General features: G+C 37.0%; 5 protein-coding genes across 7 annotated transcripts; 1 reads left to right on the top strand and 4 right to left on the bottom strand.

Moving 5' to 3' along the window:
• Positions 1-4,168: 4,168 nt before the first annotated feature.
• LOC104105404 (uncharacterized) lies at positions 4,169-6,060 on the bottom strand. Its single transcript, XM_009613693.4, has 2 exons — positions 5,633-6,060; positions 4,169-4,908 (listed from the first exon to the last, which is right to left on the bottom strand). The coding sequence occupies exons 1-2, from the start codon at positions 5,901-5,903 to the stop codon at positions 4,568-4,570; spliced, it is 612 nt and encodes a 203-aa protein (XP_009611988.1). The 5' UTR covers positions 5,904-6,060; the 3' UTR covers positions 4,169-4,567.
• A 6,618-nt stretch (positions 6,061-12,678) lies between these two features.
• LOC104105405 (uncharacterized) lies at positions 12,679-24,711 on the bottom strand. Of its 3 annotated transcripts, none has more exons than XR_688351.4 (5): positions 24,562-24,711; positions 22,336-22,571; positions 21,021-21,109; positions 13,203-13,235; positions 12,679-13,088 (listed from the first exon to the last, which is right to left on the bottom strand). XR_688351.4 is itself a non-coding variant. In XM_009613694.4 (4 exons), exons 2-3 carry the CDS (start codon positions 22,561-22,563, stop codon positions 21,050-21,052), a joined length of 288 nt encoding a protein of 95 aa, XP_009611989.1. In that variant the 5' UTR covers positions 22,564-22,571; positions 24,562-24,711; the 3' UTR covers positions 12,679-13,088; positions 21,021-21,049. The 3 variants fall into 3 exon arrangements, 1 of the variants encoding a protein (XP_009611989.1); XR_011408408.1 differs by having other exon boundaries at positions 12,960-13,088; positions 13,203-13,322; XM_009613694.4 differs by lacking the exon at positions 13,203-13,235.
• Positions 24,712-26,442: 1,731 nt separating this feature from the next.
• Positions 26,443-28,598, bottom strand: LOC104105406 (chlorophyll a-b binding protein 13, chloroplastic). The gene is made up of 3 exons (XM_009613695.4): positions 28,161-28,598; positions 27,298-27,459; positions 26,443-27,080 (listed from the first exon to the last, which is right to left on the bottom strand). The coding sequence occupies exons 1-3, from the start codon at positions 28,284-28,286 to the stop codon at positions 26,571-26,573; spliced, it is 798 nt and encodes a 265-aa protein (XP_009611990.1). The 5' UTR covers positions 28,287-28,598; the 3' UTR covers positions 26,443-26,570.
• An 18,049-nt stretch (positions 28,599-46,647) lies between these two features.
• LOC104105407 (large ribosomal subunit protein eL20z-like) lies at positions 46,648-49,985 on the bottom strand. The gene is made up of 4 exons (XM_009613696.4): positions 49,598-49,985; positions 48,679-48,760; positions 47,258-47,372; positions 46,648-46,935 (listed from the first exon to the last, which is right to left on the bottom strand). The coding sequence occupies exons 1-4, from the start codon at positions 49,833-49,835 to the stop codon at positions 46,888-46,890; spliced, it is 483 nt and encodes a 160-aa protein (XP_009611991.1). The 5' UTR covers positions 49,836-49,985; the 3' UTR covers positions 46,648-46,887.
• Positions 49,986-62,610: 12,625 nt separating this feature from the next.
• On the top strand, positions 62,611-63,207 carry LOC104104902 (large ribosomal subunit protein eL30-like). The gene has a single exon (XM_009613095.4). The coding sequence runs from the start codon at positions 62,680-62,682 to the stop codon at positions 63,013-63,015; it is 336 nt and encodes a 111-aa protein (XP_009611390.1). The 5' UTR covers positions 62,611-62,679; the 3' UTR covers positions 63,016-63,207.
• Positions 63,208-72,089: the final 8,882 nt, after the last annotated feature.

The raw sequence follows: 72,089 nt of genomic DNA, 5'->3' as shown, positions 1-72,089 counted from the left end.
TTTACAACCGGACATCTGAATCACGTCAAATCAACTATGTTTTGTACCAAATTTTACAAACAAGTCATAAATAGTGAAATGCACATATACCAAGTTCCGGAATAGAAATCCAAACCTGATAGCAATAAAATCAACCGACGGTCAAACTTAGGAATTCTTTAAACCTTCAAATTACTAGTTTTCAACAAATCACGTTAAATCGAGTTAGGGACTTCCAAATTTAATTCTGGGCATATGCCCAAATCCCAAATTACGATACGGACCTACCGGGACCATCAAAATACTGATTCAGTTCCGTTTACATAAAATATTAATTGTAGTCAACTCAAATCATTTTCAAGGCTAAAATTTATATTTTCTTTATTTTTCACATAAAACATTTCTGAAAAAAAAAACACGGATTGCGCACACGAATCGAGAAACGCTAAACGAAGCTATTTAAGTCTCAAAATACAAAAATAAAGGTTAAAACTCAAAATGACCTATCAGGTCACCACATACCTAACCTGACCCCCTAGGCAAGCCAAACAACATATAATACAACTCAAACATGAAATCATAAATAATCAATAAATAAGATTGCGAAAATTCACATAATTATCCCAAGGACTGGTAGTACAAGTCATAAGCGATTAGGAGTAAGAATATGAATATAACTTTGATATGAAGAAAATCTACATCATCTGTTTGAATATAAGTCATAAACACTCACGAATAAGTGGTAGCTTGTAATTGGAATGATGGTGAATCTTCAATGCTAGCCTTCGTCGTCCAAGCAGCTCAGCTCCAAAAATCTGCACGCAGGGTGCAGAAGTGTAGTATGAGTATCACCGATCTCATGTACTCATGAGTAAATATCTTGACTAACCTCAATGAAGTAGTGACGAGGTTTTAAGTCAAAAAGATACTCACTTTATATAACATGTGCAACTCAAAAGCATAGATATTACAAAGAAGCATCCAAAAAATAGTTATAGAACAACAAATGTCAACAATGAAAATGCATAATAGAAGAAGAAATAATACCCATGATTTTCCAATTAAACAGGCCGAGGTAGATACAACGTGCACGAAAAAAGTAGTTACTCAAATATTCCATATGAATGTAAAGTGTCTGATCTGATTCCTTATCAATTTCTAAAGGTCATTTATATGAAAATCTTTACATGAGTACAACATGTTAATGTACAATGATGACTCTCCATTTACATCAATCCGACACTCTCCAAGTATCCAACAACTCACTAGCAAGTCTTGTACATATGTATAATGCTTCAACTAACATATATAAAAGATATGCATGAATAAATCATGTAAAATGCATGAATATGCACAAAGGATTCACTTGAATAGTCAAAACTTTCATCTTTGTGCTTAATAACTCATCACATAGGATCCCACATCACGATCAACAAGAAACATGTCGGTTTCTCACAACATGCTTGTATGCCATCAAGAGAGAAATATGAAAGTGCGATCCTAGGGAGATGTATCCATACCCACAAGATGCACGGCCGAACCCTCGTGCATTGCACGGTAGAAACCTCATGCTATAATAATATTAATACCATCATAATCGCATGACGGAGACCTCGTGCCACATCATTAACTATATCACAATAACCCTACTATAGAAAGCTCGTGTCTTAGCGATAACAATATATGCACGATAAAGACCTCATGTCATAACCCTGGTCCATATCAGAGAACCATATGCATGAATATATGTATATGAATATGAGATAAACATATATAATGTACATGGACGGAGGAATAACCATGCATAAATGTATGCATGTCTACAAGAGATGATCTCAAGATAGGATGTATGTATGTATGTATGTATGACTATGGACCAAACATGTAATATGTCATCCAAATAATCATCGTGCCCAAATAAACATCAAAAGTTAAATCATAGTCTTTAATGTGGGTAAAGAAACTCAAGCAGTCATACAACAGTTTAAGGCATAACACAAGAATAACAAAAATGGGTATATGTTCATAATATTCGGGTGACTACGTCTAAATCAATTATGTTAGGAATCTCAAGAATAGCTCCTCATGTTCAAAATAAGGTATCACTAACCTAAAAATTAACTCTAGCATGGCTCATTGAGCTCACATAATCATTCAATCAAGTAAAGCATAGAACACACAACCAAACAAGGGATAAAGTAATCTAGAATCTACCCCGAGCATGAATAACCATCGCACATGCATATGCGCTGGTCACCTTATACATCACCCCCGCATGTAGCAAACAATATTATTTAATAGGAAAATTTTTTCAAACCAAAGTTGGCAAGATACTTATCTCTTCTAGGCTATAAAGCTTTAAAATCACTTTTTTCCTTGAGAAATCATCTCTAACCGGCTCGAATCTAATCAAACATCATCCAAGGAAGTCAACTAATTCTAAAAAAAGCAATTCCAATCAATAACACTTCCATCTTTAAAGAATTCATAAAAAGTCAACAAAAGCTCGTGCCCGCATACTCGAAATCCAATACCAATACTAAATTTTGATGATGATCTTTCAAGTTCAAATATGTGATTAGATTCCAAAATCGAGTTCCAATCGACCCTCAAATCCCCAAAATATACTCTCTTAAGTTGTATACAAAAACTCTAATTTTCTCTTCAAAAATCCATGTTTTAAGTGTATAAATCCATGGGGAATCAAGATATATAATTAAATCCAAATATAAATTACTTATCCACAAAGTAGTAGTAAAAATCTTCTCCAAAATTACCTTTTTCCGTACTCCAAAACTCAAAATAGTAAAAAATGAACAAAACTCTTGAAATAAGTAATCTGAAAATCAATAGAGCATCTGCGACAAAAGCCTCGCACTTGTAGCCTTGCATTTGCGAAAGATATCTCGCTTCTGCGAGAACCCTACACTCACCTCACGCCCACATCTGCGACATAAACCACGCATTTATGACTCCGCAGATGCGACACCATACACGCAGGTATGATCCTGCCTCGCCCGATCAAATCTCGGAGAAGCGCAAACTTCACCGCAGAAGTGCCTTCGCATTTGCGCCTCCTTCATTGCAGGTGTGACCAACCACTGGACTAGCAACACTCGCAGAAGCAGCCTCCTTCTCGCATGTGCGACTTTGCTCCTGCGCTCCGATTTTCGCAGGTGCGATACACAGTACCAGCCATACCCAAACACACCCGAGCCTCCGGGCTCCCGTTCAACCATACAAACAAGTACGAATATATTATTCAAACTTATTCAAATACCCGAAATACCACAAATAATATCAAAACCAAGAATTGAAGATCAAAATTCATTCCTTAACTTCTAAACTCATTGTTTTCTCTATTTTTTTTCCCGGGTTTCCCTATGTAATTAAAAGGGTTTAAAGAAAAATAATGTAGCCCAACCATATTTTCAGGCTATGCTACTAAAATAGATAAGGATAGTTTATCTACAGAATGTCTTGGGTGTATCTAGCGAATAAGTTATGAGTTCATTTAAATTTAATAGTTTCAGCTTAAACCATATATGTGCGTTAAAAATATCTATATCTAATTCCGCCGTTTCAAATTTATATAAATCTATTTGACTGAAAATGAAATTTTAACAAAACAAAGACTTTAAAACTTAGTGATTACAAACATGTCATAACATTTGTGTAACTATAAATCTTTTGAAACTTATGAGGTAAAATGACATACCATTTGTGGCGTGAAAACTTCTCGTTAAAGGTAATATTGGAATACTAAAATTAAGATTTTCCTTATTAGGAAAAGATTCTAACTGACTAAAAAGGATATTGAGACGTAGATTAGTATTAGATAAGTATAAATAAGAGATTTTGAACTTAGTAAATTAAATGGGATGCGGTAAACTTCAGAAATTCAAATCTATAAAGTTGAAATCATAAATCCGTAAATTAGATGGGATGTGGTAAATTTTCGAAATTCAAATCTGTCTATGTACTTGCATGCTTAAGCTCAAATTGCAATTTCTAATTCTTGCCATTTGTGCATGAAAAATCGAACCTCAAGCAAGTCAACACAAACATATTTTCCAGCATAGCTAACAAGGAAAAGGACTGGCCTCTGAGATTTGAACTCATGATACTCCAGTTCAAATTTTTTACCCTTTGTAGAGGCATCTATATAGCTCGCTTCCCATCATGTGAATTTCAAATGAAACACAACAAATCGATACCTCAAATCTAAATTACAAGCATATTCAAACTCGTGATACTATAGTCCATATCACATCACCGTCATAGACGCATCCATAAATTTGCTTCCCACCATGAGAACTTCAAGGGGAAGGAAAAAAAGAGGTACTTAGATCTAATTACAAGCATATTCAAACCCATCATAATGTTGCGGGAGGCATCTATAAAGTTCGCTGCCCATCACGCGAAATTCAAAGGAAACAAAACATAGAGGTAATTTAGATCTATTTACAATGTATAAACTACTAGCAGAGCAATTAACACGAAAACATATGAGATTTCCAGATACATACTTAGAATTAAACTCTGCTGCATGCGTTTAGTTCGTGATTCCAGGTATGTTTGCTGCAAATTACGGCTTCTTCTTCTGTTGTCGATGATCAGGAACCAATAAATTGTCGAGATAACGAGTGCCCATAAATTCCTTCATCATGAAGACTCTTAGGACATCTTCAGGTGTTTGATGTGCAAATGAATCAGCCTCAACTCTATTTTCAGAACCTAACTTCAGCTCTCTGCTTTCCAGCATCTTTTCCCCATCTAGCAATCTCAGAGCATCACTACGAACAGTGGTACTCGTACTTGAATTAGTACCAATGTTTTCCTTGATACATGACTTGTCTTGTTTCTTTTGACACTCAGTTTCCATTTCACGAACTGTGTCGGAGTAAATTTTGGTAACTGCCTTCCCACCTGACATGAGAATACTTTAATGCAACATTATACTATGTTTCTCCAGAATTTCGCCTGAGTTATTACTAACAATTCATTCCATGATGACACGTTTGTTCATTTTCCCCATCACTTTAGAGCTTGCCAGTACTTTATTTTCAAGTGCATGCAATTATTTCTCTGTAAAATACTAAAAATTTCAATCCAAGTTAAACCTACAAATAAACATTACTTACCACATATGTTTTTGAAGTGAGTTTGTGCGTGCTTGAACGACCCTCTTGTTTTGCACCTACTCCATTTTGTCTCATTTTACATTGCAACTCTTTATTTAGAAGTAAAGAACTCTTTGATTATAATTGTAAAACTATGACTTAGGCTAGTCTTTCTTTCTTTCCTTTTTTCTTTTTTTTTTTTGGGAGGGGAGGGGAGGGGGCGAGACAAATAGTCAATATAACTTCTAGATGCTGTCTATAATATCTCTGCTAATCACTTGTTATCACAACAATCCTTCTTAAAAGGGAAAAAAATCAAGAGAACAAAAGGAAAAAAGGTATTTTTTTTTATCATAGGTGATTTGGGGAAAATATTACCCACAGCATTTTTCACATCAATCTACATTAATCTATATCTAGTTCATTATAAACATAGAGCGCATGCACATTTTTCTATGATGTGTGTGTGTGTGTGTGTGGGGGGGGGGGGGGGGGGGGTGTAAAAGGTCTAAATGAATAAGGGAGCAAACCAGGAATGAAGATGTTAGCTGCTTCTTTGACGGCAAAAAATGAAGCATTTTTGACGAATTTCGTGCTGAAACTAACGATCTTAGCTCGACCTTCATCATCGGGTATGTACTGACCCAGCTTCTGTATGCCGTTAACTCTAACGACGTCGTCGATCTTTCTAACGGCAGCATCACTGTAATAATAGGTAGTATTATAGACCTTCTTCACCGGATCCGGTGTGTATCCTTTCACCGTTTCTTTGCCGGAATTAATGAAGTCCCAGATTCCCATTTTTTCCCCCTTGCTACTTACCTCGGAAACTAGGGAAGACTAGAAAAATGGTAATGGTATTACTACACTGGAAAGGAGAGCCAACTTTTGTGCTTTTTAGTGGGGCTTTTAGTCATTGTCTCCTGGTAGTCTTGGAAAATTGCAACACTAGTCTCTCGGTTATTACTATTATGTATGTTACATTAATACTCCTTTCATGTGATATTTGACTAGAGTCATTATTTCGGGAATAACTATTACATTCTCTTATGGGAATTAAAAAATATTATAATTTCAGATAACTAATTTCGAAATTAGTTATTCAGCGATTTCATCGCAATCAAATGAGTATTTAGATGGTTGTCATTTATCCCTTATCCTGCGTATCAAATGAGTCCTAAAATTTCCTCATAGCTTATTTGGATGGTTGTTATTTATTGTATTGTATTGTATCATATTATTATTTTAAATATGATATTTATTTTAATTATTATTTAAATTTTATTGTATCGTATTATTAAATTCATTGTTATGTAACGATTAAAAGATCCCTTTTATATAGCTACCAATTTGGTTTAATTGGGTTGTTACCTTAAAAAAATTCATCTGTCCATTATTATAATTCTATTTTACTCTTTACCCTATCTTTTTTAATAATTGCTCTTTACCCGTAAAATGATACAGTTGAATTTATAACATGGTTTATAGACACACGAAATAGTTTGATCAAGAATATTAAAATAATAAGAACAGAAATAAGATTATTGAAATAACTTGAAGAAAATACAATCCTGGCTGTGAACTAAGCTTCTCCGGAAACGAAAAAAAAAAAAAAGCAATGTTAGGAACAAAAGAAAGAAAATAATTTGATATATTAAGAGCAAATGTTAGCTTTTGAGTAAAGATAATTTTGTGTCCAACTATGAATACAAATTTTTTTATTTATAACTTTATTCAGGGAGACAAGATCCCTAAATCAAACTCTTCTTTAATGAGAATAAAATCCTTCTTAACGACTGCATAACGGTCAATTCTTTGTAACGGATGCTCATTGAATGCTATCTTTTCCAACCGATGTCTTCCTTCCAAATCTTCGTTCTCGGTTCTCATGCCTTCGGAATTTATTCAATACCGATCCCATATTTGCATCCGGTGTCAACTATTCACTGACTCATATCTTATCTGTCTCCAGTTTCACGTGTCATCTCATCATTCATACACCGGTCGCTAATCAATCTTACCACATACATGCTCTACCTATATACTCTATTTTTTTGTAATATTCTACGCTTATTGTCGGTGTGTGACATTATAAAACGATGAAAAACGAAATAATCCATCCAAATATTATATTTATTAAAATAATACAATACAATATTATACAATACATCAAAAAAAATACGTAACAACCATCCAAACCCAAAATTGTCATGCTTTGGTATAATGGCATATAATGCAGTGTCTGCGACTAATTCCTTTTCAAGGACAACCAATGAATGAGTTTTTTTGTTCGTGACTAAAGATTACATCTAAATTAGTTTGTAAGGCTAACCACTCTACATAACATAAGAATTTCAAAATTTTGGGCTTATCAGGTTTTTCAGACTTCTCACCCACTCTTTATCGTCTTATTGTAGAGGCATCTATATATAAAGTCTGCTTCCAAGTCCCAATAAAGTCAGAGTAATTCATAAATTAAATATGATTGCTAACGACAAAAAAAAATTAATAGGAGTACAATTTATGCATTTTTACCTTTGGTAACAGGTAATTATACCATTTGACCTCTTTTGTAAGTTAACAATTCAAATTCGCTATCAAACACTACGGTTACTTTTCACTGTGAATATGCTATTTAACTTTAAGCAATATTTACAACATACTCTCTTGTTCTATACTTTTTCATACAGTACTACTATCACTATATCAAGCAATTCCTTTATGCCCCTCCTTTTTGATCAGTAAGACTGCATAGATTGAGGGCAATTCTGAAACAAATGGTTCTCTATTACTATAAAACTTTCAAATATTTTTTATTTATTCAAAGGAGAAGCCCAGATGCTCTGGTACGGAGGGGTGAGCGGCTGGTTGTGGAGGGCACGAGAAGAGGTAGATGGCGGCCTAAGAAGTATTGGGGAGAGGTGATCAGACAGGATATGGCGAGGCTCCAGTTTTCCGAGGACATGACACTTGATAGAAAGATGTGGAGGTCGAGTATTAGAGTTGTAGGTTAGGATGTAGTTGAGTCTTGACTTACTTCGTACCATTGTGGGACTGGCCACGTAGGGTTTTTGTCTAGGGTAGCTAGTGACAATATTGTGTTTTACTACTTCGCTTTTCAGTGCATGTCCTATTTACTAGCTATCATTTTTGCTTTGCATCTTTCTTCTGCATTTCATGGTGTTCCTATTTTTTCTATGATTGTTGTGGTGATACTAATGTTGTCTCCTCTTGTCGTTTTATCTTTTTGTTTTCTTGAGCCGAGGGTCTTTCGGAAACAGCCTTTCTACTCCTTTGGGGTAGGGGTAAGGTCTGCGTACACACTACCCTCCCCAAACTTTATTAGTGGGATTCTACTGGGTTATTGTTGTTGTTGTTATTGTTGTTGTTGTTGTTGTTGTTGTTGTTGTTTATTTATTTTTTGGCAAAATGGCCTCCTGACCACTTAAACTTACACCTAATTGCCAACCCGGTAAATAAACTTATAATTTTTTCATTTGAACACTTCTACTTGATCATAACCCATATTTTAAACACCTTTATCAGAGCGTGAACCTCAACTGCGCTGACAAGGATTACACATCACATACTAACCCTTTTATTGTTTGACATGTGTAATTAGTGAGTCCCACTTTTAATATTTTTAATTAATTTATCAAATTTTTAAATTCATTATCTTTCTCTTCTTCTCCACCTCTATCAAAACAATTCCATGGTGAACCAAAGCAGCACCACCAGAAGATCCGGAACCACCAACTTCGTCTATCACCACCATAATTTATAGGTCCCACTTTTTAATTCCAATTTATCAAATTTTTAACATATTTTTTTCATCTTCTCCTCCACCACAACTGGGACCAGCAAGAATCATAAACCAACAAAAAGATTAGAAATTCCATTTCACTCTGCGGCGATCATATCGGAAAGCTTCTAATAGCGACCTCAGCCATAAACTACCACCACCCCCTTCATTGACAAAAATCATACTCCAAACACTTAAAATGTGAAGAAGAGAGCCTTTTTCGCCAGAACTTCATAACGAAATCAACCATCGCCATCAGAGTAATGCCCAGATCGAAGAATCGATGCGATTTTCTTCACCCGAAATTCGAGTTATGAGTTACCTTCTTCTCTCTAGATCTTTATACTAAATTTAAAAAAAACTCTAATTCCTTTTAGCCAAAATATAATAACGAAAAGAATGAAGAGGGGATGGAGAGGAAAGGTTGGGGTGAGCGATGGGGTAAGAACGAAAAGAATGGGGCGGGGGGAACGACGGAGATGGAGAGTCTGGGAACGAAGGAGATGAAAGAAAGTGTTGGGATCTTAAATTGTTTTAATTATTATTTATCTTATGTTATTATTTAAATATTTTTATTTATTTTATTATTTTTCTATCATAACTACTACATTCACGCGATATTTAAGTGTGAGTTGTACGTAGTTTGGCCATGTCAGTAATATTTCTTCTACGTATGCATAGTCAACAGTCAGAGGTGTTTATTACTCCTCACTTTGTAAAGTAAAGGTGCTAAATTAGAAAAATTATAAGTTTATTTACCGGGTTGACAATTGGGTGCAAGTTTAAGTGGCCAGGAGGCCATTTTGCCTTAATTTTTTATATGTGACTTAGTCTGTAAGTTACAAATATTAATATAATCCATGTCCTATTTTACGATACTGTGAAATTAGATATTTTGAACATTGTTCTCAAATTCCTCTTTTTTTTTTTTTTTTTTTTGGGCATTGCAATGCGAAGAACTTTACTTGGAGACATAGAAGGAGAGTAATATGCAATACCTCTGCTTGCGAGCTAGGAATTTATAAAAGGGAATTAAAGAAAAAAAAGAATAGAATGTCATATATGGGAATTGAACATGTAATCTAAAACAACTTTTGAACCTCCTATGCCACTTCAATATAATAGACCTTTTGTATTTAACAATTTATATATAACCAAAAGAATTTGTTTTTGCACTATTTACATAAGTACAATTTTTCAATAAGTGGATCCCCCACTCAACTTAGCTCCGCTACAGGCTGCTTGGCATTGTTTATTAGAATAATATTTGTAGTCATCCAACCAAAAAACACATCTAATTTCAATTCGTATTTGTATATGGATTAAAGAAAGCTTACAAGTGTGTCCTACAAGTAGACAAAGTTAGCCGACATATACAATGTTGAAATATTTGAGGATTGAGGTGACAGGTTGACCGGATAACACTATATTTAAATAATTTTGAGAATTAATCACTTGTTATCACCAATAATATTATTTAAAAGAAAGAAGACAAAAGGAGAAACAATTGTTTTAGGATGTGTGGAAATGAGAAGGGAGCAAATTACCAGGAATAAAGATGTAGCCGATATGACATTCCTTATTCCCATCTTCCCTTCATCGTCTGGCACTAAAACGTTTCTTAATTGGAAAACTGCAACATCAAGGGTATGTTTGAAAACGTTTATAATTATACTGTAATTATATTATAATAAACAAACAGATCGCCGTAATTACGTATTGTGTAATTACTAGGCTGTATAATTATTATCCTCGTAATTACACGAATTCTGGTCTTCCAAACAAACCCTAATTAGTTTATTGGCTAGCCATAATATCTCGGTACTGCTCAACTTGACCCCATGCACACCTCAACTATTTTGGTAACTTTCGATATTGCATGCACTAAGCACATTTAATTTTACTCTTACTTTTTTTAATCTTTTAGCAAACAATTTTTCACAAATGTAATGAACTTTTAAATTAGTAAAACACGTAACTGGTCAATTTAGCGCTTTCTGATACTAACATTACACATTGCACGCTAAGAAAGAACAGAATTTCTTCCATTGTCCACGGTCTTTCACTAAAAAAACAGCTAAACGATTTAAGTTTCGATAGTTGAGAAAAATGGAAAGAAAAAAGAGATAATTGTACTGGTAAAAAAAATGAATTTGTATGAGTAACATTATTATATTGTAACCATTTCGATTATTGGTGGTTCAACCTATAAAGTGCGAAAATGATGCCTACAACCTAGTTGAGGAAAATGATACATAAAAGAAAGAGTGAAGTTATATTGACAACTAATTTACGTCACTCAAAAGACAACATACTTTGGGTGTGTTTGGTACCTTAGAAAATATTTTCATGAAAAATGAGTGGGTTTATCTATTATTTTCTCTTGTTTGGTTGGGCAGTGAAAAATTTTTTTTGAAAAATATATTTTAGTGTTTGGTTAGAGTTAAAAATAACTTTTTAGGAAAATATTTTTTTATGATAATCTCCTCACACCCCCCCCCCCAAGTCCACATGTTTCCTTGCTCCCCCCCCCAAATGCCCAACATTTCAGGACTCTATTTTTTTCAAGAATTTAATTATTCTTCTAAAAATTCACACAAAGCCAAAGGAACTAAGGTGCTGCTTTACTTGTTTACGCAAAAACAACGTTGAAATTTATGCTCCATAGCTAAAAAGAACTCTTTTTTTGATTGAAAAAAGTACTCTTTCTACAACATGAAAATAAAGTACTCATTTTATTGAAATAAAAGAAAATACTTTTTCTACATCATTAAAAGAGAATACTCATTTTGTTGAAATGAAAGAAAAATACTTTCTTGAAATGAAAGAAAATACTTTTTCTACATCATGAAAAGAAAATATTATTTTTGTTGAAATGATAGAAAAATACTTTTTTCTACATCATGAAAAGAAAGTAATTTTTTTTGTTAAAATGAAAAAAAATACCTTTTTATATCATGGAACGAAGATATTCATTTGTTGAAATGAAAAAAAAATTATATCTATAACATAAAAAAAAGAAAGTACTATTAATAATATTTTTATTTAGGGTTGGGGATTGGGTGGAGGTGGGGTAGAGTGGGCGGGGTGGGATCGGTAGCTGGGGGTGTGAGGGCGGGTTGGTGGGGATTGGTAGGGATGGGGAATAGGGTGGGGAAGGTTGAAAAAGAATTTTGAAAAATATTCTCTTCTCTTGATAGGGAAAACAAAATCTCAAGAGAAAACAAAATGAGTTCATGAGTAAAATATTTTTTAAAATATTTAAGCTAACCAAACATGAAAAAATTAGAAAATATATTTCGGAAAATATTTTCCTTCATTCCAAACACACCCTTTATGTCAAAGCAAACGCAATCTACGTATAATTTAATGGAAAAGAAAAATCATTTTTTCCATTTTCTTCGTGCAGAATTGCTTCGACTCACTAAGCCCTAAATGTTTAGGGATCATGAACTCAACAATGAACAAAGTGAAATTACAAAATCAGAAGATAAAATAATAATTATTCATCTTTCTTTAATGTAAAGATATGAAGACAATAAAAGGAAAGAAGTTTCTAACTCAAAATGCACCACAGGTGTTTGTGGCTCAGTTCGAATAAGGGGAAAAAAGGAAAAAGAACCATTTCCAAATCTATACATCAAAACTTCATATATATTTATTTGCTACTACCCACCGAGGTGTTTTAGGTTCAGTTTGAATCCATTTATGAAAAACAAAAACTACATCAATGTACTAATTTATGAACAAAATCAAACAAAACATAGAACTGACTTTAATATAATTTTAAAAGGATACGCCTTTTTATTGAATTTATTATATAATATAGTAGGACTCATAGTCAACTGGCTCACGAATGCAAGACTTAAATATTGCCTAGTTACAATAGGGGCAGTGCTTTTGATAATAAAACATAACAGCAAATAACGATGTGTTGAAAGATGCATTAACAACAACACAACTATATATGATACGAGCCTGAGAAACCTTTCCTGCATATATACACCTCCTAAAGCCAAACCAACAGAAACCTTTTTTCCTTTTCCCGCTCGTACACCATTGGAGGCTATACATGTAAAGGCAGGATAAAGGATGACCATCAGATTTGAAACCACAACCACTCTTCAATGCTCAACTTCCAGACCAACCAAAAGTTTAAGCAGCATTACAATTTACAGATGCACCTGCAACAGATTGAAGCAATTCTAGTCACACCTACAAGAAGAATATATAACAGCAGAGGCAAAAGAAACACACGCTCAAGTAGGCAGCGGAACCAAATACCCAAGAAAGGTTACCTGAAATGCTTGATCAGACGAACCAAAAAACTTCTGTAAATCGAAGGATGTTTTAGTTAAAAAGTCATCAAATGAATTCATCATGAAAAGCCAGGGCCACTATCTATTTGGATTTGGACCCTAAAGTAAACAACAAAATCAGAGGGAATTCAGATCATTATCAAAATTAAGACATCGCAGACATGTCAACCCTCCCTCTGCCTACTTATGAAGCTGATACTCAACATGTAGGATGCTGGCTAGTCATAGCTTTAATAATTCACTAGCTTTCCTGAACTAACCAAATATACACATGTATTTGATGCCAGAAAACCAGTGTTTGGGGGTCAGACTCGGCTGCATTTTATTGCTTTGGCATTCCTCCAAACTTGCATAGCAAGACTAACACTAAGCTATCCATAAGGGTTAAGGATTATAATGCAGAGCAACTTAGCCATAATTGGGAAATAATGATGACACTAAATAAATGAAATTGACAAGGATTAGCATAATTTTGTAGGCCGGTAAATAGGCAAAAAGAATTGTCTGTCAAAACTCTGATTCCCTAAAAATTTTCATGCTTTGACATTTTGGAATATTACAGAGTGTTTGCGACTCATTTTATATGAAATTATTCGAGGGAAACCAATGAGATTATTTTTGAAATATTGTAACTAAAGATTACATCTAATAAGGTATAGAATCCATGATCATCAAATCATTTTCTAAGGCTACAAATCCAAACAAAAAATTCCAACAATTTGAGCTTCTCAGGGTTTTCATGCCTCTCATTCATTTGTTAACTTATTAATTCTTCATGGAAAAACTAAATTTTCAAGACATTCAATAAAATAAAGGAAGAAACTAAATAAACAATAAAGACGAGACGCCAATCCCAAACTAGTTGATATAGGTTATACGAATCTTCTAAATCCGTTCCTATACTTGGAACAGTTTCATTTTACAACACGATAATTGTCTACCATGTTAGAGGTACTCTAAATCCACGAATTATCAAAATGCCAAACCTATCTTGCCACTGTACAATCTTTTAACAAACTAAAAGGACTCATGTAAAACACCAGACTTAATGTAAATATGCCTAGCAAATAATTGCTTACGATATAATGGCATTCCCCCGATACTTTCATCCTTTATGGCATTCACATATTTTTTGTCATCATCCAATAGGCCAAGTGCATAATATGCATCTTTAAAAGTTAGATCGTTATAATTATTGATTCTTTTTAAGATCCAAAGCATATTGGACCTAATGACATTTAACAATAATTTCAGATAATATTAGCTCGCTAGTCCCGAGCGAAATAAAGAAAAGCCTCCCAACAAAAAATACAAAAATTTGTTTCCACAGAAACTTAAGAGGAAATTCTACATAAGTTAATTCTCTTGCTTCAGACAATGTTTTATTTGCTCAAACCAGCTTAAAATATTGATTCCTTTACACTCGGTCTATTAGCAACATTATTGAAGAACAGAAAATATGACATGTTGTTCATCAGGAAGATGAAATGCTAGTCCTCCATAGGAGGTTCACTATTGTGAATTAGAAAGCCAAATATTTTTCAGTGATATATATATATATATATCAATAATTATGATACACATTTCATCATCACTTGATGAATTTCCTCATGTACACTTTGAGAAAAAAGTAGCAGTGACACGATCATATCCTTTATTAACATACTTAGATAAGTAATTAATCGATCTTGATTGATTGCATCATTCCACATTAATATGAGCATCATACTTTAATAATCTGAACCGACCCTACGGCACCACATACATGTTGCTATCCAAGTCAATACCATATTTTCTTATAGTTTTACCATTATCTGTCTTCTTTTATAAACAAAATACTCATCTTCATCAATTGTGGTTGACTCAATAGACTTATTTGAAAGTGTTTTGTACATCTCCCATTATACACTCAAAGAGAAGATTTCTAACAGAACAACATGAATCATGCATCGTGAAATTTTTTACAACCTTATAAAAATAAGGATCATGCAATTCATCTAGTATTTCTTTCGTAATTATTCAACTAATATCTGCAATGGTTGATATTTATTATGCTCATGAAGAAAAATCAAGATATGAGGCCCTCTACAAATCTACGAGTCTAAGGCCACTTTGGGTTGCAAGTAAGCATATTAGGAAATCTAACCCATTTGCATATTGCCAAAGAATCTTGATATTTTTTAAGCATGTTCCATGCACCCCTGTGAAGCTGGCTGGTAAAACTATCCTTGAGAAAAAGGATTAATTTTCCATGTAAAACTACTCAGCTAACCTTTAAACACGAGATCTCTCAACTGTTTTTGATAAATCCTAATACACCTCAATTGAGAAGATTCAATAATTGTATATGCATAAACCAAGAATTGCTTAAATAATCTTCGGGAACACAAAATCATTGGAAGTTCATTCTCCCTTTCTTAAATTCTGTAAGCAAATTATTCTCGCATGTTAACACATTGTTTTTTCTCAAATTGATTCATCATCTCCCTCGAAAGGAATGTCCTCTCTGTAGCAATCCTCACCATATAGAAAAAGTAAAGGATATTGCGGACTTAAATAGGCACCATTCAATTCATTTATCCTTTGCAAACTTATTATTCGGGAATGATAAAATACTAACTTCATAGCATGAGTTCTATTTTCCATTTCATTTTTTATATCGTAAATATATAATTATGCAAACTCGGGTGGATCCCTAGGGGCAATAAACTTTCAATTTAATGATAATTCTACCTAGACATCTTGAATGTTTTTGGTCCCCATGTTTGATGACAGAAACATAAACTTTTCCCCGCATTGATGTAAAAGAAAATATAGAATAGTAACTCTTAATACTCTCTCGAAAATGGTCAATTTCGAGACCAACATAAAATAAGAGTTGGAGAATAATAAACTATATATGAAATGTGGCTATTCTTTTCATAAGACAAAATAGATGTTTCCTCTAGTCCGATCCAAACAACATAAAATGCTACATCTACAAGAAATTATATGAGATACTTTAGTCAAATAATTTAATTTCTAGCAAGTAATTTTTTACATGAACCAGAAGTAATTTGTAGTTGTATTTTTGTTTGTCGTCTGGAATCATGACTATAGTCCGAAGTGACTTAATTCATTGTATTATTGTTTTAAATTGACTATTAAATTTTTGATTCATTCACTAAACTTACATAAAGCATTCACAAATTCCTTCTTATCGTTATTTATAGAATATAGCAGCATAAAGGTTCAAATACGTAGTTCTCGGATATTTCAAAATTTTCCAATAACTTTTCTACTATCAACTCAATACAATAACACAAGGAATTAAGTCAGTTCAGATTATAATCATGATTCCAAAACACAAAAACAAAAAATACAACTAAAAGTTAGTTCTATTTCAAAACAAAAACTACTTGCTAGAGCAAACATATCTTAAAACTTATTAAAAGAATATTCGCATTCATATATAGTTTATCATTCCCCAACTCTTAGTTTACCCATGTCCTAAAAGTGACCATTTTCAAGAGGATATTAGAAGTTATAATTCTATATTCTCATTTACATCAATAGGGGGAAAGGTTGATGTCTCTATCAATCAAGGTGACCAAGAACATTCAATTTGTCTCTGCATAATTATCATCAAAATGAAAGTTTATTGCCACCTGAAGGATCCACCCCAAAGTTTGTGCAGAAAATGAAAAATAAAATCATGTTATGAGGATAGTATTTTATAATTCCTGAATAATAATTTGTAAATAAGATTTTAAATCAAAAGACAGGGATATTAGTTTCATAAACTATTTTCTTCGTAATCATGGTCAAATCATTAAAAAAAGATTTCCTAAGATTGTTGATGATATGAAGCAAATGTTTGAAGGCCACAATATTTTGGCTAAGACATTTAGAATGGTAAGTAATAGATTTCAAGAAAACATAAGCTCCAATGTTAGACTTAGATTGATAGGGTAAAGGGGCACCGACAGAAGAAGATACAACTTACCGACGATTTTTGAGGTTGTGTTGGTGGCGGGAGGATTTGAACTATCTAGATTACAAAAATATCATTATTGAAACCTAAAGGATAAATGAATTGAATGTTTCGTATTTAGGTCTGCAATATCCTTTACTTTTCGTATGATGAAAATGGCTACAGAGAGGGTATTAATTCCTTCAACAAAGATAATGAATCAATTCTAGGAAGACAATGTGTTAGCATGCGAGAATATTTTGTTTACAATCTTTAAGAAAGAAAGGATGAAGTGTTCTCCGAAAGATTATTTCAGCAATGCTCGGTTGATGCATATACAATGATCAGATCTTCTTGATTGAGGTTAATAGGATTCATCAAAAACAGTTAAGAGCTCACATGTACAAAGAATTAGCAGATGCAGTTTTGCATACAGAAATTAATCCTTCTTCTCAAGGAAATGATAATTCTCTTGTCCAACTTCACATTGGGTGCACAACACATGCTTCAAAATTATCAAAATGTTATGGCAATATGCAAACGGACGGCTACCCTGATTTTTTCATCACGTTTACTTGCAACCCAAAGTGGCTTATGATTAGTAGATTTGTAAAGAGTAGGGTCTTAAATTTTAGGATCGTCCGGACATTTTATTTAGGGTTTTCAAAATCAATTAGATCGCGTAATAAAGGAGGGAGAGTAAAAGCAGGTGTACAATTCAACTTCTAAAATAATAATTAATTTTTTAATTTATTTTACATAAGCTAATGTTTTTAAAATATAGATTCAACTATTTATTTATCTAATAAATTCTTTCGGTGCAGTGATTTATAAGGTTGAGTTCCAAAAACCAGGGCAGCCTCATGCTCACATTTTGTTTTTCCTTCATGAGCATAATAAATATCTCACTGCTGCAGATATTGAATGAATAGTTTCAGAAGAAATACTAGATGAACTGGATGATCCTCATTATTATAAGGCAGTGTAAAATTTCATGATGCATGACCCATGTGGTTCTGCTAGAAAATCTTCTCACTGCATGCAGAATAAGAGATGTACAAAGCACTTTGCACAAAAGTTTGTTAAGTCAACCACAATTTATGAAGATGGATATCATGTTTATAAAAAGAAAAGATAATGGTAAAAATATCAAGAAAGATAGTATTGACTTGGATAGCAGGGATGTGGTGCCACACAACCGATTTTTATTATCAAAGTATGATGCTCATATTAATATGGAATGGTGCAATCAATCAAGATCAATTAAGTACTATTTAAGTATGTTAATAAAGGATATGATTATGTCACCGTTGTTTTTTCTTACATGAATCAAATATTCAAATGTTGATGAAATCAATATGTATTATGATTGTCGATATATATCACCATGTAAAGTTGTTTGGAGAATATTTAGATTTCCAAATTCACCACAGAAAACTTCTTCTGGTAAGATTAGCATTTTATCTTTCAGATGAACAGAATGTCATATTCTCATGATGATGCAATTGATGATATTGTCATATTCATAAAGGAATCAAAGTTTTATGTTGGTTTGAGGCAAATAAGACATTGCCTGAAACAAAAGAATTAAATTATGCAGAATTTTCTCTTTAAGCTTGTGTGGAAATAAAAATTGAAAAGATGTAGAAGAGAAAAACTTATGTATTTTCTATTGGGAGGATTTTTCTTTGTTTCGCCGGGAACTAACGAGCTATATTATCTCACATTACTGTTGTATGTCATTAAAGGTCCAACATGTTATGAGGACCTTAAAAAGTCAACAATTATGACCATCCCACTTTTAGAAATGCATGTTACGCACTTGGCTTATTGGATGATGACAAAGAATATGTGGATGCCATAAAGGAAGCAAGTACTCCAAAATGCTATCGCATCTTAGGCAATTATTTGTTGTGCTGTTGTTATCTAAATATAAATATGTCTAATGTATAACTTAATTTGCATGTATTCCAAGAAAAAGTAGGCCTTCTAAGACTTCGCTCCTAGTGAATTTAGGTATACTTGTCCTAATTTAACACTTTCAAACAGTGTTACATCTAAAGGCTAGTGCATTGGAAGGTCAACATAGAACATGCATAAACATTCCCAAGCAAATGTCTCATATTTATTCTCCACCTGATACCTCACCCCATGTCGTATGTGATCATTTCTGATCTTGTCTAACTTTGTACGACAGTACACCCACCTTAAAATCTACATTTATATAACACTTTTCTCGTGGATATGTTGGGACTTACGCTCCTATATAACATATTTTGTCTCTCAACCGTTCTGTAAAACTTGCAGCTCACTTTGGTAGTTTGGTAGGTATGTTCCTGTTGTATAACACTCCGCAACACTCCTTCATTTCAGAAATCATATTTCAAATTTAAGTGCTACATCTTCATTTTTCCTGGCATTCTCCTAAAAGACATAGCCAAGATATGTGACATATAGTTCAAGTTCTTGGTCAACTCCTTCGGTGGTTTCATCATAAACTTAGGGCAAACAACACTCAACTTCATAATAGCTGCAAGGTAATCAAGCTAAGTCAATCTTTCTAAAGGTTCTTATAAATAAAATAAAGAACTTAGACGAGAGTTGCAAATTTTCACACAACTAGGAACTCATCAATAAGATAAGACTTTCCATTTTTGTAGTGAATCACCAACCTGCTATTGTCTTGTCAATTGGATAAATATGAAAGCAATATAGTGAGGAAAGGGGAAACAAAAGCAAAAGCAAATTATTTTGCTAGTTACCCATCATTAACTGTAAAACCAAAATATTTTCCATCTTGATTTCCTTTTAACAACAATGATAGCAAATCATAGACAAAGAGCACATATAAATAATCCGTCCAATCAAAAACATGAAAGAAGAAAGAAGCAAGAGAGAAAGGCGACCCATTCACGTAGTTTTTTTCAAAGTCGCTTTAGAACATAAAATGGACTTCATGAATTCAAGCTGGCTCTCTTAGCCAGCTGCTGATCTCTATCATGCATCTTTCTCAAGGTTATTTGACTAGAAAGATAGATGGGAAAGACCAAAAAGAGGGAGGTAGCAACAATGCATTTTCCAGCATAGCGTGACACACTAAGGGAGGGAAGTAATCAAGCTTGAGCATTTAATCGGAAAGAATTATTTCCTCTCCTTCTTGTTTATAGCTGGGAATCATCTTCAATGAAAAAACAGTTATTTATATTTTATACTTCTGAACTTTCATGAAAAGATGTATGCATACTACAGATGATACAATATTTTTCCTGTGAAAGGGTACATGAAGCACTTTTTATTAATAGAAACAGCCAATAAAGCAATCAGCAATAAACTAGATAAGCAGCTCAATCTTTCAATTAATTTGCTGATTTGGACAAGCTAAGGAGCTCAATAAACAAACTTAGCAATAGAGTAGTGATTGTGCCCTGGTACTTTCAGCATTAATTCACCTGGAACCTGCTCAATCTTTCAATTAATTTGCTGATTTGGACAAGCTAAGGAGCTCAATAAACAAACTTAGCAATAGAGTAGTGATTGTGCCCTGGTACTTTCAGCATTAATTCACCTGGAACCAAAGGTTCCAGGTAAAAGTTCAAGGTAAAATCAACTGCCGGAATTTGACTTGGTAGATTATGCACTAGATAATTGAGATAACAAGTCTAATTACAGACTTACTATGTAACAAGTATAATTCATTTAACAACCATAACAACATCTACTGTTAATGTGCTAAATGTTTCAAAAAGAAAATAGAAAGATACATTGAAAAGAGACCAAAGATGCGATCAAATCCTAAGATGAAGTAAGCAACATAATGGAACCACTGAATAATCTGATAAACTAACCGTGGGAATATGAAGTTTGCTTCTTATCATCATCCTAGAGAGAGCCCAGAAAATAGCAATTCCAACTCCTCATCCTGTGAAGTGGTTCTCTGCATAAAATGTGAGACAACAAAAACATGAAAACCCCATATGTTTAAAAAAAAACATAAAGCCATAAGAAATCTATGATACACTTATAAGATAGAATGTCCACTAGCAAGGAGTCAAGTGACTGTAGAGATACATGTTTACTTCCTTCTAAATATAAACTTGCTCTTGTACAAATCATGATTGTGAAACAAAGCATGAAAGACCAGAAAACATCAGAGGAATTCTATACCGGTTTCTCCAACAATTACCCTATAAGCAAATAGCGCTAGCATTGTATGCCCACCGAATAACTGCTTGACTAGAACTGACTACTGATCAGACAATATGCCAAAATTTTCACGTGGGCAAAAGGGAACAACAGCCACAAGCAGATATACATATTGGGTCTGGTATGAATTTCAATCAAACCAATTCTTCTCTGATAGGAGCTGAAAGGGTGATATTCTTTAACTGAGTATGTTAAAGGAAGAGGAGAACACAAATAGGCCAATCTGTTTTGAAGGATCAAGAGGATTCCTAAAACTAGCAAGAGACAATCTCTATTATATGAGGCAAAATCCATACTTGTTCAGGAAAATTTACTTTTCCTTCGTGCATAAACAACTATTAATCTGCGGTGGTAGCAAATTCATACTGTTTTTTTGAATACACAAAATCGAGTTAGCAATTTTTAATGCTAATCAACTGATATAGAGCAGAATTCATTCAGGAAATATCTCTTTCTACTGCCTTGAATTTACCCAAAATTATAAGAAGATCCAAATGCCAAGAATCCGACAACTTTAGGTGATACTTATGCATGGAGTACATTGAGAAAGTAAATCGCAAGGCATTTTCCCCATACACGAAGTCTCAGCCCTCTAAGTATTTTCTACTGAATAAATCTATAAGATAGCAGTAGAAGTCAGTAATAAGCCATGCTGAAGACCACATATCAAATGCTTGAGACACTCCAGATAAATGACAATAGGCCGTTATCAGTGAATTCAACCCTGGATAGTGTAGAATTGCAGAAATGAACATCAAGCAAGACATGAGATGTGCTCGAATAAGAAGTTTAAACAAGTCTCCTTTTCCCATAGTGTACAACAGTAAAGTACAACTACTATAAAATAAGAGAAAGAGATCTCAGTGACCATATATCCTATACATGCATATCTCCCCCCCCCCCCCAAACCAAAAATATTTTTTTTGGGGGGGGGGGGAAGTTGTATGCACCATGTACCTGAATAGAAAGAAGTTGCAGGATTTTGTTTAGGACACGCATTCGATGAGTGGCATATGCACTGCTAGGTGGAAGTCTGCTCATTCTCTTCATTTCTTCATGAACTGCTTCCGTTTTCTCTTCAGACGCCATCTGCTTCAGTGAATTTTTAGAAGATTGGGTGCTAGGGAGGCCACCTTCAGGGTGATTTAGGGCAATGTTTTGATTAACTTGATAGAAATGATCCATTGAACCACCTATAGATAAAAAGACAGATTAATGCAAGGATAAATCAGAACCTCAAAAGAGAATATTGAAGAAGGCAAAGTTTCACCCCTCTATGCTACTTAAGTTGCCTATATATGTACAGAACAGAGACAGTAAATGCACTTTAGCAAACCATGCTACTGAGGTTTTGAAATTACACATCAACTAGCTATAATTTTAAGAAAACAACTACTACACATCAGTTCTAAACGAGTTGAGATCGGCATATAGGACATAAAGTAAAGTGCTAACATGACTAAAACATATTCTTAACGAATAGGTATCATCTATATAGATCTTTTCTTCGTGCACTACATTTTGCTAAATCAGCACGGATTCCAAGAGATTGTAGGTCATTCAAGACAACTTACTTCCAAGTGATTTCAGGTCTATCTCGGTCCTTTTTATCACCTTCACACTCACCATGATTTCCATCTACGGACCAGTCCATTTAACAGTCGATGCAAAACATGATCAAACCATCTTATGCGACATTTTCTTATTTTATCCTTGATGTGTGCTACTTAAACCTTCTCGCAAATATGGTCATTTCTACTCTTGGTTAGTCTCTCATCTCTGTGACACTCATATTGTGGATGTGCTGGACTTAAACTGCCCAAGATTCACTCTCATATAATATTGTTAGTCAAATACTATTTGACAGAACTTATCTTCCCTTTTTCTGACATGCATCATTTTATCGCATAACACTCTGGTAGAACTTCTCCATTTCAACCATTCGATTTTGATCTATGTAAAACATATTCATCTATCATTTTATTCACTTAAAACAACGAGCCTAAATATCTAAATGTTTGTATTTACTATTTAGGAACTACAATCCCGTCTAATCTAACCTCGACTTTGCTATTCTTATGTTGACTAAACTTGTGGTGCATATATTTAATCTACTTCTGCTTATCATAAACCCTTTACTCTCTATAATGCTTCTCCATAATTCAAGCTTTTGGTTGACACTTTTACTGGTATTGTCAATAAGCACTATATGTCAGCAAATAGCATACACAATGGCACCTCATCTCGTACTGTGTTGGGTTGGTAAACAAGTATGGCCTCAATGGCGACCCCTAGTGTCTAGTGTAAATCCACGGTTATGTGAAACTCCTTTATATCTCCTACTATTATGCTCACACTAGTCCTTTATGGCATTTATAAATTTAATATAAGTTCCTTTCTTCTCCAACACCCACCAAAGGACCTTTCTAGGTACTCTATCATATGTTTTCTCTAGGTCAATGATTATTATAAGCTCCTTTCTTCCTCTCATGATAAACTTCCATCAATCTCCTTAGCAAAAATATAACCTCTGTTGTGGACAACCAAGCATAAATCCGAACTGGTTCTCTATCACTCTTGTAGTGTCCCTAAGTATACGTTCTATCACTCTTCAGAAACTTGAAAGCTAAAAACCTTTTCTCTTTATTCTTCTATTATATACAACATAAGAAATAAAAGCTAGAGAAAGGTAGGTAGTACAAATGCATGACTAAAAGGTAATAATTAAATACACAAACATAGTCAGAGGTACCATTAAAATTGAATATAACCTTCAATACAATTGCATTAATCTTCTTAACCTTTAAGTGGTCATGCATTCGAAAGTCTTTTTTTTTCTCGTTTTTCGCCAAAATTTCCTAAATCAATTGATTAATTTGTTAAACTCAATCTCCTAAGTGATAAATAGATAATTTGCGTTTTGCTAAATTGTGGTTACGTAGAGAACTATGATATACAACTACAACACATGTCTGATAGGTATGCAACCATCCATAATTCAACTTTACCCCTTCAATACAAAAGCAAATAATAAATTACATTCATTCAAAATTCGAAATATTAGCAAAGGAAAAACCGCTAATCAATATGTATCAGATACATGAAATCAAAGCCTCAACTAGTAGTAAAAAAAAACTAGAAAAGATAAAAGAAAATAGAAATTCAGAAAAATAAATTAAATACCTGTACGAAAATAATCTGCAGCAATCCACGAGAAAACAATGGATACAGAGACCTCTTCGGCAGAATTTCTTGTGGACACAAAAAGAGTACGAAACTCACTATCGTCTCTAACTGCCGATCGCAAAACCTACGTTTCCAGATTACTTAGAAGGGACGGTATCTTGAATCCACGGTATCTTGAATCCACAATTGATAATACCTCTGCTTATAAAGCAGATATTCCCTGGAGATTTGGACTTGCAAGAAAACGCTCAAAATTTTAAAGAGAATGTCACAGTGACCCCTTTAGAATTGTTATTATCTCATACATACCCCTTATTTTGTGAGCAAAATATATTGGATTGATCAATTCCACGAGAGTGTGACAAAAATGGTCCCTTATGCTTGGGGTAGGTTAAAATTAGTCCCTTAAACCTACCTTTGAGAAGTTTTGGTCCTTAACTTTTCCTAAAAGTGAGCATTGTTTTTTTTTTTTTTTTGCTTATCTAATAGTAGTATACTTTAGTTGTTAAATTTAACGGGAACAATAAAAAAATTAATAGCAACTCACATCTAGAGGCGCACTTTTTGTCTAATTTTAGTGCACGATGTAGTTTCTTGAGGTGCAATTTCAACTATTTTTGGTGTTGAAATATTTAGAATTTGACGGAATCTTTTTGGTGTTTTTTTATTTTTTTTTAAATCTTATAGATAAAGTTTGTTAATGTATTCCATAGAGACCAAAAAAACAAAAACTCCATATTTAAAAGATTACTTATTCGTAACCATAAGGGAGAACTTTATTATTTTCTCATCAATTCTACCTTATTTTTAGTGATAAATTATACTTCTTCCGTTTCAATTTATGTGATCATATTTTCCTTTTAGTCCGTGCCAAAAAAAATGACTCATTTCCATATTTGGAAATAATTTTCTTTATGCAATAATTTATAGTCACACAAAATATATGTGCCTCACTTTGTACCACAAGTTCAAAAATCTTCTCTTTTTTCTTAAGCTCCCTACTCAGTCAAATAGGTTCATATAAATTGAAATGGAGGGAGTACTCTTTTTGTTTTTCCATACGAATTCAACAATGGAGAGAAAACTCAATGTGACACTAATAGCCATTAACTCATCAATTAATTATGCATATAAAGAAAACAAATAAATTTTAGTCATAGAGTAAAATTGAGATTAAACAGATAAGTTAAGCAGTAATATACCCTTATTTGTATAATAAAGTAATAGGAGTATAAAATATAAAGCATCAGTAAATAAGCACGAATATATGATAATTGAGTTAACAAAAAAAAACATATAGTGTAGTATTACTTATTTGTTAAAATTTGTTTATATTAAATCATGAAGGGGAAGTATTAAACAGGAAAGACCTATTAATAATTAAACCTAACAAGAAGGTTCAAAATGAAAATTATTGTTATCAACTTGTCGCAATTATTTTGCTTACTAAGAGAGAGGGAGGGGTCAATAGAAATAGAGTTTAATGAGGGACAAAATTCTGAACAAACTAACAAATCTGAAGGAGATAAATTGACGGTACTCTTGATCTTGATATGATTTACATTATATGCACGGGGCAAGGTCCTTGAGGAACAAATATATTAAATAAAGAGGTCACTTGACTGTGTAGCATAGTTTTTTTTCTCTACGCAATATTTGCTCCAAATTGGCCTATTGTGTTTGTGTGAATCAGTGCACTCCTAAAATGTTATTTGCAAGAGAAAAACAAAAAAGAAACATAGCATCTAATAGTGATGCTGCTTGGTCATATTTGGAGGTTTTATAACACGGTAATTAACTGATTTAAATTATTCTCCATAAAGAATTTTTACACAATGATGATGCCATGTTATTTAACTCATAAATAAGCTGATAGTGTGAAAAACGATTCGTCCATCAATGTATAACAATTAAAGTAAAAATAATTTCATCTACAACATATTTGCATTTCTGAAGATACAGTTACACAAAACACTAGAATTGAGACATACTAAGACATAATCATCTTAAGCTCCAGGAACAAATTTTGTGGCATAAACCCAAGCATTGTTAGCAACAGGGTTATCAAGGTGGTCCAACAAGTTCTCAAGAGGTCCTTTGCCAGTGACAATAGCTTGAACAAAGAATCCGAACATAGAGAACATTGCCAACCTTCCATTCTTGATCTCCTTCACCTTGAGCTCGGCAAAAGTTGTCGGGTCATCGGCTAGGCCAAGTGGGTCAAAATATTGACCACCAGGGTATAAATTGTTGCCTTCTCCAACTCCAGGAAGTCCATTAATTCTAAAACCTTCAACAAGTCCCATGAGTACAACTTGGAAACCTAGCACAGCTAGAATACTCTGAGCATGCACAAGGTTAGGGTTGCCTAAGTAGTCAAGTCCTCCTTCGCTGAAGATTTGAGCTCCTGCTTTGAACCATACTGGTTCTTTGAAGTCTACTTTCACCCATTTTTCAAGAACTTCTGGGGTGATGCAACCTAGTGCACCAAGCATTGCCCATCTCCCATGGATAACCTGGATTGTGCAATATTAATCAGCAAAAAGCCATAAATAAATTATAATGTAAATAAAAGCATATCTAGGCGTATTCTATTAGTTCAACTAAAGTCATTGCTTTTGGCCAAAAAAATGTTTATATGTGTGTGTGATAAGATTGCACTTACTTTGACACCACTAACTAGAAAATATGAATTTGCCTCTAATTGAAAAGGAAATAAGACTAGTAATGTACCTCAAGAGCTCTGTTCTTGGCAAAAGCTTCAGGATCAGCAGATAAACCAGCAGTGTCCCATCCATAATCACCAGGAAATTCTCCGGTCAAGTATGAAGGAGTTTGAGCAGAAAAGGGTCCCAAGTACTTGACACGATCTGGTCCATACCATAAATCATTTCCCTAACCATATCAAACGAAAAAGAGCAAGACAACATTCCGTCAGAATATACAAACAGAATTCAGGAGGGGAAGGGCTATATAGTGTGTATTTTATTAATTAGTTTGCTCCGTTTAAATAGCTCTGAGTATGCTATAAAGTTAGAGCAAAATCTAGGTGCTTTTGTGCTGCTTCTTTTTGGATGTGGATTCCCTTGTATTATTATACCTAGGTATATTGTGTAAGCCAGGGATAAATCTAATGTATCATCTAGTAATTGACTCTAATAATTCTAACTGTACCTATTATACTTAATACGTACAGTTTGGCTCTAGTTTTAAGTGATCAATATGAACAAGAGCTAGTATGAGTGTTTAAGCGAAGAAAATAGACAAGTTTAAGAGGCTGCTTATGTATTTGGCCTATGTCTTTCATGGCTATAGAGGACAAAGCATGTTTCTTTTCTCCTTACTTTGTACTCTTTTTATCAATTTAAGATTTTAACTAGGTGGTTTCTGTAAAAATAAAAAGAATTTTTAAGTTATATATGCTCGCAATATAAAACTTTTGATATCATTAGTAAACTTAACTAGTGATAACATGTTACTACTATTTTATCACGTATTAATATTGTGTATATCATTAGTGCATAAAAAGTTAAACTCAGATAAAATCTTAAAACAGGGAAGAGAAGGGGGCAATGGGGATGGATGAGAATATATACCATGGTAAATTTGGCAGAGCCCATGGGAACAACATCTCTAAGAGGGTTAGCATTCTTGGTTTGACCCAAAAATGGGGTTGCTCTAACAACTGTGGTGGAGCTTGCTGTTGCTGCCATTGATGCCATTTTCTCTTAATCTAGTCTTGAAATTCACAGTTGATTAATTAAAATATACTGCTGGAGAAATTTGGATGATTTGAAAGAGGAAACTGGTTCTTATTTATATAGAGAGTGAGAATCCTACGTAGGTGGCTAGAATTGCACAGATGGAAATTGTGGTTGGAGATGCTTTAAGTTTTGCTGATTAACCAATCAGAAGGCTTGAGAAGATTTGAAGTATATCTCCAAGTCATATCATCCTATCCTGATTTTTATCTTTTTCTGGGCAAATAACCAATGACTGAGGCTTAAAATGGAGCACAATTTGGGGTAGGCAAATATATAGAAAGGGAATTGGTTCTTGAAATTTTGAAGGTAACAAAATATTTTTGTAAAAAAAAAAAAAAAAAAAAAAAAAATCTCCCACTATCTGAAATGTTTAATTCGACTCTCAAGTTTCAAAATTTTTATTGAGAAATGAAGAAGAAAACGTTGACTAATATTTTTCTGTATGTCCTTTTTATGCATTTTAATGTGAGGAAAAATATAACCTCATTCTTTTCATATAATTTCAGAATATGAAACTTTTATTTTAAAACTGAAATAAATCTAGTCAGATTTAATGCAGAGAATTAGCTAGCGTTTGGCCATAGATTCCCAAATTTGTTTTGAAAAATCTGATTTGGGTGAAGTTTGGTTTGAAGATGAAAATGTGTTTGGACATGATTTTTCAAAACATATTTCACTTTTTATTTGAAAAAACATGAAACATGACTTATACCCACAAGTTCTAAAAACTATCACAAATACCCAAACTTCACTTTTTATTTGAACACTACATAGAGTGAGAACAAAAACTTGTTGCGACCAAACACACTCACGCAAGTATACGCGGTCGTCAAGTAATAAAGTGACTAAAAGTCGGATGTCGAACCCACGAGGACTTATGATTAGCTATTAACTAAATTAGCCTATCTTAATTATCTAAACAAGAATTAAATCTAAAAATATTTTATTCTAAACTAATTAAATAAGAAAAATATAAATAATAAACTTTGAACAGAGAAAGAGCAGATTTTAATGATATCAATGTAATGAAAACGATCTAGGGTTATGGGCTATCTAACAATCCTATTGTATTCTTCAATTGAATTGACCGACTAATTTATCTAGCTTATTGGTTGACAGGGTTACTGCTCATAAGAATCTGTCGAGTTCTTACTCGCCTATTCAAGCTAACCTAACGCCTATATGTCTATGGAGTTAGAATCAACAAGAACGCATTTATAATTCCTGTAAATCAACCAAGCAAGGCAATTAGGTATATGTCTATCCTAACTACGAATCCGTTCCCCGATGCCCGAGTTCAAGAACTTGCCCTACTCAATCCTATATGCAATATAGAATTTCCACTTTCGAGTTCAATTCTAGATTCGTAGATAATATTCAATTGGTGATCAAGCAATTAAATAATTAAGTGCAAGATTGAATAAATAAACTAATATGATAAATCAAGAAGTCAAAATCAATATCCGAATAACAATAGTCATGAAAGAACCACAACCCTAGAACGTGAAGTTTAGCTCCACATAGACATGGTAGCCAAACAACAAATCATATAAAGAAACATAAAAATTACTAAGTTTGGTGGGAGAAAGATGAAACTTGATGAATTCCGGCCTCCACAGCTTTGTCGTGGCTTTTTCCCTCTTCCCAATATGTTCGATGACCTAAAAGAGGCGTTTTTGGCTTATATATTGCGTACAAAAGTCGTGGGCCAAAGCTCTCCTATTCCTAGTCCAATTCGGCTTCAGGGATTGATGCTAAGGTGGATGCGACGCATCCACCTTGTCCTCCATTTCTCAGCTTGCATGCGATGGTGGACGCGACGCATCCAGCCTTCTCTTCTACTTCCCAGTTTCGCACGCGATGGCGGACGCGATGGCCCAACTTCACTGCTAAGGTTGCATGCAGGATGATGTTTTCCTAGGTTGGATGCGACGCATCCAACCCTTCTTCCTCTGGCTAAACCACCTTTTTCTTCATATTTTGCACTCCGAATACCTTAAATCGTCACACATAACTTAATGATATCAAACACAATAATTACACCATGTTGGGTGTTTTAAAGATTAAATAACATCAAAAAGTGGTTAAAACATGGGCAAAGTAACATCAACACATATCGAAATATGCCAAACATCAGTACCCCACACTTGAACCTTTGTTCGTCCTCGAACAAACCATCACTATAGTAAACAAAATAAAATTAAGCTCTTATCATTCAAAGCACACTACATCTATGACCATGGTTATTTGCTACAATTAGGCTCTAGACTATGCATCAACACACTTCCCTTTTCTTATGCCCTTCTTTAAACATATTCGAACAAAGACAACATGCTCACAACAATCCTAACCTCAAAAACCGACTCAATGTCACAATGCACTCATGGCTTGAACAACCAACATCATAGAGAAGTCTAGTAACGTTACCTATCCCTCGTGAAACCATGTGCCCTCACAACAAAAGCAAAGAGAGTAGAATCAATCCACACATTCGAATCTCATGCTCACAAAGAAAATCGCTCACTCTCACAAAAGAAGTCACATGCATGCAGTTGGTACCATAGGCTTGCCCTTAATGTAAATCTCTACTAATGTAAGCTCGCTCGATCTAAAATCAATTAGGACTTTTTCATGGTTGTAATGTGGGCTAAGGGACGGGTAGGATATATTTAAGGAATAGTGACTCACCCTCCTAAGCACTTTAATACATCACAAAATTACTTTAAGCATTTTTTTTCTTCAACCCCACTTCAATTTCACAAACAATATCACCCCCAAAACAGTCCCTTTTTCTTTAAGCACTACTTTAATTCATACCCACTAGCAAGAACAAGACAACAATTTATTCATTTATATTTTTCTTTCTTTCAATTTCCGCTAGTGGTGTATTATTTTACAAAATAAGTGCACCCTTCTTTCTTTCATTGGTTCCACTCAAAAGTCACCCCACACTTAGTCCCTTCTTACTTCTTTTAGCGCTCATCTAACACTTAAAGTGCTTTAAGAGGTAAAAGGATCAAAACAATGTCAATTAAGAATAAAAAGGGTATAGGCTTGTAATGTGGGTACCAAATAAAAGGTCTACAGGCTCAAAAGGTTTAACTAGGGATAGATTTTATTTGTGATAAGCAATAAGCTCAAAAAGATCAAAGAAAGCCTAAAATCATTTTTCAAACCGAGCATCACCTAAAATTTCGCTTCAACTCACATACCGGGCAAGTTCTAGACACAAGTACACTACATGGACTACACAAAAACCTCACCACACATGGCACATGACTCGCTAAGGACGGTCACATTCCGACTCTCAAACAATGCAAGTATTCACGGAGCAACGAGATATTAAGCATTAAGCGCAAAGTGAACACAAGTCAAGAAAATGAGAAATAGGTGCCACAAAACATGCTATCCGTTTTAACACGGCATCATCAATAATTTCAGAGTGAGAAGGGAAGATATTACATATGTAAAAGCTTAAATATGCCAGTATCAACCAAGTCAAGGTCACCTAGGTTCATCATTCTTCCTCCTTTTATTCCCTACATTCCTACTCTACTCTAAAAAGAAAACAAAATTACCCGGTTCAAACTACATCCCATGGAAAAGAACCGATGCACAAAGAAAAACCACAGGGGATTATTACTATCTACAAAGATACTATATATATATATATATATATATATATATATATATATATATATATATATATATATATATATATATATATATATATATATATATATTTTTAAATAATGATAAACTGATAGATAAACTGATAGTTACTCCATATAGATGAATTTACTGCTATTTTATGCCATTAATCCAGTGAATATATTAGTACATTCATCCATACATCAAACATAAATCACCCCCACCCCACACTTAGGACTGTGCGTTGTCCCCAACGCACACAAACAAGGTAAAGTAGGGTGAGAAGAACTCCCTCAAGTCAAGGTGGAGGGCTCATCCGCAGTCTGTGGAGGAGCATCTGCATCCATAGCATTCCTATCATCAACAACTGGTGCGGATTCTGTATCAGGTGTTACAGCGACCTCAATAGGCCTGTTGAGTGGAGCCTCGGTGACTATGGGAGGAACAGGAGTGGATGGTCCGGCAGTGGATGATGCAATCAGCTGGGAGATGTCTGTACCTGCACATTGAACCAGAGCTCTGAGGAGTAATGATATCTCCTTCATCATCGTGGCCTGCTCGGTCTGAACTCGGCTTAGATCCGCACGAGTCTGTCTCAACTCATCCCTGGTGGCACTCAACTCGACACGAGTCGCTATCAGCTCAGCCCTGTTCTCTTGCATATCTGCTTGCATATGCTCAAATAATTGTTGGATGGTGAGCTTAGAAGACCTTCCCTTGTTCGGCTCTAGAACATGAGTGACATCATATGGTCCTGGAGCTTTAGCCTCAATGTCGTCATTCTCCTTGTCCCATAGTACTCCCCTCTCTGTTAAAAAAGCCGTTAGGGTATTAGCAAAGAACAGCCTCCACTTGTAATTCATCCTGGTTCGCTGCATTTGATCATGCATGATGGCTCCGAAGTTGAGTGGTATCCCCTCTAATAAAGCATATAATACGAGTGCGCGGTAACGAGGGACATCAGTTTTATGTTGGCATGGCAGCAGTCGGTTACAAATGAAATTTAGAGCCACACGTGCTAACGCACTCATGAATTCCTTTGCTATAGAGTGGTACTCCATACTCCCATGCTTCCATTCTGCATCCTTCCTGGTAGGGCATAGGACAGACTTAATGTGTGCATAATCTGGTGTTTTGCATATGGCGTCAAACCTGTCTGTGAGTGTGTGTGGCACCCTTAAGAAGTTATTCAGAGCTTCAGCTGACACATTAATATCTACCCCTCTTACTCGCACAATGTTTCCCCTTGCGTGACGCCAATTGGCGTAGAGCTCTCTAACAATGGTGAGGTTGGCTTTGCCATGACCTTTCAGAATGGGTCCCCATTTTTGCACCTCTCGAATTGACTTGAGAAACTCTGAGTACTTTGTCTTAAGAGGTCCGATGTTTATCGGCTTTTCCGGAATATACTTCTTTGAAACCAGTATCTTCTTATAGGCTCGGAATGCCTTCTCATTAACAAAGTATTTCTCCCAATCAACTCGGTCTATGGGTTCACCCTCGTCTTCATCACTCATGTTGATCTGTAGGTGGTCATTGTCCGAATCGGAATCGGATTCAGATTCTGTAGTAATCTTCTCCTTCCCTTTATCAGTTGGAGCACTCATTCTCGAAGCTTTTCTTTGGTATGTCACAGGCTCTCGTATCTCTATTCCTTTGCTTGGTGTAATACCCTTCTTCACTGTCCTCCTGACCAATGTTTCCTCCTCCTCTTGCTCTGAATCATCACTTAACTGCCTAGGCAGCAGTTCCATTTCCTTCTCCGTCCGCTTCCTTTTTTTCTGTGGATTTGGACCGCCCGCTGCCCTTCCGGTAGGCTTTTTGGGCGGTTGCTTGTTACCATCTTTGTCTTGTTGCTTGGATGGTTTACTCGCTGCTGTCATTTTACGAATCTAAGTACCTGCAATGCAAAGAATTCAACAATTAGCAGATGAAACAGCGAAGTTCAGCTTGAAAGCAATTGCAACAGCTTGCAGACTTCAATTTATTCGTAAAGTCATGCCATTCACTCTTCATGGAATTGTAGCTCATGACTTTCAGCAAGTATGTGATAACTCTCTTCAAAAATTCAATTTCACATAGCCCCTCACTCGACCCCACACTTATTCTCAAGCATACACCAATGTTGCTCGGTTACTCAGACTTCACCGACGCCTAAATTTTTCTCAGGGACAATTCGTCGAACATGTGGTATGCAACAAGTGTGCCTAGTTCATTCTATCAGTTGAGCAATGCCACTACCCTCCCAAAATTGGACGAGATGAAGGGAATTATAGTTTATCATCTCGCAACCATTACAACTACCAAGAACGACAGCCCTAAAAATCTTGAAATTGCAAAACCTACTTGTTGCTACCATTGAAGGAGGGAGGAGAGACGAATTAGGAGAGAAGCCAACGGAAGAACGAAGAGGATGATGCGTACCTGTCGCGTTTGAGCTTATTGCGTTACAATTTCGATGAGAGAATTCTGTTCTGCGTTCGTAGGCGTCGCCAAAACGAGACGAGTGGATGCGTCGCAAGAAACGTTTTTTTCGAATAGGTTATCTTAAGATGTGTTAAAATATATATTACTTACCTGTGCGTGCGAGCTTTGACGCGACGCATCCCCTTGTCTTCCTTCAAAAATTTTCGGACGCGATACGGGCGCAATAGGCAGACTTCACTGCCTTGAGCAATTGGCCCGTCAAATTTTTTTTTTTTTTTTTTTTTGAATAAGATCTATGTCCTACGAAAAGAAAGAAAAAAAATTTAAAAATAAAATAAAAATAAACTAACTAACTTGGGTGGCCTCCCAAGAAGCGCCTGATTTAACGTCGCGGCATGACGCAACATGTTCTTCATGCCTCCACTAAATCCATTGTGGTCTTGTGACGTGCAATGTCACCACCCCAATAGTGTTTTACTCTTTGGCCATTTACCAAGAATGTCGTATTGGACCCCTTATCACACAATTCTATCGCACCATGAGGTTTCACACTAACCACTTCAAACGGACCCGACCATCGAGATTTAAGCTTTCCTGGAAAAAGCTTTAGCCTTGAATTAAACAGTAGAATTTCTTGACCTGGTTCAAACTCACGATGTTGGATATGCTTATCATGCCATCTTTTGGTCTTCTCTTTATACAATTTGGCATTTTCATACGCATGCAATCGAAACTCATCAAGCTCGTTGAGTTGTAGCAATCTCTTCTCACCGGCCAAGTCCATCTCCATATTTAGCTTTTTAATCGCCCAATATGCTTTGTGTTCAAGCTCGACGGGCAGATGGCAGGCCTTCCCATAAACCAACCTGTACGGAGAAGTGCCTATTGGGGTCTTGTACGCAGTGCGATATGCCCATAATGCGTCATCCAGCTTCCCGGCCCAGTCCTTTCTATTCATACTTACTGTCTTTTCCAAAATCTGCTTGACCTCTCTGTTGGAAACTTCTACTTGACCACTCGTTTGGGGATGATAGGCAGTGGAAACTTTGTGCTTGACTCCGTATTTTGCAAGAATATTATTCAGCAGTTTGTTACAAAAGTGAGTTCCCCCGTCGCTTATCAACACTCTTGGGGTCCCAAAACGTGTGAAGATGTGCTTCTTTACAAAGCCTACCACAACTTTTGCGTCGTTAGTAGGAAGAGCTATGGCCTCTACCCACTTAGAAACATAGTCGACCGCCACCAAGATGTATCTGTGTCCGTTAGAATATGGGAATGGTCCCATAAAATCAATCCCCCAAACATCAAAAAGTTCTACCGCCAGTATATTTTGCAAGGGCATCTCGTGCTTCCTCGTGATAGTTCCAGTTCTTTGGCATCTATCACAATTTTTAACGAAGGCATGTGCATCCTTAAACAATTTTGGCCAATAAAAACCTGATTGTAGCACTTTTTGGGCGGTTCTATCCCCGCCGTGATGACCTCCATATGGTGACGCATGGCAGTCATGTAGTATAGCCTTCATCTCTTCCTCAGGAACACACCTTCTCACCAACTGATCTGCACACTGCCTATATAGGAATGGCTCATCCCACACGTAGAACCTTACATCATGTAGGAATCTTCTTCTATTGTCAGCTGTCCATTCTAGTGGCGTTACCCCACTTGCGATAAAATTCACATAATCTGCATACCATGGGGCTTCACCTGAGGTGATTGCTAATATTTGCTCATCCGAAAATGTTTCTTTAATTGACCCTCCTTCAGCTACATGGTTCCGGCTCTCTAATCTGGACAAATGATCGGCCACTTGATTTTCTGTCCCTTTTCGATCTCGGATCTCTAAGTCAAATTCTTGCAAGAGGAGGACCCAACGAATCAGCCTCGGCTTGGCGTCTTTCTTTTCAAATAGGTATCTGATAGCTGAATGATCTGTGTAGACGATGACTTTGGTTCCCACTAGATAGGATCTGAACTTGTCAAACGCCCACACCACTGCAAGCAACTCCTTTTCAGTCACTGTATAATTTATCTGAGCTGGATTCATAGTTTTGCTTGCATAATAAATGGAGTGAAAGATTTTATCCCTCCTTTGCCCCAACACCGCTCCAATTGCTATGTCACTTGCATCGCACATCAACTCAAATGGTTGTGCCCAATCGGGGCCAATGATAATTGGTGCAGTCACCAATCTTCCCTTCAGCTCCTCAAATGCTTTCAGACATGCATTATCAAACTTGAAGGTAACGTCTTTCTCTAGAAGCCTGCACAAAGGGGAAGAAATTTTCGAAAAATCTTTAATGAAACGACGATAAAAACCTGCATGACCCAAGAAACTGCGAATGCCTTTGATGGATGTCGGCGGGGGCAATTTTTCGATCGTCTCCACCTTTGCTTTATCCACCTGTAGACCATCTTTTGAAACCTTGTGCCCCAAAACTATACCTTCACGTACCATGAAATGGCACTTTTCCCAGTTTAGCACCAAGTTCGTCTCTTCACACCTAGCTAGCACTTTATCAAGGTTCATCAAACAACTATCAAAAGAACATCCAAACACAGAAAAATCGTCCATGAATACTTCTACATATCTTTCAACCATGTCAGTGAAAATAGCCATCATACACCTTTGAAAAGTCGCAGGTGCATTACAAAGACCGAAGGGCATTCTCTTGAACGCATACGTGCCATAAGGACATGTAAATGTAGTTTTCTCTTGGTCTTCTGGGGCTATAGCAATCTGATTATACCCCGAATAACCGTCCAGGAAACAGTAGTATTCCTGGCCAGCTAATCTATCAAGCATTTGGTCAATAAAAGGAAGGGGAAAGTGGTCTTTCCGGGTGGCATTGTTCAGTTTTCTGTAATCTATGCAAATTCTCCATCCAGTTACAGTTCTTGTAGGAATTAAGTCATTATTTTCATTAACTACTACGGTTATCCCCCCTTTCTTCGGCACACATTGAACGGGGCTTACCCATTTACTATCAGAGATTGGAAATACAATACCTGCATCAAGCCACTTAATCACTTCTTTCCTTACCACTTCTTTCATGATTGGATTTAGTCGGCGTTGGTGTTCTACACTTGGCTTGTGTCCGTCCTCCATGAGGATTTTGTGCATGCAGAAAGCTGGACTAATGCCTTTAATGTCAGACATTGTCCACCCAATTGCTCGCTTGTGCTCACGTAGCACCCTTAATAGCTTTTCTTCCTGTAATTTAGACAAGTGAGAAGAAATAATAACAGGTAAAGTGTCAGAACTTCCCAAATAAGCATATTGAAGGTGAGGGGGTAGGGGTTTAAGTTCCAAATTTGGAGCTTTTTCAATTGACGGCTTTGGTGGGGGCCACTTGGCCTATTCAGGGGCTCAAACGGGATTATTCCTTGCATGTAACCACATGATGTATCTAGGATTCCCTTCATCTCCTCAACCTCATCATCCATCTCCAAGCTATCAAACATCATGATTGCTTTTTCTAAACAGTCGCCTAGATATACACTCGTGTTAAGAAGTTTCTCATCCACCTCCACCACAGATATCATAGAGAGCTCCTCATAGTGGCGGGGGAGTTGGATTGCTTTGTAGACATTGAAGACTGCCTCCTCGTTGTCCACTCTCATAATCATTTTCCCTTCTCTCACTTTAATTATTGCATCGCCAGTAGCCAAGAGAGGTCGTCCCAATATGATTGGAACTTGTTCATCAGCCTCGAAGTCTAGAATAATGAAGTCAGCTGGGAAGATGAATTTTCCAATTTGCAGCAGCACATCTTCAATCACTCCTTCGGGGTAGGCTATGGACCTATCAGCTAATTGCAACATCACGGTGGTTGGTCTCGGAGCTCCCAGACCTAATTGCTTAAACAAGGATAACGGCATCAGATTTATGCTTGCACCCAAATCACACAGAGCACGTCCCACGTTAATATTACCGATTTGTACTGGAATGGTGAAGCTGCCAGGGTCCTTAAGCTTTTGGGGAAGCTTGTTTTGGACCCTTGATGTGCACTCCTCAGTAAGTGCAACCGTCTCGAACTCAGTCAATTTCCTCTTATGAGCCACTATGTCTTTTATGTACTTAGCGTACTTTGGAATTTCACGAAGTACATCCACTAATGGAATATTTAATTGAACCTGACTCAACATGGAGAGAAATTTGTTGAACATGCGATCGTCATTCCTTTTCTGCAATCTTTGGGGGAAAGGTGGTGGTGGCCTTGTAACCTCCATTCGCTCTGAACTTACATCATCTTCCTTTGACTCTTGTGTTGCCTTAGGTGTCAACTCCCCCCCAGGTATAGGTTTTTCTTTTATCTTCCTTGGCACTTCCTCTAGTTCCCTCCCGTTTCTAAGTGTAACTGCATTAATTTGAGGGTTCTTCTCTGTATCACTGGGAAGTGAGCCTGTAGGTCTAGTATTTTGGTTTGCTGCTAACTGCCCCATTTGCCTCTCAAGATTTCTGAAATCGGTCCTGAGCTGTTGATTGTCTAGTAACAACTTTTTCAGCAAGTCATTCGTACTTTCTTCCATTTGTTGGGGTGGCTTCTGAGGTTGAGTAAAATTCCCTTGAGGCCTATACTGATTCTGTTGACTTCCGCCCCATGAGAAGTTAGGATGATTCCTCCAGTTTGGGTTGTAAGTGTTCCCATATTGCGCATGTTGATTCATAGGACCTCTGTTTTGTTGCCCCACATAGTATATAGATTCAGGATTCGTGGGGCACATGTCAATCATATGACTGTCTCCGCATAGTTCGCAACAAATAGACATCTGCTGTACATGTTGCATTTGTTGTGTTGTCATTCTATTCATCTGATTTGCCAATTTTGCTATATCGGCTCTCATGGCGGAAAAGTCATCAAGCTCAATCAAACCGGCGGCCTTCTGTTTAATTCCCCTTCGTGAATCACCCTCTCCTTGCCAATTATGGTCATTAGCAGTGAAATTATTTAGCAAGAGTTGTATTTCACTATACGGTCTTGCCATGCAACTACCCCCACAAGCTGAGTCAAGATTCATCTTTGATGCTTCATCTAACCCATCAACAAAAGTGTGACCCAATACCTCATCAGTTTGACAATGATGCGGGCAGTCTCTGAGTAGCTTCTTGTATCTTTCCCAAGCTTGACGAAGTGTCTCGCCATCCCGTTGTTGGAACCCAAGAATTTGGCTCCTCAACGACTTTGTCTTCTTAGTTGGGAAAAACTTGATCAGGAATTTCCTTGCTAGATCATCCCAAGTGTGGATAGAGTTCGCGGGCTCCTTTTGCAACCATTCTTTAGCTTCCCCCAACAGTGAAAAAGGGAATAGTGTCAGCCTGACATAGTCCTTGGAGACGTTCGGATAATTGTAAGTGTCCGTGATTTCCAAGAAGTTCTGAATATGCCTCTGCGGGTCCTCATGAGATAGACCCACATATTGTCCTGTGGACTGAATCAGCTGTACCATGTACTGTTTGAGTTCAAAATGCCCAGTGATATCAGGCTTCACAATAGCCTGAGTCATATTCGCAAGATTGGGCCTTGCGGCTTCAATTACCGGACGCTCTTCATTGCCTGCCATATCTATTGGCTGTGGTTGGACTGCGATGTCCAAATCTCTTTCTATTCTCGTTCTAGCTTCGTGTTCCCTTCTCACTCTATGTAGTGTTCGTTCGATTTCTGGATCAAGAGGAATGAGGTTGTTTGCACTTCTACTCCTCTGCATTCGAGAGAAAACCCTGCGTTGACACAAACCAGGCAAACTGAAAATTAAAACTTGAAAACAAATATCTAATAAAAGCTTAACTTAGTCACGTAGCTAATTTCTAAGTCCCCGGCAACGGCGCCAAAAACTTGTTGCGACCAAACACACTCACGCAAGTATACGCGGTCGTCAAGTAATAAAGTGACTAAAAGTCGGATGTCGAACCCACGAGGACTTATGATTAGCTATTAACTAAATTAGCCTATCTTAATTATCTAAACAAGAATTAAATCTAAAAATATTTTATTCTAAACTAATTAAATAAGAAAAATATAAATAATAAACTTTGAACAGAGAAAGAGCAGATTTTAATGATATCAATGTAATGAAAACGATCTAGGGTTATGGGCTATCTAACAATCCTATTGTATTCTTCAATTGAATTGACCGACTAATTTATCTAGCTTATTGGTTGACAGGGTTACTGCTCATAAGAATCTGTCGAGTTCTTACTCGCCTATTCAAGCTAACCTAACGCCTATATGTCTATGGAGTTAGAATCAACAAGAACGCATTTATAATTCCTGTAAATCAACCAAGCAAGGCAATTAGGTATATGTCTATCCTAACTACGAATCCGTTCCCTGATGCCCGAGTTCAAGAACTTGCCCTACTCAATCCTATATGCAATATAGAATTCCCACTTTCGAGTTCAATTCTAGATTCGTAGATAATATTCAATTGGTGATCAAGCAATTAAATAATTAAGTGCAAGATTGAATAAATAAACTAATATGATAAATCAAGAAGTCAAAATCAATATCCGAATAACAATAGTCATGAAAGAACCACAACCCTAGAATGTGAAGTTTAGCTCCACATAGACATGGTAGCCAAACAACAAATCATATAAAGAAACATAAAAATTACTAAGTTTGGTGGGAGAAAGATGAAACTTGATGAATTCCGGCCTCCACAGCTTTGTCGTGGCTTTTTCCCTCTTCCCAATATGTTCGATGACCTAAAAGAGGCGTTTTTGGCTTATATATTGCGTACAAAAGTCGTGGGCCAAAGCTCTCCTATTCCTAGTCCAATTCGGCTTCAGGGATTGATGCTAAGGTGGATGCGACGCATCCACCTTGTCCTCCATTTCTCAGCTTGCATGCGATGGTGGACGCGACGCATCCAGCCTTCTCTTCTACTTCCCAGTTTCGCACGCGATGGCGGACGCGATGGCCCAACTTCACTGCTAAGGTTGCATGCAGGATGATGTTTTCCTAGGTTGGATGCGACGCATCCAACCCTTCTTCCTCTGGCTAAACCACCTTTTTCTTCATATTTTGCACTCCGAACACCTTAAATCGTCACACATAACTTAATGATATCAAACACAATAATTACACCATGTTGGGTATTTTAAAGATTAAATAACATCAAAAAGTGGTTAAAACATGGGCAAAGTAACATCAACACATATCGAAATATGCCAAACATCAGTACCAAACAAACAAACTTGCTATCTTGTATATACAAAACCTTCATCAATACCATTCATTATCATTATCACAAACCATAGTTCTGAACATAAATAAGTTTAATGAGAGGCAAGTGAGCAAATATGATTTAGTTGGTCGTAGTAAATGTGGGCTCTTTTATAAATTATAAAAGTTTGGGGTAATATTTAAAAATTTTAAAAAATGACCGTGTAATGTTTTGGCCCAAAATCATCAATTGAGGTGATGTGATAGTTTTGGGATTTGAGATTTGAAATTTAGGATTTTGTCAAAATGTGAGCAAAATCTATGGTCAAACATGTATTTGCCAAATAAATCCCAAATTTATTTTGGCAAAACTCATAACGGGTCCTTAATCCAGGGGACCTTTAATAACTGAAAAGTTGTCATCAATTTCTAATAGACGAACTAAACTAATAAGGTATTAATGTTAGTACAATACTTTTCTTTGCACCAGCAGACCGTGGAGGGGAAAAATCAGAAATAACAAGATTTATAATTGGTAATTGAAAAAGTTACAGTTTCAAAAATAATTGAAATTTAGTCATTATTTTCATGTAAAGATAAAATTTGAACAAAAACATCCTTAAAAATCCGAAAAAATTCAAGCATAATATACCGGAGTTCATTTTTTTTACATATGAGATTCCAGCATAATGTGTCGGAGTTTCATAATGTACTTGAGTTTCAACATAACATGCTCGAAGCTTCTACGCAGGAGCTTCATAATCCAGTATATTATGCTGAGACTTTCCGCGTACTGGAGTTCCAACATAATATGCTAGAAGTTTATACGCGGGAGCTTAATAATACAACATATTATGCTGGGACTTTCCGTACAACAACAACAACAACAATAACAACACAATATAATTCCACTAGTGGGGTCTGTGGATGGTAGTGTGTACGCAGACCTTACCCCTACCCTGACTCAAACTCACAATCTCTTGGTTGGAAGTGGAGAGTGCTCACCACTAGAGCAACCCACTCTTGTCTATCTGGAACTTTTCGTGTTTTAATAAAATAGTGACTATTTTTTAATTACCACTCCGAAAAGCTATTTTCACGCAAATTCTTTGTCCAATTTCTGGGCTAGAATGAAAATAACAAGTTGCTGAATTGGGTAATATTTGGAATTTTTTCCTTCCTATACAATATATGAAACTTATTTACCAAAATTGTCCAAATATTCTATATTACCCGCTCTAGATAAGTTTTTGTTATAAATTATATACAATCCATTATTAATACCTTAAATAGATTCAGTTATACCATTTCCCCTTTTTTTTTCTCCTTCCTCTCTCCTTGTTTTTCTGATGCCTTAATTGCTTGTAATTTCCAGTTTTTCTGATGCCTTAATTGCTTGTAATTTCCAGTTGATTCTCTGTATTTTTGTACCAAACACAAACTACACATCATTTCTCTTTGCTAAAGATACGAAATCTGAAAGTAGAATTTTCGTACCAATTCATCAAGTTTGTACTTTTCTTCTTGTTATTAATTCCGAGTATTATATTATTATTGTAATCCAGTAATTGGCTCTTGTCAAATAGAATAAAAGGAAATTGATCCTTTATTCTAAGTTAATGTAGAGTACAGATTCATCAAGCGGCTCACATCAGCAATCTCGACTTGCACCTTCTTCCGTTTTCGCCCCACAGATGAAGAATTCGCCGCTCATTACCTCAAGAAGAAAGCTGCTTCTATTCCTCTTCTCGTTGCTATTATTGTTGAAGTTGATCTTTACAAAATTGATCCCTGGGAACTCCTCGGTATATGTTTACTCCCTGATAACAAATTCAAAAATAAAATTCTTATAGAAAACACCGATTGCAGGTGAATGCGAAGCGTGATTAATCAGCTCTGAACATATAGTAGATTTCTATAAAATTTGACGATAATAATTTTTTTTCAAGTTTGAAATTGTTTCAACAATTGAATTTCAATGGCAACACTTGCGATTATGCTTCAACACAGAGGTCGCTGGGATAGCTTCAGGAGATATGTTGATTTCGATGTCGATGGAATTGTAATCAATGAAGATTCAAGTTACAGTGCTCTGAATGCAAATCGAGTAAGAAAAAATAATATATGGTACAACAACATACAAATTAAAAAGTAAATTTCCTATAATTTAATACAAATTTGATATATCTACAAAAACATACATATTAAAAATAAATTTCATACAACTAATTATATAATATACAACTTATTTACAACTTATCTACAACTTTCATACATCATATTTACCCAATTAAATACATCTATAACATCATACAATTTAAATACAATTTTCATACAAATTTTATACAATATGTCTTTTGTATGTATTTTGTATCTGATTTGTATATATTTTATATGTGGTGTGTTCTTCTTCCTCTATGAAATTTCAACCAAAACTTTATCTCTTAATACAATTTTGATATATATCAACAACTTTATGTAAAAAGATAGTATTAATAACTTAAATCCAAATTTCATACAACGATTCATACATTATACAACTATTTTTCAACTTTCATACAACATTCAAAAAAAAAAATATAAACTTAAACATAATACAATTTGCATACAACTTTAATACAATTTCGTAACTATTGTATGACGTGTTCTTCCTATTCTTCTTCTTCTTCGAGTTTCAATATGAAATTCAGCCAAAATCAAGTATAATCTTCACCAAATACCCTCAAATTTGAGATATAAGCTCCAAAGATTATTCCTAAGTGTTTGCAACAACACCCAATCCAAACAAATAATAGTTTTTGAAAACCCAAATTCGAATTCAAAACTTCAAAGCTTTTTAATGGTTGTCAATGGTGGAGAGTCAAACACCTTCAAAATTTATTGATTGATAATTTCAATTCAAACACCAATTGTGCAACATGAAAGAAAATTGCAAAGTTAAAACTATATATTAAAACAATTGAAATCATTGATGAATTCCTTAAAAAAAGAGAGGATAAAAAGCATAGAAAAATGAAGGAAGAAAAAATGGGGAAAGAACAGAGGAGGAGAGAAAGAGAGAGAGACGGAGAGTAGGGGTGTAAATAGGTCGGGTTGGTTCGGATTTTTTAATTATCAAACCAAACCAACGGCGTCGGATTTTTAAATTTTAAACCACACCACACCAACAAAGTCGGGTTTTTCAATCTCGATTTTTCTCGGATTTTTCGAATTTTCGGGTTTTTTCCCGGTAAAGTCTTCATAACATAAAATATGTTAAGTCATATTAAGATACAACTATATAATATATTTTCCAAGAAACTAACACAATAATATGAGATAAGTCATAGCATTATACTAAAATATTCAATAACAAAGATAATAAAATTACATAAAGCAAATATTGTTAATTAATAAGCCATAATAAAAATCAATATAATCTAAAAATACTATATAGGTCATGCTAAAATAAATATAGCTAATAAGTACTAATATTAATTACATAACTAAGTACTAAAGAAAAAGATAAACTAAGTTATGCATTTTCATTATAAACCAATGTAAAACTAAAATAATTATCCAACACTATTGTCATTCCTAGCGTTGAATTGAATTTCTTTTGTTAGCATTGGTATTGATTTGAATTTTGTTTGAGTTACTACATTTATGGGTTATAAAATTTATTTACCATTCAAGAATATTAAGTCTAAAGTTGAAACAATACGTTAAAAGATTAAACTATGAAAAAGTTTAAAAAATATTTATAAATTATATTATAATAAATATTTATATGTATAAAATATTTTTAAAAATTATATGAATGTACTATCGGGTTGGTTTGGTTTCGGTTTGACTTTTTTTAGTTAAAACCAAACCAAACCAATTACGACTGTGTTTTATTTTCCAATACCAAACCATATCGGTTTTGTTTTTCCGGTTTGACTCGGATTATCGGTTTGATGCGGTTTATCGATTTTTTTTTTGTACACCCCTAACAGGGGAGAGAGAAAGAGAGGCACAGAGGGAGAGAGGGTAGGGATGAGAAATAACTGATTCCCTATTCAATTCCTAATATAAAGGAAAACTCATTACTAATTTGTATACAACAACAACAACAACCCAGTATAATCCCACTAGTGGGGTCTGGGGAGGGTAGTGTGTACGCAGACCTTATCCCTACCCTGGGGTAGAGAGGCTGTTTCCAATAGACCCTCGACATCCTTCCCTCCAAGAACTCCCACCTTACTCTTGGGGTGACTCGAACTCATTACTAATTTGTATATAAGTAGTAAATTGTATATGCCCATGTAATTAAGTTAAAACTTAGTTAGGGAGGGTAATAAAGTTTCATATATAGTATATGAAAGTAAAAATCCCTTATATTTTGACTTTCAAACTCATAAATTGTATTGGCCAGGTCAAAACTACTTGTTTGCATTTTTTTAAAACTATGCAAATGAGTAGCTAAAACATGATGTATTGAACAGGTTCATTATTTTTACAATCAAAATTATTTGTTTATCTTTGTGTTTTCTATGTTCTTGGCGAAATTCTTTTGTGGATTGATTTGAGCTAGCTATATAACCCAAGTTGACCAACCTTTTTGATATATTGATTTGATACACTCATTTAACATTTAAATGAAGGCGAGCAAAAATGTGAAGAAGAAATGATCAATCTCATATTAAAGTTCGATTTTAATGGGATGTCACAATTATTCTACCTGGTGGGGTCGCCCATATGACTCGTGATGGGCGTTTGATCATTCCAAGTCGAGATTGCAGTCTTCACATTATCGATCCAACTTTTTTTCTTTTTGAATAATTACACTTTTGATCAAATTACACCGACATTCTCAAATACCAATGGTAGAAGAGATTAACTCCTACCTAAATACTGATAGGTTCTTTTTACCCCTTTTTCTGGACAAGAGTTTCTCTCAATATAGAGAATTAACTCAAATAGCCGCTCACCTAATCATTTAAACTAAAAATAGCCTGTATAATTCATGTATACTCAGCTATTTATGTAACAATCCCATATAATTACCCATCGGGTATACAAGTAACTTCACTATTCCTGGAGAGTTCTGATGCAATATATAATAAAATTCATTTGATTACCAGTAATTACAAATGCACTCTTTCCACTACTAAAATCACAATCACTCTTCACAAGCAGATCTTAAAAGAACATGACAATGTTCAAATCTTTCGCTCATATACAGAAAGAAATCAAAGATAAGCAATTTTTACAAGATATTCGAAAAAATACACGTCAATCAAGCCAGATAGCATACCGATTAGTCACACAGATTAGTCACATCTCGTGAGTCAAGTCTTCGACAGACCAAATATGAGGACAAAAGTAGCAAGAACAGCCTGCAATGTGCAATATATTACATTGTATTAAGCTAGAAGGAGATCATTGTTAGGTGCATGCCATTTCACTGCTAACATTTTTAAGGCAAGTATCCCTGAACCAAGAGACCAAAAGAATATGCATTCTAATAGTGATCATAATCAACAAGGATTTAGAAAAGAAGAGGAAAAAGAATGCTCCTCTTCGCCTCAGTAGATAGAAAAGGTGTATTCAATTTTCAGCTTAAGAATCAAATTCCCCATTATCAAACCTGCTCACCCAGCGTGACACAAATTTATAAATAATTTAACGAAAGCTGAAACAATTGCGTAAGAGACTCACAGCAATGGTGCATGTAATATATCCTGGTTTCTCTCGAGGATCAATTTGTGCACAAAGTAGGACGAAAGCAGCAAGATACCAAGGGATTCCAGCAAGAAAGAAACCAATTATGAACCTTCAAAAATGAAAAGCTCATTAATCATTATTATCCTGTGAGACAGCCTTAGTAGTAGTACACATAAGGTCAAACTGCAGGATCATAGGGACCAAAATAAACTATGTTAATTAACTGACCAAGTAAGACAAGCTCTTTATCCTAACATCCACTCAACGATGTTCGCTAAACGTAAATAGATCTAGTATAACAACTATCAAGAAATCCAAATCTGACTACAAAGTTCAACAGAAGCTCTTGTATCATTTTCATCATTCTGAAACTATAGGTCCGATGGCTTGTTCTTTATCTCTACTGTGAATGATATCAGTATAAAAATGCTTTAATAATTTTATATTTCCTTCTTCCTAGAGGATGAGGCGTTTTGTCAAACGCTCCTTTCTAGAGAACGAAAGAAACAAGAATACTGCAGGAACTTTTTACTTTTTTCTTCTTTGAGGTTTTCCAACCAATAAATGGAGGAACTTTTTTTTTTTTTTTTTGAGGTTTTCCAACCAATAAATGGAGGTACATTTTACTTTATTTTTTTATTTTTTGAGGTTTTGCAACCAATAAATGGAATAGAAGAAAGAAGAAGGAGAAACTTCAGAGGGGAAATTAAAGGTATATCAAGCATCATTGAAGCCTCGAGCCACTAAATGCTATGAATTGATAGCAGTGGCGGATCTAGAGTGTTGTTACTGGGTTCCCGGGAACCCAGTAACTTTTGCATAGACGCTATATTTCTATTAAGAAATCTACTAAATATTTATAAATATCTAACTGTGAACCCGGTTATTAATGTATATTAATTTGAAATTACGGTAGGAACCCATAAACTTCAAATCCTATATCCGCCTCTGAATTTGATAGGTCAACCTTATGTTATAATTACTCTTTTCAAGCTGGACTTATTTCTCCTCAGAACATGTTGTCTTGGAGAGAGAAAACGACGTCATCACGAAATATTCACCATGTTTTCAAGGAATAGTCGGAGCGATTAGTGACTTTACTTTCCATACACATATGAGCACCATACAGTACCAAGATAAGAAACACAAATGGTGTATCAACTTGAGGAGATAGAAGATCACAGAAGGAGAAAATACAAAGCTGGAGCAGAAGGATAGCAATGATATACCATGACTAAGCTTTCCATACACATAAAAGAAAGTCTATAGACTACAATTCCAAATTCTACCCCGGGATTAGTATCCTTATCCCGGTAACAAAACGACCCCTAAGTTGCTAAAAGCACAAAGCAATAACAGTTCAACCTGAAATGTGGTTAATGATTTGCAAGAGAAAAAATTAACTGGGAACTTACAAGAACCAGCCAAGACCAATACCGCAGCAAGGAAGACGATGCTCTCTTTCAGGTCTTCCCTCAGGATCAGGAGCAATATAACCTAAAATATCAAGAAAAGTAGCATAAAATTTTAAGTGACCATAGTTCAGAACTTCTGATAAACCAATAATAGTAATGATCCAAATGACAGAACTCACTATAGTCACACAGTGATTTAAAAGTTAACACTCTTGCAATGCAGTCTCACATCGCCTTAAAAGTATAATAGTCTCACAGAGCCTTCTGAATGTTTCAATACAACTGATTCTTTGCTTAAATGATAAAGTCAACAATAGTCCAAGAGTGCCTTATGTTGAAGTGTGCGACCATCTCATTTAAAAGCTTCAGCTATCAGAGAGGATACTTTTTTATTTACTTAATTATATCTGCAATACCTTAAAAATATACTAACAAAGTTACAATCCTGCAAGACTTATCCCTCGTAACAGGTTATAACAATTTCAGCAGTTGTAATGCAGGGATGAATCGCTCCAGCCAATCAATCAATCAATCAGTTACCTCCCAATCCCAAACTAGTTGGGTTTAAGAAATCAATCCTCTATATATTCTGTGGTGGATGTAGTGTATATATTACGGGTTCATCCGAACCTAGTAGTTTTGGTTCAGACACTATTAATAAGTAAAAAAAATTACAGATTCAAACCCAAATCAAACGTGTAGTGCTAGAATCCTGAACTAAAGTTTAAATCATGGATCTGCCATCTGTATATATTCAGATTCTATAAGAATTGATCATAATTTCATTATGTTAGCAATCTACTGCAAGATTCTTATCGACATCATAAAGTCAAACCACCTAAAAAATCATGAAAATGAAGTAATTTAAGGAAATGGCCACAGTAAAGGAACATAGAGTGAGGAGGTGTGGAAGAAGAACCTGGAACAGCCTGATAACCATGAGCATAATATTCAGGTGATGATGCGGTGGCGCCCGGCGGAGGGACTGGCTGAGGAAAACCGATCACCGGTTGAGGCGGTGGGTAATTGGAAGGTGCTTGAAAAGTTCCATATTCAGGGGGAGGAGGCGGTGGTTGGTCTCCTTCACGGTGGTGGTGGTGGTGGTGGGGTAGGAAGTGGTGGTGATGGTGATGACTGTCCTTGCTGTCTTCACTCATTTCCAATGATTGAATTCAGAAATTAGCTGTCGGAGTTTTCAAGAAAGTAGAAGTTGAACTTCTAGTAGTGGAAATTTCTACAAGGGAAAAAGGAGGAACATGTTTTGACTTTGGAATTTGGATTGATATCTGTGTTTTGCTTGCTTACTTGGTGACCTGGTATTCGTCTGTACTGGTGTAATAATTGACTAATCATGACCCTCCACGTGCACATGTGCAATTCCATCTCGAATAATATAATAATAAAAAGAGAAAAAGGAAACAAGAAAGTCACATTTAGATAAGTGTATTTTTATCAGCACGTTTGGATAAGTGTAGGCAATGTAGAAAATAAAAGACCTAGCAGATAGCAAAAGTAGAATTTTTGGGTGTTCAAAAATATTGTTGATGAAAACAGATCGTTCTTTATATTTGGGCAAAAGTCATTTTACTTTATAATTATCTCAACTTTTGAATTCATTTGTTGCTCTAATTGACACTTAATGTTGTATACGGGTAAAATCGAGCTCGATATCGAAGTTCGAAGTTCGATCTGATGTCCAGCATGGTCAGCCAAGATCGGAATATGATATTGTCGGACTCAAAAGAATCGTCAAAACCAGCCATCGAGACCATCAGATTTGCCTTCGAGTTTATCGAAGGCATAACCGGTCCTGTTTCTAATGGTCTCGAAGAAAAACTTTGCCAACTCATCCGACAGGGATCCGTAATTCTCACCATTAACCAATTATTATAGTAGAAATCACGGAATTAGTCAAAACATGAGCCAACGGTCTTCAAAATCAAGGACTTATGTTTCTTATAAAATAATGTCTTAAAAGGTAGATCTCCCTTAATATATAAAGGGAACTTAGTAATTTATAAACACACATTGTAACATATATCAAAAGGCAATATACTGTTATTTCTAGCTTTGTCACAACTCATTTTACTCCGAGCATCCACAATATCATTTCTAGCTCGAGGGAGATTAACCTCACAAGGCTAAAGATTGCTCAATTTGCGTGGGTTGTATTTATCTTTCTGTTGTTTACTTCCACATTAATCTCATTTCTCACTTTGTATCAAATTAGATCACGTATCCATAAAATCGCGTATAAATTCAATTGTTATCCAATTTTGAGGGTCAACAGTTTGGCGCTCACCGTGAGGCTAAGGATAATAATGGTTATTTGATACAAATCTCCATAACACACACTGCTTTACACTTGCTCTTTGAAGTGCTTTTGATTTCAGGCTAAAAATGACAAACTCTCAATTAGCACCCCTACATATCGACAATGAGTCCGGTCATTAAGGTGAGAATAACAACATGGCACCCGGTAACGTAGGGCCACCCCCTGATGTCGTTGGAATTTGGACAGCAGATCCGATTGATGTAAATTCGCATGTAGCCATCGACGCAAACTTGCCTACCGACCCTAAAAATAACGTCTGTGGTGGAGCCCGATCGACAACTCGAAACACATAAAATATTAAAGAAGACGGAATCAACCTACACATGATTTTCGAAATACTGCAAGCTTAACAGGTGGAGATAACTCAGTTGCAGAGCCAAAGCCAGGCACTGAGCAGAGTTGAACCTGGTCCGCCCCGAGAACTCACCCGCAAAACTGAACTGGCCGTGGTAAGGTCGAATGAACAAGAGTCGGGCGCTAACCCCGAAAATATAAAGATGCTCAAGGAGCTAACAAAGCAGATAGAATTAGGAGAAAAGAAGATCGAAACGAACGACAAAAAGGTCGAAACCTATAATTCCAGGGTAGATCAAATCCTAGGAGCACCCCCGATATTTAAAGGACTAGATTCCACGAAGTTCGTGCAAAAACCTTTTCCTCCAAGCGCAACCCCAAAGCCGATCCCCAAGAAATTTCGTATGCCCGAAATACCTAAGTACAATGGAACGACCGATCTAGACGAATATGTAACCTTTTATACATGTGCCATCAAAGGAAACGACTTGAAAAACGACGAGATCGAGTCCGTTCTACTGAAAATATTTGGGGAGACCCTGTCAAAGGGAGCCATGATATGGTATCATAACTTACCTCCTAATTTTGTTGACTCATTTGTTATGCTTGCAGACTCTTTCGTAAAAGCACATGTTGGTGCCATCAAGGTCGAAACTAGGAAATCAGACCTTTTCAAAGTCAAACAGAAGGATAACGAGATGCTCAGTGAGTTCGTGTCCCGTTTTCAAATGGAACAAATGGATCTGTCACCGGTCGCCGATGATTGGGTTGTTCAAGCTTTCACTCAGGGACTCAATATTTGAAGCTCGGTGGCTTCACAGCAATTAAAACAAAATCTGATAGAATACCCTGCCGTTACCTGGGCCGACGTACACAATTGGTATTATCAAAAATCTGAGTCGAAAATGATCAACTCGGGGCCCCTTCGGAGCCTATCTACCCCGCCAGTACCCTTGACAGAGTCAAAAGAGACATCGATCGTGAACCAGGATCAAACAGGGATCGATATCGGCCATATAATAGAGATCAGAGGAGCACTGGGTCTGGGCGGAACCCCATAAGAAATGAAAGGAGAAATGACCAAGGTCGAAGCAACCGGGGACTCATGACCAAAAACTGCTTCGACATGTCCATTCTGCCTTAAGAAGCACCGAGGCTATCGGAGTACAACTTTAATATTGATATTGCCGCCATCGTATCAGCTATTGGACAAATCAAGGATACCAAATGGCCTCGACCTCTACAATCCGATCCAGCTCAAAGGGATCCCAATCAGGCATGCAAATATCATGGAACTCATGGTCATAGAACGGAAGATTGTCAACACCTTCGAGAGGAAGTAGCCCGACTATTCAACAAAGGGCACCTTCGAGAGTTCTTGAGTGACCGGGCCAAGAATTATTTCAGGAACGTGGATTCTAACGGACAGACAGAACAAGAAGATACCGAACCTCAACACGTCATTAATATGATCATCGGTTGAGTCGATATCCTACAAGAGCCAGTGTGGAAACGCACCAGAGTGTCCATCACCAGGGAGAAATAAACTCGAGACTACATACCAGAAGGAGTCTTATCTTTTAGTGACAAGGATGTGAAAGGGATCATACAACCTTACAATGATGCACCGGTAATATTTGCACTCGTAACTAAAACTAGTGTGAGCACCTAATTTTTTACCATTGATAGTAGGCTATATTTATGCAATTTAGACACTAGTTACACTCTAATTTAGCCGCACTTTATTGATATTTGAATGCTAAAAGATAACAAAATGCTCTAATTAAGAATTTGATGCTTTGCAGGAGTTACTCCGAGCTAGGAGGGAGCTAACGAGTATTTTGGAGTCAACATGGAGTGTGAAAGGCCAATCGAAGGTTAGCCCGGTCGAAAAGGAACGAGAAAAGCAAGCGAGACGACCCCTCCAGGTGCGCGGCCACGAAGTGGGCCGCGAATTGATCCGCGAACTCAAGGCAGTGAGGCAGTGGAAATCCGCGGCCGGATTCGCAGTCGAATCCGCGGCCGTGGACGGGCGGACGAAAGCCAAACACACAGGGTTAATTATGTAATTTCTTAGGCGACTAACCTAAACCTATATGAAGCCTAAACTCGCCCAGAAGTCAGATATAGCTGGTTTTAGAAGATTTTAGAGGCAAGAACAAGGGAGAGAAGACGGATAACTTCCTAAGAGTTTTCATCTTCTTATTCATACTTCTATTTATTGATTATGAATTATTTTAGTGATTTGTTTTCCATTAGTATGAGTAGCTAAATCTATTATCTAGGGTTGATGGAACCAATTGTTGGATGGATTCTTGACTTTATTTTGTTATAATTAAGCCGTGTTTGTTCTATGATTGTTCAACTATGTATTGTATTGTGGTTAATTGGAAGGGCCCTTGATTAATCATGTCTAGTTACCTTGTGTTGCTTGAGAAAGAACACTTGGTTAGATTGTTGTTGAACAACACCACTTTTGGGTAAGTTAAGAGATAATTACTTGAATTTAAAAGTGGGGTTAGAAATAACGAAGCTTTGGTGGGATAATTCTGAGTTGCATAAATTGTTAACTAGAGTAGTTCGAGCGAATGCTTCTAGTAAATTATCGTAATTGATCGAGAGATAATTACGGTAGCCCGAAACTCATAATCCTCATAGAGTATTATGATGAGATTATAGCTAAAGAGTTGAGAATTAATCTGGCAATTGGGGAAATCAATAGCCCTAGATTCTTTTACCCTTGAATTCAATTTGAGTCTTGATTATTGCTAATTTTATTGTCATTTTTTCTTAGCTAAATAAATTCCACTGATTATTCATAAAACTCTTGCATCCGGAAGTTGTCTGAGCTTATCATTAGCATTATTTTAAAGTTGTAGTAAATAGGTTAGTTCCCTGTGGGATTCGACTCCGGACTTGAACCGGGTTATATTTGCAGCGACCACTTAGTCCTTTTTACAAGGCATAGTTGGGCGTGATCAAATTTTGGCTCCGTTGCCGGGAACTAACGGTGTTATTTATTACAACTTAGAAGAATTGCTAGGATTCTTAGTTTAGATCAATTTCTTACGATGTTTAAATTTTTTCCATTGCAATTCTCACGTTTGAATTCTCATGTGACTCAGGTGTATGCCTAGAAGCTCTTCGAGGACTGGTGAACTTTTTGAAGGTCTCTCAGACCCCGAGAAAGCATTCAGGGCATTAAATCAAGCCAACAAGAAGAACAAACAGTTACAACAAAAACACACACTCAAAATTGAAATGGACAACGTGGACGATGTCAACGAAAACAATCGGAATAATCGGGTTGACCCAAACAATGGAGTGGTGGCACCTATTGTGCCAGAAGCTGCTCTTTATGATTTGGCATAACCAACTGCTGATAACTTAGCCACCGCCATTGTTGTACCTCAGATACAAGCGGAGACATTCTAGATCACCAACAACATGCTGCATCTGTTGCAAAATAAGGGACTGTTCTCCGGGTCATACATTGAAGACCCACAACCACATCTGAAGAATTTCCTATCAATATGTGTGACCCAAAGACAGCCGAATGTGACTCCTGAAGCCATCAAGCTATTACTGTTTCCATTCTCTGTGACTGGAGAGGCTCAAACTTGGCTGAATTCGCTCCCAATAAACTCCATTGCCACTTGGGAAGAATTAGTCAAACAGTTATTAAACAAGTTTTATCCTCCCAACAAGACTGCAAGGCAGATTGATGAGATACTGCAGTTCAGGCAGAAATCAACTGAGACCTTGCAAGAAACCTGGGAGAGGTTCAAGGGTATGCTAGTGAAGTATCCATACCATGGCATTCCAGATCAGATGCTGGGACAGAGATTCTACATGGGTTTAGCAGATAGTTTGATGGCCAATGTAGATTTTTTAGCTGGGGGTGCATTTTTTAGCAAGACATTCATAGAGTGCAAGACTCTTCTTGACAAGATGGCTCAAAATTCAGGCTGGATGGCTAGAGGTACGACACGTAGACCAATAGTGCATTCTATTGCTCTTGACCCAAACAATTCCCATGCAGAGAACATAGCCACTCTCATGACTCAGATGAGCATACTGACAAAGAAAATTGATGAGATGGGTACAAAGCAAGTGCATATTGTTGATTCAACAAATGGAGGATTGTGCACTCCTTGCATAAACCAGTCATATGTGTGCTCGTGGAGTGGAGAGAATGACAACCAGGGCTTCAGAGAAGACATAAATTATGTCAATAATTTTGGAGGTCAGAGGCAAGGTGGGCAACAATAGGGACCAGCACAACCAGGGCTTCAGAGAAGACATGAATTATGTCAATAATTTTGGAGGTCAGAGGCAAGGTGGGCAACAATGGGGACCAACACCAAACCAGCAGTACAGACCCAACCTGACACAACACAACCCCAATTCTGGAGGCGCACGACCACAAGGTCAAGTTTTTCCTTATCAAAGGCAGCAGGGCTATAATCAGCAGCACCAGCAACAGTTGGCCTACCAACCACCTCATCAACAACAGGACAACAACATGGTAGAAATCAGGGGTATGCTGCAACAACTCATTGGAACAAATGGTAAGATGCAAGAAATGTTAGCAGCACATGATTCAGCAATCAAAGGCATTGAAACTCAACTAGGACAGCTATCTATGGCCTTGAACAATCGCCCCCAAGGAACATTGCCTGCAGATACAAATATTAACCCAAAGGAACAGAACCTAAATCAGCTAATGGCAGTGAGTCTCAGGAATGGAAGAGATTTAGACAGAGAGCATGAAGTTGCTCAATTTACGAGAGAGACTACGCCAACTACATTAGAGGCAGATGAGTCAGCAGAGCTCACCGAGGTTGTAATTGAACAAGCACAGGTTGACAAGGGTAAGAAGAAGGACGGTGAACAAGTCTCAGAACAGGTGGCACCTCTTGTGCCAGAAGCTTCCAACAAAGAAAAGACATCAAGTAGTGGACAGAGGTTGACTCCTGCACCATTCCCTCAGAGATTGGCAAAACAAAAGAAAGATGATCAATACAGGAAATTCATGGAAATGCTTCGATAGATTCAATTGAATATTCCACTGATGGATGCTTTGAGGGAAATGCCAGGGTATGCAAAAATGATGAAGGACCTGATGTCACAGAAATTTGACTTCCAGGACCTGTCCACTGTAACTCTGACACAGACCTGCAGCGCGGTAGTGACAAGACTTATGGCCCAAAAGGTGTCTGATCCAGGTAGCTTCACTATCCCATGCACTATTAGGAGTTATGCTTTTGCTAAAGTATTGTGTGACTTGGGAGCCAGCATAAACTTGATGCCCTTGGCAATCTATACAAAATTGGGATTAGCAGAGCTAGACCGACCTCAATGTTGCTGCAACTGGCTGATCGCACAGTCAAAAGACCGACAGGAATTCTTGATGATGTGCTTGTGCAAGTGGGGAAATTTGTATTTCCTGCAGACTTTGTTATTCTTGACTGTCAGGTGGATGAAGAGATACCCATCATTCTGGGAAGGCCATTCTTAGCCACTGGGAGAGCATTAATTGATTATGAGACTGGAGAGTTAAAAATGAGGTTGAACAATAAAGAAATAATATTCAACGTTCAACAATCCATAAGGAGACCCAGTGAATTTGCAAACTGCTCACTAGTGGAGGCCGTGGATGTGATACTGCAAGAAGAGGATGGGACCCTTAATGTCAAGGATCCATTAGAAGCATGCTTGATGAATTTGGAAGAGATGGACGGTGAAGGGTTGGCAGAGTGGGTCATGGCTCTTGAAGGTCAAGGATTCTGGAAAAGGGAACCTCAGTTCGAGCCCCTACGCTTAGAAGAGAGAGTAACACCACCTGCAAAACCATCAATAGAGGAGCCACCACAGCTGGACTTGAAACCGCTTCCAGCCCACCTCAGGTACGCTTTCTTGGGGCCTAATTCTACTTTGCCTGTTATTATACCATCTGGTTTGCTAGTTTTGCAGGTAGAGCAACTATTACAGGTATTGCAAGAATGTAAGACTGCCATTGGTTGGACCATGGCAAACATAAAGGGTATCAGCCCAGCCTTTTGCATGCACAAGATTCTTCTGGAAGAGGGTCACAAACCTTTCAGGGAGCATCAATGACGGCTGGACCCGAATATGAAGGAAGTAGTAAAGAAGGAAGTGATCAAGTGGCTGGATGCGGGTATCATCTTAGCAATCTTTCATAGCAACTAGGTTAGTCCTGTCCAATGTGTGCCAAAAAAGGGAGGAATGACGGTCGTACAAAATGAGAATAATAAGTTGATCTCGACTCGTACAGTCACGGGGTGGCGGATTTGCATGGACTATCGGAAACTGAACACAGCCACTCGAAAGGACCATTTCCCATTGCCTTTCATTGACCAAATATTGTACAGGTTAGCTGGGCAGTCCCACTTTTGTTTCTTGGATGGATACTTAGGGTATAACCAGATCTCAATAGCCCCGGAAGACAGAGAGAAAACATCCTTCACTTGTCCATATGGCATCTTTGCCTTTTGGAGAATGCCCTTTGGACTTTGCAATGCACCGGCTACATTCCAACGATGCATGTTAGCCATTTTCACTGACATGGTAGAGGATATTATGGAGGTGTTTATGGATGATTTCTTCGTGTTGGGGGATTCATTTGAAGATTGTCTTCACAACTTAAGAAGAGTGCTCAAAAGATATGTGGAGACAAATCTAGTGCTAAAATGGGGAAAATGCCATTTTATGGTACAAAAAGGAATAGTGTTGGGGCATCGAGTGTCCAGCAAGGGCATTGAAGTCGACCATGCCAAGGTTGATGTGATTGAGAAGCTGCCACCGCGCACTTCGGTAAAGGCAGCGAGAAGTTTCCTTGGGCACGCCGGGTTCTATAGGCGATTCATTAAAGATTTTTTCAAAATTGCTAACCCCTTATGTAAGCTGCTTAAAAAGGATCAGCCCTTTGAGTTTTCTAATGATTGCAGGTTGGTTTTTGAGGAGCTGAAGAAGAGATTGGTGACTGCACCCATCATAGTGGCACCCAACTGGGAGCAACCATTCAAGCTCATGTGCGACGCCAATGATTATGCTATAGGAGCAGTCTTGGGGCAACGCAAAGACAAGATGATGCACCCGATTTACTATGCAAGCAGGACGCTCAGCGGTGCACAGCTCAATTACACTGTAACGAAAAAGGAAATACTGGTTGTAGTGTTTGCCTTTGACAAATTCAGGTCGTACTTAATTGGTTCAAAAGTTATTGTTTATACTGACCATGCAGCAATTAGGTACTTGATTGCAAAGAAGGAGTCAAAGCCACGCTTGATTCGCTGGGTTCTTTTGCTACAAGAATTCGATCTAGAAATCCGTGACAGAAAGGGGACGGACAATCAAGTGGCAGACCACCTCTCAAGATTCGAAGGAGCCGAAAAGAGAATAGAGGTTGAAGACATAACAAAGACATTCCCGGATGAACAGTTACTTGTTGTGACAATGGAGGAGACGCCATGGTATGCTGATATTGCTAACTATTTAGCAAGTGGTATTGTACCTTATGAACTCTCCTCAATTCAAAAGAAAAAGTTCTTCCGCGATTGTCGAGCCTATTATTGGGACGAACCTCTATTGTTTAAAATATGTGTAGATAACATGATCCGGAGGTGTATCCTCGAGAAAGATCAACCTTCTATTTTGCAGGCTTGCCATGCTTCACCACATGGTGGACACTTTGGAGGAATCCGAACAACAGCAAAAGTCTTGGAATCGGGATTGTATTGGCCTACCCTGTTCAAGGATGCCCATGCTTGGGTCAAAATTTACGATGAATGCCAAAGGGAAGGCAACATATCTCGCCGTCACGAGATGCTGATGACCAAAATTCAAGAGGTGGAGGTTTTTGATATTTGGGGGATCGACTTTATAGGGCCGTTCGTCAGCTTGTATGGTAACAAATATATATTGGTAGCGGTTGACTATGTCTCCAAGTGGGTCAAAGCAGTGGCTCTCCCAACCAATGATGTAAAAGGGGTAACAAGTTTCCTAAAGAAAAACATCTCCACACGTTTTGGCACCCCGAGAGCTATAATCAGTGATGGTGGAACCCATTTTTGCAATAGAGCGTTTGCACGTCTGTTGGAAAAGTATGGAGTTCGCCACAAAGTAGCCACACCGTACCACCCACAGATGAGCGGGCAAGTTGAAGTGTCCAATAGAGAAATTAAAAGTGTCCTGACAAAGATAGTGAATGCAACAAGGACTGATTGGGCGAAGAAGCTAGATGATGCATTATGGGCGTACCGCACATCATTCAAAACTCCAATTGGTATGTCACCATACAAGTTGGTGTTTGGAAAGGCATGCCACCTTCCGGTAGAGCTCGAACATAAAGCACTTTGGGCACTGCGGCAGTTGAATCTGGATATAGAAATTGCAGGCACCAACAAAGTCACTGAGTTACATGAGCTCGAGGAATTCAGGTTCCATGCATTTGAGAATGCTAGATTATACAAAGAAAATATGAAAATGATCCATGATAAGCACATCTTATATCAGAACTTCAAGCCCGGAGATCTAGTATTGTTATACAACTCGAGATTGAGATTGTTTCTAGGTAAGTTGAAGTCCCGATGGTCAGGACCCTTCAGAGTGGTGCAAGTGTTCTCAAGTGGAGCTGTAGAGATTGAATCCGAAGATGGGACAAATAAGTTCACGGTAAATGGGCAAAGGCTGAAACATTACCTTGGAATGGTCGAAGAGAAAAGGGATAGAGTGGTGATAACTTTGGAAGAGCCCCAGTACGCGAACGAGGAGTGATAATGAAAGCCTGCATCGTGCCGCGAATTTAAATTAGGTGCTTCCTTGGAGGCAACCCATGGTTTGTTGTAAATCGTTGTGCCGCGATATTAACTTAAGTGCTTTTTGGGAGGCAACCCATTATTTTCTTACTTTGGTTGTTGTAATTGATTTTGAATGACTTTGACCGATCTACTAGTGTGCAGGGTAAAAATTATGCGCATCGGAAGGATTCGTGGGTCGAAATTAACCCGAGAATAGGTAAAAATGCGGCAAAGACAAAAATTGGCTGGAGACGGAGATCCGCGACCGTGGATTGGGCCACGGATATGGCCACGTATTTTGGCCTGTGTTCTGCCCCCCGTCCGCGGCCGCGGATTGGGGCGAGGATTTTTTGTCCCCTTCTGCCCAGAATCCGCGGCTGCAAATTGGACCGCAGATCCGGGGCGTGTCTAGGCAATTGTTTTTTAATTTTTAGTCAATTTTTTTATGTTCTATAACTTAACCCTACTTCCCCTCCCACTTCCCCTACTTCTCGTCTTTCCTTCCTAACTTCAAGTCACCAAACCCTTCTCCTCCTTCCCCCCACAACTAAAACACCCCCTCCCTTCCCCCATATTTTCCTTTAAACACCATACTCTTCTCCTTCCTTCTCTTCTCCACTCAACCAATCTCCAACCTCCGTTCTTCTCAAGATCTCCAAGTAAGTACATGATTTTATTCCTCTTTCTTAGTATTTAATTTTTTTTCTTTTCAGTGATTTTTTTTCAATCTTTTCCCTTGCTATTGTATGGATAGGGTAGTAAAATCATAGGTGCTTTTGTCTGGGATTTGGATTGTGGTTTATATGTAGTATATGGAGGCTATTTGAATATGTTAATTTGGGGGAAGCCATTGTTGGGTTTGTGAGGAATGGTAGTCTAATTGGGTCTTTGGGTGACTTGGGGGGACATATGCACACTACTTGTTTGTTGATTTGCCTTAATGAGTGTTGAATATAAATTGTGACCAATTGTGCGAGTGAAGTCTGAGTAACCGCCATTGGGTCACATATTCCGCTCTCCACTGATAGTAGTATTTATTGTGTAGGTAACATGCAACCTTCAAGAAAGAGACGCGCTACCGGAGCCTCATCAAGTGGTCATGGAGGCTCATCTCGGGGACGGGCACCGGCCAGTGCAGCTTAGTTTGATCGTACCAGGTTTGTCTCCAGAGTTGCCCAAGACCATTTCAGTTTGAAGGCCACTAAAAAACCTGTACCGAAAAGGGGTATTGATAGGGTGGCCCTCCAGGATGAGTGCCTTAATATGTATCAGGAGTTGATCAGGCACAGATTGGACAGCTTTTTCGAAGAGCCGGAGGAGGGTAACTTGATGCTTGTCCGGGATTTCTATGCCAACTTCCCCGAACATGAGGATAGAATATGCACTGTGCGACACACAAGGGTGGATGCCTCGATAGAATCCATCAGGAGAGTGTATCGATTGCCTGAATTCAATGGGGAGGAGGATTTCTATGATACTTACAAGAGAGAACCCATCACATGGAACAATTTTGTCAAAACTATCTGTGCACCAGACAAATAGGTAGTGTGGGTTGTGACGGGATCGAAGCTACACTCTACCTCACTCACTTTTGAAGGAAAGTGCTGGTTGTACATCATCAACAGTCTCTTGCTGCCGTCCCACAACACCACAAAGGTAAATGGTCCGAGAGTTGCCTTGATCTGGTGCTTCGTGAATGGCCACGACTTTGAAGTGGCCAAGGTTATTCAGTCTGAGATGTTCATCCGTTCACCACAGAAGAGGTATGGTTTCTTTTTCCCCTCTCTGATCACTAGATTGTGCCGGGCAGCAAGGGTGACTGAGAACCCAAATACGGATGGCATGGTAAAGAAAGAAGCAAAGTTTCGGGCAGACAAAGTAACCATCGGGAAAGACCCGGTGGCACCAGGGGCAACTCAAAGTGACGATTCTAATGAATCAGAAGAGGGCGATGAAAGGCAGGAGGAGGTTGAACCTGCCTCACCCCCACAGGAACAAGCTGCAGCGGCTGAAGGACCATCCCAGGTCAAACGGAGTACACGGATGACAACCTTAGAACAAGACATGGCAGGACTGCGCACTTCCGACACCGAGTTGGGGGCTAGAGTTGATACTTTGGCCACCCAAAATGCGAAGTCAGAAAAGAAAATCATGGGCTGGCTGCATGCGCTGGGGAGAGCATGTCATCTCGAACCTGGCACTGTCTCCGATCAAGACTGATCCACCGGGAAAGTTCTTTTACCTCGCATTACTTTACTTTGTATGACATGGGTACATGCCATCTTTTTAAGTGTGGGGTGGGAGATACTTTGTTGTATGTTGTATGCAGATAGTTTCGTAGTTTATTTGTCTAAATCAATTTTGACTTGGCCCGACGATGGATATCATTCGACGGGTTTCTTGAGGGACTAAAGTCGAAAGAAAAAAAAACCAAAAAGATTTTCTTTTGTAGTAGGGTATCAATTCCCCCTTGGAAGGGTTCGCTCGCCACCGTCGACGCATTTGCTTCTTCTAATTTTCTCCGACTCCGATTCCACACCAGAATACAACATGGTTGCCGCCAAGAAAACCAAGAAGGCTCATAAGAGTATTAACAATAGGCTGGCTCTGGTTATGAAGAGCGGCAAATATACATTGGGATACAAAACTGTACTCAAGACTATTAGAAGCTCCAAAGCAAAACTTGTTATCATTGCCAACAACTGCCCTCTTATTAGGAAGTCTGAGATAGAGTACTATGCTATGTTGGCAAAGGTTGGAGTTCATCACTACAACGGAAACAACATAGATTTGGGGACTGCCTGTGGTAAATACTTCAGGGTTTGTTGCCTCAGCATTATCGACCCAGGTGATTATGATATTATAAAGAGTTTGCCTGGCGATTAGTGAGAGGTTGTGTTAGATTCGATGTTGTTATGAATCTTAGTGGAAAGTTGCCCATTGTATTGTGAAAAATGGCTTATAGATGAGTTTTGGAAACTTCATTGATCATTTTGAAAGGAAGTTTTGATGATGTTGAATCTGAGTAACAATTCTCCTGAGTTGTCTTTCAATCTTATTCCCTGTGGACTTTGATCTACTATGCCTGTGCTCACTTTAATTATGTATGTTGAATTCCCACATTCCTATGCCACTTTCTGCAATTTTATGATGAAAAAAAAATCCCCTTGGTTTTTCTTTAAACCATTGTTCTTTTCTAAGGGTTTTGTTTGAACCGGGTGTAGTTAGCTTTTTATTTTTAGTTAGGAACTTATGGGCTATGGGCAGAATTAGAATATGATCCCTTAATTTCGTAATGCCTTGAATATAACAGTTACTTTAGTGTGACGCTTAGGCTCATTTGTTGACTCTTGTAAGAAGGCCTTAAAATGTATGTTCTTAATTTGGTTTAAGTACCCTGATCTGAGTATTTGATGATCTAATCTGGAATGAGTCATGTGCCATGTGTGTGTGAGGCTTGTTATATTCTGTGCACGATATTTAACACCTAGAACTTACCCCGTATGTCTGTAAAGGTAAATGGTAGTCTTGTTTAGTCTGGGAAGTGATATATGCATTTCTTTGTTGAACCATGTATATATATACATACTCCACCCACCTATTTGCTATGTACCATAGTTAACCCCGTTGAGCCTGTAATCCTGCTTCCTTGGCAACCACATTACAAGCCCTATCCCTTGTTTGAATTGACCATCTTTTTGAACCCTTTACCTCTCGTAAGTACTTGAAATACTATGAATTTACAAAGGATAAAGTGTGGGGTAGTTGGTGGAGCTTTTGAGTGAAACTAGGAAAATAAGGAGAAAGGTATATCTTGTTGGAAAAGCCACTTGTGAAAAAAAAGAAAAATGAACATTGTTAATAGTGTATCATATTGATTAGTAATAATTCTTTGGTGGCTTTTAAGGTGATTGTGCTCAAAGAAGAAGTGTGGGGTGGTATATTTTGTGTTAAAGATGAAAATATTGGTTTAACTTAGGTGTGGACTTGATTGTAAAATAAATATATTAAAGTGCTTAGGGAGGTGTAGTCACTATTATATCCAATAATATCCTACCCAAACTGCAGCCTACATTACATCCAAATAAAGTCCTATTTGATCCTAGACTAAGTGAGCTCAATTAGTAGAGTCGTACACTACGGGCAAGTCTATGGTGCATTTTCTGTGGCACAAGAATGTCATTTCTGAGGGTGAGTGAATTTTGTTCCTTTTTAAAGTTCCTCAGTGTGTGTGAATTTTATTGATTGTGAAATGAGTCTCTTTTGTTGTGAGCAGGCACTTGATTCATGAAGGAGAGGTAAGTCTGGACCTATGAATTAAAGTAAGTAAGCCGGTTAGGAACATTGCGTGGCTAGAGGGAGTCAACTCTTGAGGTGTAGATATTGTACTAATGTCCTCAATTTATGTGAAATATTTTTGGTGTGACAAGTAGGGAATTCGCTCAGTGAAGTTAGGCCTCTTAGAGTGTGGTTTGATTGCTCGAGGACGAGCAATAGTTTTAAGTGTGGAGTGTTGATATGAGGCTATATTTATGCAATTTAGACACTAGTTACACTCTAATTTAGCCGCACTTTATTGATATTTGAATGCTAAAATATAACAAAATGCTCTAATTAAGAATTTGATGCTTTGTAGGAGCTACTCCGAGCTAGGAGGGAGCTAACGAGTGTTTTGGAGTCAACATGGAGTGTGAAAGGCCAATCGAAGGTTAGCCCGGTCGAAAAGGAGCGAGAAAAGCAAGCGAGACGATCCCTCTAGGTGCGCGGCCGCGAATTGGTCCGCAAGCTCAAGGCAGTGAGGCAGTGGAAATCCGCGGCCAGATCCGCAATCCGCGGCCGCGGATGGGCGAACGAAAGCCAAACACGCAGGGTTAATTATGTAATTTCTCAGGCGACTAACCTAAACCTAAATAAAGCATAAACTCGCCCAGAAGTCAGATATAGCTGGTTTTAGAAGATTTTAGAGGCAAAAATAAGGGAGAGAAGACGGATAATTTCCTAAGAGTTTTCATCTTCTTCTTCATACTTCTATTTGTTGATTATGAATTATTTTAGGGATTTATTTTCCATTAGTATGAGTAGCTAAATCTATTATCTAGGGTTGATGGAACCAATTATTGGATGAAGTCTTGACTCTATTTTGTTATAATTGAGCCATGTTTGTTCTATGATTGTTCAACTACGTATTGTATTGTGGTTAATTGGAAGGGCCCTTGATTAATCGTGTCTAGTTACCTTGTGTTGCTTGAGAAAGAACACTTGGTTAGATTGTTGTTGAACAACACCACTTTTGGGTAAGTTAAGAGATTAATTACTTGAATTTAAAAGTGAAGTTAGAAATAACGAAACTTTGGTGGGATAATTCTGAGTTGCATAAATTGTTAACTAGAGTAGTTCGAGAGAATGCTTCTAGTAAATCATCGTAATTAATCGAGAGATAATTACGGTAGCCCGAAAATCATAATCCTCATAGAGTATTACGACGAGATTATAGATAAAGAGTTAAGAATTAATCCGGCAATTGGGGAAATCAATAGCCCTAGATCCTTTTACCCTTGAATTCAATTTTATTCTTGATTATTTCTAATTTTATTGTCATTTTTTCTTAGCTAAATAAATTCCACTGATTATTCATAAAACTCTTGCATCCGGAAGTTGTCTGAGATTATCATTAGCATTATTTAAAGTTGTAGTAAATAGGTTAGTTCCCTTTGGGATTCGACTCCGGACTTGAACCGAGTTATATTTGCAGCGACCGCTTAGTCCTTTTTACAAGGCATAGTTGGGCGTGATCAACCATGCTTGAATTTTTTCCCACTCATCTCACTAATACCTCACTTTCCACTCCATCATTCTCGCTCCCATTTTCTCCACACGTGTTTTCACTCCACTTTTCCACTCATTCACTCACTCATGTCCCCCTCCTTGTCCCCTACTCATGTCGCCCACTCTTTGTCCCCCACTCATGTCCCCACTCAAAACTCCCATCTCCCCAAATACACAAAAAAGACGTACACATACTCAAAAAAATATAATACACGAAGATGAGGTGAACACAAGATCAATGAGAGAAGCAGCAGCTAAGAACAAAAAATAATGGCCACATCCTTTATTCTTCCTCCTCGCAATTCTATCATACAAAAACCTCATCAACTGATCATAATCTTCACCTCCAAAAATATTAGTTGAAACGCCCATCTAAACACATCGAAACCAGCTCCTAATTCACCAACAAAAAAGAAGAAGCTCCAAACCACCAGCAAAACAACCACAAAAACCATTCACTCTTTTGTCTAAAATTGTTTGATTCAAGTTCGATCTTTCTCATCCAAAGCGAGAGTTTCGAGAGATAGGTTCTGGCACGGTTTCTGGTCAGGTCTGCTCCTGTTTAGTTTCGTCTACGTGCTCTTTTGTCAACTGGCAGAAAGCTCTTTAATAAATTGAAAGTTATAAAATGTCCATTCTTGATCTTTATTGCTTTCCAACTCATCATTTAGTGGGTCCGTGCCAATGGATATATGCTGATTCATATTTTACGTGTTCTTCTCCGATTATTTTGTAATTGTTTGCCATATCTCTTAATTTTAAGTGTTGTCCATGTTTGAATATTCATATCATTCTGTTTTGTGCTCAAATAATTTTAAGACTATTAATTTTTAGTTTAGTTAAATAAGCATGAGTGGGATGATTGAAAAGTCAGTTGAATACTATGTTCCAATTCTTACTTTATTTTTATTTTTAGGTTTCACTATGCGTACTTACTAATTTGAGAAGTTATACAAGTATGATTATCTTCCCTTGTTACTGTTTGTCCAGAATTTTATTTAAATAGTTTTTATTAAATATTTTCTTGTTTTAGTCATAATTTTCGTTAAATAATGTCATTTTAATCGGTTCATTAATTTGATAACAGTATGAAACAAAAAGAGTGTAATAAATTAGTTTAAAGGACGCAGTTGAAAAAGGTTACTAAAATCTTATTATGGTTACGGATTTGTTTACGTGGCGTGATCATTAAATTAAGAGGCACATCATAACCCCAATAATTATATTTTTGTCCAAAATTAATTCAAGCCAAGTTTAAGTCAATAAAGCGATCATGCTAGAACCACATGACTCGGGGAATGCCTTACACCTTCTCTCCGGTCAACAGAATTCCTTACCCGGACTTTATTTTCGCAGAGCAATAATAAAAGAGTCAAATCTTCCTTTGAATAAGGATTCAAATAAAATGTGACTTGGATCACCCAAAACTCAATTTCAAGTGACGACTCTATAAATAAAATAATTCCTACTCAAATTTGTCACTTTAATTGGAAAAACTCTTTAACCCACAACAATCCATAAAACACATATATCTTTGTTTTTTAGGGGGAGGGAGGGGGAGGGAGGTGGATAAAAGGGGTGTGACAGCTCTGGCGACTCCGCTAGGAAAAACTAGAATTCGAGCTTGTACATGTTGACTTTCATTTGGCTTTATTAATTTTGTATATACTGTGATTTATTTGGGCCTAATGTGCTACTTTCCTGCTTTTTACCGCTTTGATATTGTTGAACTGTACATATAAACAGTCTTCTCACGCACCCTCTCTGAGTCTTCTTGAAATTAAAATTGGGCATTTGTTTGACATAGCCCGTTTTCTTTGAGATAGCCGAGGTGCTTGTCACCCGGTGACGGATTTTAGTCACATATATTTTAGGCGGGGAGCACCACCAACTAAGCCGGAAAGCAATGCTACCGGTACGCTAACCCTCCTCGACTCGGGTTATCCGCCCGAGTAAGCCAGTCTAGATACCTTTTCCACTAGAATTTAAACCTAAGAGAACAAACCTCATGTTGGATATCCCTAGTAGGTTCGCTTTATTTGTATCACGTGCATTTGACTTAGCGAAACTCGGCATAGGGGCCGGGTCCGTATAAGACAGGTATTCTGTTTGAGACCATCATGTTCACTTATGTGCTACTTGCTACATCATTTGGAAGGCTTGCTTGCATTGTTGGCCGATAGAAAATTAGTTGAGTGGAATTATTAAAAAAAATATATTCTCCTAGTTTGGTACAAATAATCTTTTTTTACTATGATTTTGTAGTAGTCTAGCGTGAGATGTAAAGATTAATTTCATAAAAATCAAAAAGAGAAAAATAGTTAGTTTTACCGAACTATGCGGGTCTGATTCTCACCAGATGTGAGATACGTAGGCAAACCTCATCGGTTCCAGCCCCCAACTTTCAAAAAATCCAAAAATATTTTTCTTTCCTTAATTCCCTCTCTAGAATTCTTTCCTTAGAAAATCCAAAAAAAAACTAAATCCAAAAATATTTTTCTTCTGTTCCGAAGTCTTTCATTCGAAAAAAAAATCAAAAAATATATTTTTTCCTTCTTTAGAAATCTTTCTCCCAAAAATTCACACAAAAAAAAAATCAATGAAAATCCAAAAAAATATTTTCTTTTCCTTTAAGAAGTTTTCTTTTCAAAAATTCCCAAAGAAAAAATAAAAAAAAAAGGAGCTAGCTTATGTACTTTGTTCCCCTTATTCCCGAATTACGCAAGATCTGACTCATGCGACATCATGATACGTAGGCAATCCCCATCGGATTCGATCATTGCCATCAAATAAACTGAGTAAAAAAAAGAGAAGAAAGAAAAATAAAGAAAAGAGTGATAAAAAATAACAAAGAAAATAAAGAACGAAAAACAACCAAAAAAAAAAAGAAAGCATGAGTGAAAAAAATCCAAAAAGAGAATCTTTGTCCAATTTGAAAAACAAAAAAAACCGCAAAACGTTTATGTGAATATGCTGTCAAATAGCGCGAGCAAACCGCCAGGGTAAAGCCTCCAATGGACGAAGCAGAAATACTTACAGTCATCCTACAGGCCCAAGAGGCGGGCTACTTCCAGAACATGATATCCGCTATGGGTAAGCCGTTCGCTGAGGCTATCAAAATTGGGGAGATGGTCGAAAATGGTTTAAAAATGGGCCGAATCTTAAGTCATGTTGCCCTTAAGGCCACATCACAGACCGTTCAGAATGGTTCGTGGGGTTTGATGAATAGAAACATGAGGGAAGAGGGAGCCATGATGGTTTCAAGCTCGAGTGGGCCCGCAGGTCATTCAACGAATCATATATGCTTCCTAAGGTCCCACAACACTATTATCCCCATCAAGATGCTGCTTATGCCGTGGCACTGCCTCCCAATGCGGTGATGAACGCGCAACCTTGCATGCAGCCACATCATTATACACAAAATCGAGCTCCACTTCCCAGAAATGCCCATCCCTACCAAGCTCTATATAATCCCCAACTATATGTTCCCCAATACAATCCTCACCCAAGAGGGCATCCCAGAAGGAATCAGTTTACCCTTATTGGTGAATCATACTCGAGATTATTCCAAAAGCTAGTCAGGCTAGGTCTGCTGCAGCTAGTGGCCTCGAACCGGCCAAACCCCGAGTTCCCCTTGCACCGGGCTAATGCTAGATGTGAATACCACTTTGGAGCAGTGGGACATGATATTAAAGACTGTTGGACTCTTAAAAGAGCAGTTGAAGACCTCATCGAGGTCAAGGCAATAGGTCTTAGGGATGAAGAGGCCCCTAATATGACGAACAATCCTCTGCCTACTCACACCAATGGGCTAGTAGTTGGAATGATCTTGGATGATGGGGAATTTGATCTGGCACTGAAGGCCATTGTAGCCATTGCCGAGACAGAAGAAAAGCAAAAAACAAACGATTGTCAAATCTGAAAGTAACCTGTCACATGGGAGTCTCGGTAACCGGTCTTGCTATCCTTTCTGCGTCCGGATTATTTCAGGGTGTAATCAGGATGTTTACTTTGATTGTCTTACTTTCCGATGTAAACCCTTTTATCTATTTGATGAAAGATTGGGTCAAGAACCGATTGAAATAATTGACACTGTTTGATGAAAAATGATTGAACGTAGTTTGCCGCGGGCAGTTGTACCAACATAGAATGGCATGTGTCTACAACAATAAAGTGCGACCCATGAAATTTGAAATAGGACAACTCATTCTGAGACGTATCCTCCCACCTCATGAAGAAGCTAAAGAAAAATTGGCTCCAAATTGAAAAGGTCCATACATTGTAATGAGAGTGCCGTAAAAGAGAGTGTTGTACGTGGGAAGCGTCGAAGGTAATGTCCTTGAAACAACTGTCAACGCGGATACAGTCAAAAGGTACTATGTTTGACCTTTTATGTTAGGGGTGGGCATCGGTCGGTTCGATTCAGTTTTGTAGAATTTCAGTTCGGTTAATTCGATTTTCGGTTTATGATTTTAATAACCAAAATCGAACCATAATAACTTCGGTTCGGTTCGATTTATTCATGTTCGGTTCGGTTTAATCGGTTCGGTTTTTGGTTTCAAGCCATGGCAAAAATAGTACGAAACAACGAAAATAGATTACTTTTTGCAACCGATACAAGTGCTTCTACTGTCTTCAACTAACCAATATACGTATATATATCTTTAAAAATATATACATAAAATACGGAGCATATATTTTTCGTTTATGTTGTTGTATCAAAGTTTATGTTGTGGTATTGATGATAGTACAGTTTGACACGGAAGAGAGAGCTAAAGCTAATGTCATTGCTAATGAAATCCGCCATTGTTATGCTCGTTTCCGCCACTACCAAAGGTTATTTTTTTTTTATCAATTTCCCACTTCCAAAGACCAACGAAGCTAGTAATAAATCAGCAAGCACAATAAAAATTCATAATTGTTTTTAAGAAATTGAAATGAGGCAAAAATTACCTGACAGAAGAGAGAAGCAGAAGCTTAGAGTAAGAAGAATGGCTACGAAGAGCTATGCTTAGATAATTGAAACCCGCCATCTTCTTTCCTTTTCCTCTTACCAGATTGTTTAAGATTTAAAACTTCCTCGGTATTTTCTAGCAAATCAGCTTTATGTTATGGATCAAGTGAAATGAATAGTGAAAACAAGGAATGTGAAAAACGAGTAAAAAATTTAATTTTTCGGTTTAACCGAAAATCGAACCATTAAAATCGAAAACCGAACTTTTTAAAACTATAAACCGCAAACCGACCAAAAAACCGAAACCGAATAAAACACCAATTTTCAGTTCGGCCGATTTTTCGGTTCGGTCGGTATTATGCCAACCCCTACTCTATATAGCATTAATGTTCTCCGATTGGGATGACGAAGGCTTTCATTCTCGCTATCCAAATACTATCAACCCTTTGCAAACCCTTTGAGCCGGTTCTCTTTCTTTGATTACCCTCTTTGGAACCTGAAGGAGTTATTGAAAAAAAAAGAAGAAAAAAGAAATAAAAGAAAACCAAAAATAAAGTTTAATTGAACTACGTTTGACTTGATTCCGAAAGGATATGTAGGCAGCCTCTCTCTGGGGTTCAGTCACACCAAAACGAAAATTCACATTCCCCCAAAAGTTAAAACTGGGGCAGATATTACAATAGTTCGGCGATGGTCTCGCCTGAGAGGTTCCAAAGTTGTAATTCAATCCAAATCTTTTTTACCCAAATCCTTTTCAAGTCCTTTCGATCAATCAACGAGAATGTTCAAAATTGGCGGATACAATTACTTGGATATGGTGCAACCAAAATGAGAGAAATAAAACGAGACAGTCTTATTGGTGAAAATCCTCATGGGCACCTTAAGGCAGTGGTGAGTAAACAAATTAAAATGAGAGAGTCTTTTTAGTGAAAACTCACAAGGAGCACTATAAGGCGATGGTGAGAAGAGAGAGGTCAGCTGGTGAAAACCCACAAAGGGTGCAACTGATCGAAAAGAGGATCCTCACAACCATTGGCATCGACACAGTCCTGGGCAAGGTTTCTCGATTTTGAGGCAAAGGTTGTGATGAATTTTGAGAGTCAGACGGTTTACACAAATCAGGCATCCAGTCCAAAAGGCATATCAGTTCATTGAAGTCCGCATGTACTCCAGATAGGTC

The sequence above is a fragment of the Nicotiana tomentosiformis genome, chromosome 6, assembly GCF_000390325.3.
Source record: "Nicotiana tomentosiformis chromosome 6, ASM39032v3, whole genome shotgun sequence".
Lineage (NCBI taxonomy): Eukaryota > Viridiplantae > Streptophyta > Magnoliopsida > Solanales > Solanaceae > Nicotiana > Nicotiana tomentosiformis.
The sequence above is the reverse complement of the archived record's forward strand: the minus strand, read 5'-3'. Positions and strand labels throughout refer to the sequence as shown.

What these genes read in the sequence shown, in the direction of transcription:
- LOC104105404 (XM_009613693.4), bottom strand. Translation starts at nt 5,903, where the DNA reads ATGGGAATCTGGGACTTCATTAATTCCGGCAAAGAAACGGTGAAAGGA. An exon ending in AGCTAACATCTTCATTCCTG is followed by an intron (nt 4,909 to 5,632) that starts GTTTGCTCCCTT and finishes TTCTCATGTCAG; the next exon opens with GTGGGAAGGCAGTTACCAAA.
- LOC104105405 (XM_009613694.4), bottom strand. Translation starts at nt 22,563, where the DNA reads ATGGATCATTTCTATCAAGTTAATCAAAACATTGCCCTAAATCACCCT. An exon ending in TGCAACTTCTTTCTATTCAG is followed by an intron (nt 21,110 to 22,335) that starts GTACATGGTGCA and finishes CATTTTATGCAG; the next exon opens with AGAACCACTTCACAGGATGA.
- LOC104105406 (XM_009613695.4), bottom strand. Translation starts at nt 28,286, where the DNA reads ATGGCATCAATGGCAGCAACAGCAAGCTCCACCACAGTTGTTAGAGCA. An exon ending in GCTCTGCCAAATTTACCATG is followed by an intron (nt 27,460 to 28,160) that starts GTATATATTCTC and finishes TGATATGGTTAG; the next exon opens with GGAAATGATTTATGGTATGG. An exon ending in CCAAGAACAGAGCTCTTGAG is followed by an intron (nt 27,081 to 27,297) that starts GTACATTACTAG and finishes TGCACAATCCAG; the next exon opens with GTTATCCATGGGAGATGGGC.
- LOC104105407 (XM_009613696.4), bottom strand. Translation starts at nt 49,835, where the DNA reads ATGAGTGAAGACAGCAAGGACAGTCATCACCATCACCACCACTTCCTA. An exon ending in TGGTTATCAGGCTGTTCCAG is followed by an intron (nt 48,761 to 49,597) that starts GTTCTTCTTCCA and finishes TTGATATTTTAG; the next exon opens with GTTATATTGCTCCTGATCCT. An exon ending in ATTGGTCTTGGCTGGTTCTT is followed by an intron (nt 47,373 to 48,678) that starts GTAAGTTCCCAG and finishes TCATTTTTGAAG; the next exon opens with GTTCATAATTGGTTTCTTTC.
- LOC104104902 (XM_009613095.4), top strand. Translation starts at nt 62,680, where the DNA reads ATGGTTGCCGCCAAGAAAACCAAGAAGGCTCATAAGAGTATTAACAAT.